Source organism: Antechinus flavipes, chromosome 1 (assembly GCF_016432865.1).
Source record: "Antechinus flavipes isolate AdamAnt ecotype Samford, QLD, Australia chromosome 1, AdamAnt_v2, whole genome shotgun sequence".
Classification (NCBI taxonomy): Eukaryota; Metazoa; Chordata; class Mammalia; order Dasyuromorphia; family Dasyuridae; genus Antechinus; species Antechinus flavipes.
The window spans coordinates 140,457,139-140,529,227 of record NC_067398.1 but is presented as its reverse complement, the minus strand read 5'-3'; the positions used below and the strand labels follow the sequence as shown (position 1 = coordinate 140,529,227).

Sequence of the window (72,089 nt, the reverse complement as noted above, 5' to 3'; positions counted from 1 at the left end):
GATCTCCTGGTTCTGCTCATCTCATTTAGCATCAGTTCATGTAAGTCTCACCAGTCCTCTCTGTATTCATCCTGCTGGTCATTTCTTACAGAACAATAATATTCCATAACATTCATATATCACAATTTACCCAGCCATTCTCCAATTGATGGGCATCCATTCAATTTCCAGTTTCTAGCCACTACAAACAGGGCTGCCACAAACATTTTGGCACATACAGGTCCCTTTCCCTTCTTTAGTATCTCTTTGGGATATAAGCCCAGTAGAAACACTGCTGGATCAAAGGGTATGCACAGTTTGATAACTTTTGGGCATAATTCCAGATTGCTCTCCAGAATGGTTGGATTCGTTCACAACTCCACCAACAATGCATCAATGTCCCAGTTTTCCCGCATCCCCTCCAACATTCATTATTATTTTTTCCTGTCATCTTAGCCAATCTGACAAGTGTGTAGTGATATCTCAGAGTTGTCTTAATTTGCATTTCTCGGATCAATAGTGAACACACTTTCATATGAGTGGTAATAGTTTCAATTTCATCATCTGAAAATTGTCTGTTCATATCCTTTCACCATTTATCAATTGGAGAATGGCTTGATTTCTTATAAATTTGAGTTAATTTTCTATATATTTTGGAAATGAGGCCTTTATCAGAAACTTTAACTGTAAAGATGTTTTTCCGGTTTGTTGCTTCCCTCCTAATCTTGTTTGCATTAGTTTTGTTTGTACAAAGGCTTTTTAATTTGATATAATCAAAATTTTCTATTTTGTGATCAGTAATGAAGAGACCATCTAATTCAACAATCTCATTTTACAGATTAGGAAAGAAAAGTGGAATTCAAACCCAAATCCTATGATTTGACAGTTTTACTTCCTCAAATGTCTAAGTGAACATCTTGTTAATTCAGGGTACCTATGTGATGCTATGCATAGAGTGCTGGAGTCAGGAAGACTCATCTACCTGAGTTCAAATCTGACCCCAGGTACTTAGCTATGTGATTCTGGGCAAGTCACTTACATCTGCTTGCCTCAATTTCTGTATTTGTAAAATGAGCTGAAGAAGGAAATGATAAACAACTTCAGTTGTATTTCCCAAGAAATTCCCTAAATGGAGTCACAGAAATTTAGGCACAACTGAAAACAAGACAACCACAAAATTGCTAATCTACTTAAAGTTATCTCTGATGCTTTCCTCCTTTAACCTGGAAAGTGGTTCTTATCCTTATCAAAAGGCTAATCTTACTAAGTGAACCAAGAGATCATTATACAAGGCAACAACAAGATTATGTGATGATCAGTTCTGATGAACGTGACTCTTTTCAATAATGAGATGATTTAGGCCAATTCCAGTGATCTTGTGATGAAGAGAGCCATCTGCACCCAGAGAGAGGACTGTGGGAACTGAGTATGGATCATAACATAGCATTTTCACTCATTTTGTTGTTGCCTGTTTGCATTTTATTTTCTTTCTCATTTTTCCTTTTTTGATTTAATTTTTCTTGTGCAGCAAGATAATTATATAAATGTGTATGCATATATTGGATCTAATATAATATATATATACATATATATGTATATATATATATATATATGCATGTTTAACCTATATTGAATTACTTGCTATCTAGGGGAGAGGGGAAGGGGAAGGGGGAAAATTGGAACACAAGGTTTTGCAGGGGTTCATGTTGAAAAATTATCCATGCCTAGGTTTTGAAATTTTTTTTAAAAGGCTAATTTCTCTATTTAGAACTTTGATTCCTAAACTTCCTATCTTCTCTGATAGATTATCTTCCATAATAATTCCTTCCCCTTCTAATATTTGACTTCTTTGTATATTCTGTCTCCTCTTCTGTTCACAAATATATTCAAGTTCATTATTAAAAAAAAAATCCTTCATCTGATCCAACCATCCCCAATGTCATCATCCTATATCTCTTTCATAGTCAAATTTCAAAAGAAAGTTTTCTATAATAATTTCCTTCCCTGACTCTCCTCTCATGTTTTTCTTACCCCCTTGCAATTTCTTCTGATGTCATCACTCAACTCAAACAGCTCTCTCTGAAGATACCAATAATCCAGAATTTCCTCGGAGTTAAGTAGAACCAATTCTGTTCCCCGCCCCCATTCAATAGACATAAGATGTCACTTTCTGTAACCCACACAGAAGAGTCTTTCCTGACTGAGAACTTGCCTAGCCACGTCCCACTCAGCATTAGTGAGAGATATTCCAATTGAATGGGACTGATGAAGTTTTCTCCAAAAGTCTACAAGACTAGGCCCAAGTCATGTGATCCCTATTCCCAGAGGTCTGCAGAGCTGGAAGATCAGGCCTTGGGCCCCAGGTCACATGATCTCTAGACCTCGAGGTCTCTAAAGGTCAGACTCTAAGTCAGGTAGAGGAAATGACAGGAAGTGACGCAACCCACAGGAAGCAGACAACATTGGTGACCCCGAGTCAATGATGATTGCTTCCTTTTAGTCTATCCAATGAAAAGGCTTGGGTCTTTTGCTATTTAACCAGCTTCACTGTTTCCGGTTTGTTAGGTCGGGCTCATGCTGAGAGCTGGGATGGCTCCCAGGTGTGTGTCTGGGCCTCTCCCTGCAGGGACTAAATAAATGCTTTCTCTTTGTACTCGAAGGTGTCTCTGATTAGTTAGTTTGGAGAAGGGGGTTTAGCACCCCTCCCACACACAATGGTTACTGAAGATTACTCAGAAGTACAGCCCTAGCAGTGTTGTCTGGCTGCCCAGTCAAATTGATTCACCATTAAAGTACCAGAATGACACGAGTCCAGAGGCAGCATCCAAGGCCAAATTCGAACCCATGAAGATAAATAGTCTAGTCCAGCACTCTAATCACTGTGCCACTTAGCTTCTTCTTTATAGTTATTAGCTTATTATATTTATTAGCTTCCTCTTTATAAACCTTAAAGCCTTGTATAAATAATTGCAATTATCTTCATCATTATTAATATGATTATTTTATAGAAGATGGAATAGCCAACATCAGTGGTTTTCAGAAATAAGTCTTTATTCAATATAGTCAACATTTGGTTTTACTGTATAAGAAGAGAAAGCAAGAGAGAAACAGACATAGAGAGAGACAGAGAAAGAGACAAAGAGAAATAGAGACATTATGATATATGTGTATCTGTATCTCTGTCTACATACACATAAATGCATATACACATCCATATATATATATATGCATACATACACATATATTATATATATATGGATGTGTATATATACACATACACATATATATGGGAGACAGTGGCACAGGACCACCCACCATGGCGTGCCCTCATCAGAAAAGGTGCTGTTCTCTATGAGCAAAGCAGAATTGAATTAGCTCAGAAGAAATGTGAGATACGCAAAGTTAGAGAAGCCACCCCAAATGTTCTCAGGGGTTGTTTGTGTCTGACCTGAGGCAGAGGACTCCAAACTCCTATTTGTCTGATCAGCCATGGTTGGACATACTGTAACTCGACTCTAACATAGTAATGTCTTTTTGGTTGTCTTCAAGAACAAAGGACAACAACCAAACTGACACAGACAAAGAATGAAATATGTATATATTCATTTGACCTTCATAACTACCCATGTTAGTAGGCACAATTATTATTCCAATTCCACAGATGAGGAAACCTACAAGTAAGTATTTGCAGTGAGATAGAAACCCAGACTTTCTTTGCTCTAAGTCCAGAACTTTAGCCACTGATGTAAATAAAAATAGAGCACAAAATAGCTACATTTAATCTTTTCCTTGACCCAACAGAGCCAAAGGAAGTTTAAGATTCCCTGGAGTCTACTGGTCCCTTCCACTCTCTGGAAATTATTTGTTTTATGAGTACCTTATATAAACTTTGTAAGTCTCCCTAGTTTAATGCTCTATATATTTAATAAATGTTATATCATATGCAAGACTGGTATTCTGATTACAGCATAAATAAAGTTTTCAACATAAATTTCAATAAGTATTATTAAACATTAGTATTTGAAGCTAAGGTACACTAATTTAAAGGCACTCTACAATGGGCAGTGGAGGGCCCAGTGGACAAAGTATTGGTCCTGTAGTCAGGAGAACCTAAAATCAAATCCAGCTTCAAACACTAACTAGTTGCATGGCTCTGAACAAGTGACTTAACCCCAATTGCCTAGCAAAAAGAAAAAAAAGAAAGGCCTTTTACCCTGCAGGTGTACAAAATCTGATGCTTTTCTAACATTTATATTGACAGGAAATTACTGTGTGTGTCTGTCTAACCAACAACAATGATCCTATTGGCCTCAGGTCCTAAAGAGCAATTCCTTGTCTAATTTGAGGTTCAAAGTACATCTTAAAATTACTGTGAAACTAGGCCCATCTGTGAAATTGAGCAAACAAACATAGGCCAAACTGAAGCATCATAAATAACAGAATGCTGTCTGATAACCTAAGAGCACTATTGAATCAAATGACAAAACCTAGCAGATAACCGACTCAAATTTGCCCTTATCTCTAGTTCCCCAGAAGTGTTTCGACAGAATGAATTGGAAGTTTTTATTTCTGACATCAAGAGGGATGAGTTGCCCAAGAGAAATAATTTCCCAGGCAAAAACATTGTGATCATTTGAAAATACAGGCCTAACAAACTGGTACTTTGAAGAAGATCATAGGAGTCTGGGAGGTCACTCATCACAGTCTCTAGGACTGGTTAAAAAAAAAAAAACTGTACAAAGAATAAGAGGAGGTAAAATATTCCTAAGAATTAATGTAAATCACTACCCACTGGATTTCCATGCAAATAATACATTATACATGACTAAAATGTATTTATTATGCAGTTGATAAATGAACAGTAGAAAGACAATGTTTCTACATTCAGCACTAATGACATCCATAAAAGCTAACTTTTCAACCTGATAAACTCAAATTTCACTTTTCCTACTAACTCTCCATTATCTCTTCATTACCTCTTCCCCCGTCACTCAACTTTGGACAGTTTTACCTCCAATATGACTGTCACCCTTCCCCACTATGCCCTCATTCAATAAACTCTAGTGATGTCTTATTGCCTTCAAGATCCAATATAAAATCTTTTTTTTATTTTTATTTTTAAAGTCTTCCATAGCCTGGACTATTTCTACCTTTCGAGGTTTCTTAATTCTTAACCTCTCTTGGCATTACAAAGTATATGTGTACTTTGTCATACAATGACTATTATTGTTACCTGAATTAGTCGTTTCATTTTCTAATTTCAGGCATTTATAGTGGCTCTTCTCCATGCTTGGAACTTTCTCTCTTCTCATCTCCATATCCTAGATTCCCTGACCTCCTTAAAGACTCAGTTAAAATCTCACCTACAGCAAAAAACCTTCTTGTTCCCTCTTAATCTAGTGCCAAAATTGATGTGCAAATTGACAGAAATCTTCACTTCAAATGTCCAGGCGAACTATTTCTGTCTGAACTGTATTAGATCCTTCAGGGCTCATATTGTTTTGATCAAACCCAGTAAGACACAATGCACTTTGATCCCCCATAAAGATATCATTTTGGTCCTCTCTGAGAACAAAGGACAATAATCAACCAATTCTAGTGCCTTACTCCTGTTGATTATGTCCCATTTATCCCATATATTGCTTCTTAACAACTTACAAAGTTGTTTGCAAGTTTTCTCCTCCATTAGTTTGTGAATTTCTTTATATCACTTACATAATGCATAGGATATGTGCTTAATAAAGGCTTGCCGACTGACTGAACTATATTACTTTCTTCAGTAGCCTCCATTCATCATCTTCTTGACATTCTTCTAATAGTAACATAGTTCTAATTCCTTTTCTATTTTAAAGATACCTTCCAGGATTTAATTCATCCCAAACTCTTTGCTCTCCCTCACTCCACTTATCTAATCAGTTGCCAAATCTTGTCAATTCTCTCTTGATAGCACTTCTCACACTTGTCTGCATCTCTAGACACCTTTTGCCTCCTAGACCATTATAATAGTCTTCTAATGGGTCTATTAAACTCTAGTGTCTCCCTTCTCCTTTACATAGCTGCTAAATTTACATTTCTAAAGTAAAAATCTAACCTTGCCATTCTCTTCTCAAGAAGTTTCAATAGCTTATATTATCTCTAGAATAAAAAAATAAAACATTCTTCTGTTCAGTATTTAGACTTTCACAGTTTGTTTCCTACCTACCTTTCAAGACTAATCTTGTGTTACTCCCCCTCATATATTCTATCTTCTAGCCAGAATCGATTAATAGATGTTCCTATACAAGGAATCCATATCCTGTCTTCATAACTTTTCATAGATTATTCCCCATGTCTAGCACTAATTCCCTGATTAATTCATACTTTTTAGAATCCTTAGCTGACTTCCTCTATCAACTTAACAGCACTTTTTCCTTTAGGAGGGCTTTTTTCATCAACCTAATTGTTAATGTTCCCTCCTATCAAAAATATTTAAATTTCTTTGTATTTATAAAAACAAACATACATATATAAATGCTTTATTTCAAGTGACTCGGAATACTTAGTCTTTCATTTATCCTCATAGTTTTCTTGAGAGTTATAAAGTGACAATTATTATTAACAGCTTTTCATACAATAGGATATGGGAGGAAAGGAAACTAATATATGGTGAATAAAATGAAGTGCCTTATCCAATATCACTCAAAAATTCAGTAATAAAATTATGACTAAAACAATCAGATCTCCTGATTCTTTGATTTAATGTTCTTCACACCAAAGCAAAACTATCTGAAATCAGACTTGCTAGTAAGATTCCAAATGAGACTAAATTCAATCATAAAAAGTTTGGCATCTTTCTAGCATCTGATTTTTAAATAATGCCAAAGAGCATTTGGCAAAGGGATTATTCTCACCACAAGAATCCTAAACTAAAGAAATCACTGGTCTGCTCTGCCCTCCACACCAAAAAAAAAAAAAAAAAAAAAAAATCTTTGAAGGACAAAAAGCATCATGCTAAATTTTGAGATCCAAAAATTCTTTAAGTCTGTGAAGTCAAAAATCAAAGCAAGTTACTATGGATTTGATGATTCATTTATTTGTTCAACAAATGTATTAGCTAATCAAAAAATAAAATACTTCTGAATCTCGAGACATAAAGGCTATATGATATTATTAGAGACCAGGAAGTCTGAATTCAAATCCTACCTCTGACATTTACTAACTGTTTTGGCTAGTTACTTCATTTTCCAATGTCCCAGGTGACTTTTAACACAATATATTAGAGAGAAGTATTTGATCTACAATGGTAGAGGAAGTTTTCCTGCCAGGAACTGCCCAAACTGATGGACAATAACTTTGCCTCACTGCCAAAATATGAAAGGCCCTAGAGACACAAAAATGAAAAATGACCCAGTCCTTGACCTCAATGAGCAAGGAGGGTGGGGAATATGATCTTTACCCAGAAAAAGTGAAATAGATGGTGTAATGGGAGAAATGAGAGATGGAGACAAATTGCCTTAAGAATTTTTAAAGAGAGATCATTTTTACTTGGGAGGATTGTGGAAGGCCTATGAGGAAGATGGTACCTAAATTAATCCTTGAAAGAAGAGGATTTCAAAAATTAGAGATGAGGCTAGATGAGATATAGGGGAAGGTGAGGGTATAGTTGTAGACATGGGTGATAATCTGCATGAATTACTGGAGCCAAGAGATATTTAACTGACCCATAGTATTCATAAAAGGAAGTAGAATGAAAAAAGGCCAGATTGTACTGGTCAAACTAAGGAATTTAATACTTTTCTCCCTATAAATAATAAGGTGCCACTGGAAGATTTTGAACAAGATGGGGGTAAGCTTTGACCTACTGTGGGAGGATGATTTTGAGAACTTTGTAAAGGATGAATTAGTCATTGGAAGACTTGTACAAGAGTCCATATGGGAAAAAGCAAGGAAATCCTGAACCAGAATGGTAACAGGAGAACATGAGGGATGTTGAGGAAGAATGTACAGGAATTGGCAACTGACAGGATATGGGGGTGTTTGTCAGGGAGAATAAAGATGGAAAAACCATGACTCAGGTTTGAACCTGTATTTCTGGGAGGATGATAATACAATCAGCAGCAAAAAGAGGAACTTTGGAAGGAGAGGCAGATTAAAGGGGGAAGATGAAAAGTTAGACTGAGAAATGTTGTATTTGAGATGCCAGAGGGACATTCTTAAAATAACTCTTTAACAAAGCTGATTACAAAACTATTGTTAATTTGGAGAATAAAAGAATTGAACAAGGACAGTGTCCTCCCACCACCTGTAAGAGAAATCAGCATAAATAATGAAGTGTTCTGTTACTTGACTGGTCAGACCCCAGAGACTTAAGCACCAAGCTTATTTTTAACATTCTAATAAATAAGTAATGGAACAAAGAGTTGGAAGGAGTATAATGTGTGACAGGCAGTTCAATGAGAGCCTTGGGTTTTTTCCAGCATCTGCCATTGTGTATCCCCAAACCACTAACAACCATCACAGAGAAGTTGAAATTTAGATTCTGATGATAGTCCTTGAAACAAAGAATAAACTTCAAAATTCATCTATTACGAAAAGAAAAAGAAAAAAAGATCTGTTAACATCCACAGTAGACGTTTTCTCTCTTGTGATTGCACTAAAACCATTGGGAAGTCCTTTCTTTGGAAGAACAAAAATTCTAGTCCTTCCCTCAAAAAATGACCTTTTTTTTGGTCAATATGGGAGAAAATGGTACACCCTCTTTGGCGCCACCCATAAGAGATTTACAATTTCAATTATTTCAATTTAATAAATGTTCATTAGTGTATAAAATATAGAAAACTATATCAAGGGTTAGAAATACAGAGACAAAAAAAAAAAAAAACATTCCCTGTATTCAATTAACCATCCCAAAATACTGTTTTTTTTTCAATGCTTCCTTCTTCTTTTACCTTAAATATTTCAATGATTTCCCCAATGCGCATAGGATAAAGTATAAGCTCTTTAGCTTAGAATTTAAGTACCACTACAATGTGGTCCTAACTTAATTTATCTTTTCTTATCTACAATGGGAACTGTATCATGTGTAAAAGTAGGTAAATGCAAAATATATAAATTATCCTTGATCTAAGCCTTAAGAAGTTAATACAAATTAACATCAAGAGATATCAGATGGCTTTGACAATGAAAGGAGGTTAGATGGGAGGGAAGATGTGTAACAACACAAAAAAATGCCCTATAGGAGGAGATATCCAAGCTCTATATAATCAAGAAACTAGATCCTGACGTTTCCTTAGTAATGTCTTTTTCATTAATTTCTTTATCATTGACAGCATCCTAGTTCCACATCTTGATTTGACCAGGGAGTTCATTCTTGACACTGGATGCCATGGAGATGAAGATTAAAAGGGGTGTGTGTGTGTGTGTGTGTGTGTGTGTGTGTGTGTGTTTACAGAGAACAGTTAGCAGAACAGTTTGAATAATTTCACTAGAACAGTTAAAAAGAATAATATTAAATGAATTTGGAAAGGTAGGTGGAGGCTACATTATGGAAACCACTACATGCCAGGTTTTGAAGACAATGAATAGATTTGAAAGAGATATTGGCAATTGGAAAAGAAGTGGGGTTTCTGAACTGGGTCAGTTTCAAGTGATGAGCACCATGGTGGATGACGCTGAGGTAGGATCAAGGTTATAGGCAGAACATGTCTCCTTCAAGCCATGAAATTAAGTGCTAATCAACTAAGTTTCATTAAAATGGGAGCTAGAGACATAAGGAAAATATCCAAAAGGACATTTCCTGAAAAAGTACCATGCCAATCAGAAAGTAAAATGACCACCCATTGGCACAGTCTTTTCCCTAATCACTTAGGCTTAAAATTCCTGAATCATTTTTGATGCTTCTCTCATTTATCCACATGCATCTCTTAACAAGTCAAAAAGCATCAATTAATCAATAAACATTTCTTAAGTGTCTACTATGTGCCAGGTACTGTTCTTAAGTGCTAGGATTACAAAGTGAAGTAAAGGACAGTCTCTGTTCTCAGGAAGGTCACAATCCAGTGAAGGTGATAACATGAAAACAGCTATGTACCAAAAAAAAAATTATGTAAGATATAAATTGAAAGAAATCAATAGGGGGAAGCACCAAATTTAAGAGGAAACTGCAAAGACTTCCTGTAGAATGTGAGATTTTATCTGAGATTTAAAGGAAGCCAGATTCTGAGAATGTTTCCTTTGTAATTTCTTTTGCATTCATTTCTTTATCACTGATAGTCTCCTAGTTCAGACTCTTGATTATTTCATTCCTGTTCTATTGTAATAGCTTCCTAATTGGCCTCCCCATCTCTAGTCTCTTCCTCTAATCTGCATTGAACACTAGTCACTCAATTAACCTTCCTAAAACACTGCTTTTATCATATCATGGCTTCCTCTGACTCAAATCTTTCAAATCTTCCCTAGTATTCATAGAATAAAGTACAAACTCCTTAGCCTAGAATTTATGTATCACCACATTCTGATCCTAATCTATCTTTCTCTTTTGATCTTCTATTACTCTCTAAGTGGAATTGTGCTGGCAGCTGTATGGTCCAGTGAACCATATTATTCTTCTCTGTTTTCTGTCCTTTAGAGTTCAAATCACAGCCCAAACACTAGCTGTGTGAGCCTAGATTTGATCTCTATCTTCCTCAATTTCTTAATCTGTAAAATGTAGATAATAATACCTGATTATAACACATATCTTCTGAGGTTATTAAAAGGATAAAATGAAATAATATTTGTGAGGCACTTTGCAGACTTTGAATCACTATTTTTGGAATGAAGAGGAAAAAGAGGAGGAGGAAGAGGAAGAAGAGGAGGAGTATCATCATTATTAACAATAACAATGGCGCCAGAAAACAGCTCTGAAAAGTAACTTCAGAGACCTGGATTTCATTCATTGCTTATTACTAGAGTATTTATTTCTTCAAGCCTTCAAGAATCTGTGGTTTCATCAATGTGGTGCGTCTGTGTCTATGTCTGTGTGTATTCTATCAGATCACAACTATTCCACATCTTCAATGAAGATCTTTATGAGATTATATAGCCAATAACAACAAAAACCTCATCATTACCCGTTAGCTGACAGCTTCTTTAAAATTAACTGGTCTGATTTTTAGATACTATGCACATAGTCCTTGACTAGACCCTCATTCTTTGTAGCTTAGCAGAAGTTGTCAGAGCTTGTCCCATACCTTTCCAGATCCCAGGCAATGAAGAATCATCATAAGATCTCTTTGGGAAAGGCAAGAACATCAATTTCAGAATCCATCAATGCACTGTCTCAAAAATTTTAAAGTGCAAAAAACAGAGGAATGATCTCAGTGAAGTCATATCAATGTTATTGATCAACATTTTATTGTGAAAGAGGTCATGAGGTTCTAATACTTTTGCCTATATCTTTGATCTCAACTTGAGTTCCCCTCAGGGGATCTTGCTTTCATATGTATTTCTTTTTTTTTTTTAATGTATAATCTCTCTCCTTAGATTTCAAATATAGCCATCTCACCATCTTGAAAAAAAAAATCAATGACCCTATTGTCCCTTCTAACTACCACACTCTTCTTTTCTTTCATGCCAGTTTTCCCAACAGCTTTGTAACTTCTAAAACTGCTCTTCTTAAAACTGTCTTTCCATGGGAAATGATATTCTATTGCAGTGCTATTTCTTTTTCTTTCTTTCTTTCTTTTTCTATCTTTCTTCTTCTTTTTCATCGCTGCTGTTTTTTCTTTTCCTCCTCTTTCTTCTCCTTCTCTTCTTCCTCCTATTCCTCTTCTTGTTCTTCTCCTCCTCTTCCTCCTTCTCATTCTCCTCTTCCTCTTATTGTTCTTCTTTTCCTTTTGCTCCTCCTTCTCTTCTTTTTCTTTCTTTTCTTTTTGCTTCTTTCCCTACTTTCTCTTTCTCTTCTCATTATATTTACTTTCTTGCCTAATAACTTTGGGAGTAGCTCAAAGCTTAGTCTTTTGCCCTGAGTTTCTATCTTATCTATACTTCTTTAAACAAATCATTCACCTCATTGGGCCTACTTTGTAAAATGAGGAGTTCATCTCAAGTATCTTTATTATCACTTATAGTTCTAAAATCTGTGATTCTCTTTTCTTCTCTCTCTTTTTCACAGCTTATTCATTATCATCTCCCCAGTTCCCAAATTTGTAGCTCCAGATCTTTCCTGATTATTGAACAACATTTCTATTTGCCTACATTCATGTCATCCCAAATTCAACATGCCCAAAGTACTGCTAATTTTTCCTTCCAAAGCAGCTTCTCCTCAAAGTTTCTTTCGTCATAGTTCTGTGACTTTTCCTACCGCCATTATCTCTGCTGCTCCCTTATTATAGAGAAAAAAAGGTAAGTCCAGCCAGTGTGCTCAGGCTGAATTTGGACCACAACTTCATCATCCCTCTACCATTTTAGTGTGGCCTTGGTCTTCATCCTAGGGCCACACAACCCCATAACTAGAAACCACACAGAGACCCATGGAACATGTACATATGCTACTTGTTTTCCCAAAACCTCCCAGAGAATTTCTGGCTGACCACATACAAACCCAGAGAGACAAGGAGAAAGTGCCCCAGAGCCCCAGACTACCAGTTCTAAACCGCGACTCCCACAAACCTTGCTTGACCTTTGTTCTTACTATATCCCTGCCACATTATTTGCAGTGAATTCTGGTGAAATACATTGTACTTATAGGGTGATTAGAATATATGTCATTCTTGCCTACTCTGCTTCCTCCCTTTAAGTCACTTGACTATACGCTAGAATAAAGTACTAATACAGTTAGACACCTATCCCCAGCTGCTCTCAGAAGCTCCTATAGAACAGAAACCTTCTGAGGCATTGGATAGATGGGCTTCTCGCCCGTGTTCTCCTACCTTCATATGTTTCTTTTCCCCCATTATGCAGAGACTGTCTCTGTAAATGTCACCACCATTCTCCCCTCCATCCAAAATGAAAACTGTAAAATCATTTTTTAAAATCCCACCTCTCCTTCATTCTCTAGATCTGGTGGTCCACCTATATATCCTTTTCATTCAAAATGTGTGTTTATCTTTCCCTTTTTCATACCTGTTCTCCAGTTCAAGGCCATGTTGCTCATGTTCATCACCTCATATCTAGATTCCTATGGCAGCCTCTTGTGCAGCTCCCCACTCCTATCTTCTCCCCTTATCATTCCACATTGCCACATGACTACCAGACTCGTGATCCTTAAACACTATTTTATCAGGTCATTTGTCCTACTCATAAGTCTCTAGCAGCTCCCTATTTCCTATAACATTGTCAGGCTTCCAAGGTATGCCATATTGTTTGGGGTTTGATGAGTCAGAGTAAGCATAAAGCAATTGTTTCCGTTCAGGCTAGAAACTCTGAGGGTCTTTCCCTCCCAGACTGATGTCTTTGTTTGTTTGTCTGTGAAGGAAAACTAAGCCATCTTTGGTCTCCATTCTTACCAAGTCTTTGCATTGCTTCAGGAAATTTGACTCCTGGAAAAGACCTTAGCTTCAAAAGCCAGGCTCTCTCACCACATCTGGACCCTAACCACTTATTCTAACCTATATCTTACCACTGTATTCTGATGATTCTGGCAAGAGAGAGTGATGTTAATGACTTTGCACTATTTCACTTAAATTCAATTCATTTGCAGATCTTGAGGTCATCCTGATAGGTCCTCTTTAAAAGTGAAGGATGAATAACAATCTGCTCTTTATGTGGGTTAGGAAAGGGTCCCATAATTTCACTGGTTTAGGGACTTCCAAAGCAAGAAAACTCCCTCTGTTTCTTTTGGTACCTTCTCTGAAACTTTAGTCTTAGTTTCCTAAAGCACTGAGAGGCTGTTCCAAGCCAGTATTAGTCAGAAGCAAAATTTGAATCTTAGACTTCCTAACTATGAATCAAACTCCCTATCCACCAAGCTTTGAATCATTATTCATTTGGGGGATGGAGTCTGTAATAACTTTGCTATTTATTACTCTTAATTAGGAAACTTTCTTCAAATGCATATGCTCTAAAAGTCATATCCTTATAGAGTTACCTAAGATGCTATGAAATCAAGTGTCCTGCTCAAGGTCACGGAAGCCAATATATACCAGGGGCAGGATCTGAACTTGTCTTCTTGGTTCTGAAGCCACCTCTCCATCCAGAAAACCATCTGATCTTGAAAGCAATAACAATAACAAAAACAGTAATAATACTGTTGTTATTATTTCAACAGTAATAATAATACTTTAGCTACCAATTATACATCATTGTAAAAGTTTGTTCAATCAAGAAAGACTTCAGATAAGTCACTGCTAATAGAATATCTGTTCTCTTAAGATTAACATAATTAAACTCTCTATGACCCTATAAATGAAAAAGTTCATTTCTGTGTTGGCCAAATGGTGATGAGTTTTCTTGTCCCAGTAACTATCTTCAAGGTCATCTACCAAGGCCCAGAGGATCACATTATAGGGTTATAGATTGAAAACTGGAAAGGACTTTGGGAATCATCCTGTCCAATCCTCTCACTTATAATTGTATAATTGTGCAATTGGCATCACAGAAAAAGTAACTTGACCAAGGTCACAAAGGAAGCAAGTGGAGCACTGACTAGTAAGTATCTAAGACTGGCTACTATGATGCATTCTCTTTTTTTTAATTAAAGCTTTTTATTTTCAAAATATATGCATGGGTAAATTTTCAATATTGACCCTTGCAAAACTTGTGTTCCAAATTTTTCCCCTTTCCCTCCCCTGGATGGATCCAATATATATTAAACATGGCAAAAATTTATGTTAAATCCTATATATATACACATATTTATAGTTATCTTGCTGCCCAAAAAAAATCAGATCAAAAGAGGGAAAAAGTGAGAAAGAAAACAAAATACAAGCAAACAACAATAAAAAGAGTGTGAATGCTATATTATGACCCACACTCAGTTCCCACAGACTTCTCTCTGGATATAGATGGCTTTCTTCATCACAAGATCATTGGAATGTCCTCAATCATCTCATTTTAGAAGAGAGCCACGTCCATCAGAATTGATCTTCATATAGTCTGTTGTTGCATATATTGGATTGCTTGCTATCTAGGTGGGGAGAAGGGAGGGAGAAAAACTTGAAACAGGGTTCTGCAAGGTTGAATGTTGAAGACTATCTTTGCGTGTATTTTGAAAATTAAATGCAAGAAAGAAAGAAAGAAAGAAAGAGAGAGAGAGAAAAAAGAAAAAGAAAGAAAGAAAAGGAAAAAAAGAATGGCAACAAAATATCATCACTTTGGAAAAAAAAAAGTTTGTATTGTACTTAAAACTATGCAGCATCTTTAACTGTTGCTTCTCATTGTACAAGAGTGGAAGGGGAGTACCAGACTTTTTTTTATATTTAATAAATATAAATTTTTATTTAATATATGATCTTTGAGAATGACAATAGCCAATATGTCAGCACCCTGTGCCAAACTTAAGTGATGATTTATTCTGCCAAAAAGGGTATGATCCATCATTCATCTCTTTGCCAAGATTTTTCAGCTTAGTAAACCTTTCCAAATTTTTACTCTACCTATGAAGATTTTTGAGAACCCTGTGTCACCTTCATATAAGACTAATGCTTCAGGTAAAGATTTTAGATGTAACTTAACATTTGACATAAGCTATCCTGCCTTGTTCTCTAATTTATTATTGATTTATTTTGTCCCTTCAGCCAAACTATAAACTGAAAGCATAAATCATGTTTCACTCTTCTTCTAATCTGTTAATATGCAACATATCTTCTACTAGTTCTTACCCATAAAAAAAAAAACACTCCAAAATTACTTTTTGGCTAAATGATTCATACAACTATCAAAATAAACATCTTATTTTTTACAGAACACCAAAACATGAAGTCCAGTATTAAGAAGCCACATGCTGAAGAATGCTTACGTAAGAAAAAATTGTAAACACTTATTCAGAAGCAAACCTCAAGACAAAATTGTGGAGTTTATTTTTGGCAACACCCATCAATATCGACATTTCCTTTCTTTCAGTACTTCATTTCTAGGCGCCCACATCCTCTACCTAGGTCCACAAACTGATCTAGAAACAGAGGTTTACTGGTAAATGTTTAATAATTGGCTTTATAAGGGGGGAAAAATTCATATGACATACTTTTTAGCTTAATTTGCAATTTTGACATTTTTTCTATCACTTTCTTAAGTGTGGACTATGACCAAAATAATATATTAAGTCCTGATTTGCAATATTTGTCTATCCCCACACTGAAAATTTAACAATAGGCCCCAGCACTGGGAGGAGCTGGCTCCAAAATGCAAAAGCCCTATACCTTCACAAGCCCTGACCAGGACTATTGGTTCCCAACATTCTGCCTTTTTATTGCACCACAGCAAAAATCCTGTTCACTGTTTCATGGCCAATTTTTTTGGTGTCATAATTTGCTTTATTATTTAATTATTTTTATTAAGCATATACCACGTGTAAAGACCTATGCTGGGCACTGAAAGGGATACCAAGTTTGGCTAAGACATAGTCACTGACCTTAGAGAATTTAACAGTCTTATACAAAAGGTAAAATGATTTCTTAAATTGTTTCCAGCTCTTGGGTCCTATTAGTCTATGGACCAAAAATTTGAGGATTTAATCTGTGAATTAGTGAAAAATAACAATAACAAAAATAGTAATAATTTGCCTATTTCATTTACTAAAGACAATACTGATATATTTAAACTATGGCTTCCTGGATTGTCCATCTTTTGTCATCCTTGTTTTTAATGGTAAAAATTTCCAAGGGTGGGGAGCTCCCTATGATGAGCTGATGGGGACATCTCTGGTAGTAATCTAGTTGATCCTATAACATAAGCTTTTTCATCACTTTTTTTGGTTGTGCTTCAGAACAGCCCCATTTATAAGAATGATTACAATTGAATCCTAAGATTTCTTTCATGTTACCATGATCTCTAAGGAATTTTTTGCTCAACCATCAGGGATTTGAGAGTAGTCTTTAGGTTTCTGGATGCATGCATAGGTCAATGCTTCTCCATTAGACTTTTCCAAACTCAAATTGGAGGCCCAAATGGACACATTACTTTGTTATTTATTTTGTCCATCTCTTCTGTTCATATCTTGACACCAGAATTTTTTTCCTTAGTCACTCACATCCAAAGACTGTTTTCATCATATTCATGTACTGTTATCTTAAAAGTCCCTTCAAAACAAGCATTGTTTTTATTTTTTATTATTTTTTGAGTTTCTGATTCCCTCCTTAAATGCTCCAAATCTTTTTTTCCCCCTGAAGATGCTAACAAACCAACCTATTACCGATGAATGGGCAAGTACTTAAACTGGGATATCATTAGCCCATTTAAAAAAAAAAAAACTGGGATAATATAAACTGGGACATTATGACTGTAGAAAGTGAGAATTCAAAAAGGAGTTTTTCAGATATTTTGTGTGACAAGGGACAAATCCCTTAAATTTCTTGGGCCTCTATTTCTTCATATTGAAAAGGGAAAAGCATTATTAATCAGTTTCCTAGTTTATAAAGGTGAGAATGGGATGGCATATATCACATTGTTCCATTTGCAACTAACTAACCCATATAATGTTTTGCCCAATAAAGGAAAAATAAGCAATGCTGGGAAGATCACACAGTTATTAAGTGTCTGAGGCTGGATTTGACTCAGAAAGAAGAGAATTCCTGACTCTGGGCCTGGCACTCTATCCATTGCACCACCTAGCTGTTCCCTTGCCTATGGTAAATCCCCAACAAATATTTATTGAACAAATAAATATGGTTATGAGTAGTTTTCCTTCCTTTTAACTATTCCTCTCCTTACACACACACACACACACACACATACATGCGTGCACACACACACACACACATGCACACACACACACCCATCACATTTAGTATCCAAGATGATTATTAATAGTTTTTTAATGACAGGTAACTACTAGCTGTTTTACAAAACTGAACTTGGTTTAAAGGAAGTCAACTCATGTGGTAGAAGATAGGAAGCATCATATTGTGGGGATAAGTACTGGTCTTAGGGCCACAACTAGAATCAAAATCTTTGCCGTTAAATAGCTGAGTGATCTTGAGTCTCTGGGTCTCTTTTTCCTTATCTGGAATGGCAGTATGATTGTACAAATACATCCACTTCCATAGGTCATTTCCTGATTCATATCGAAGGGAATTATGATTGCCAGTTTGCATTTGCAACCCAAGTCCCTTTCCCATACTCAAATGACACTGGGGGCAAGGCCTAGAATACTTTTGCTTGCAAAGCCAACAACTCTTAGAAATATTTGTTTTTCTTTATCCTGCTAGATTAAATTAAAGGCAAAAAGAGTTCAAGTAGCCTGATCATGATGATGACTTGTAGTTTCGGAAAGGGCCAAGAAATGGTCACAAGAAAAAGTTTTTTGACTTTTATAAAGATGCAACATTATGTCCTACTACATATCTTCCTAAGCAATCACCTACTTAAATCTTTTTGTGTAGGACAGCTCCTTTCAAATAGCAAAACATTTTGAATTTTCTATATGGGATAAAGTTGCAATATTAATATTTGCTGATTTAGTCATTATTTAAGGGCAAAAATCTATTATGAATTCATGTTTTAAATAAATTGATTTTTATTAATCACATTAGCATCTATATACTTTTGAAAAACTAATACACATATAGTATATATGTGTTATCTATTCATCCTACAAGTGAATAAATATTATTGCTTTAAGCAGCTAAATTTGCAGTGGGTAAAGCATGAAGCTTTTAAATGCTGCCTCAGGCAATGACTTGCTCTATGATCCTGGACAAGTCATTTAGCTTTTATCTATCTTAGTTTTCTCATCTTTTAATTGGAGATAATAATGATAGTACCCACTTCCCCAGAGTAATTGTGAGGATAAAATGAAATAATATTTGTAAAGCATTTTGCAAACCTTAAAGTGCTATATAAAAGCTAACTTTTAATATTATTAGCATTATAAAAGGTTTGTTTACTTCTTTATCATAATGAATGAAAAATATTTGATTGAAATGAAATACTAATTGGGGACAACTAGATAGTGCAGTGGATAGAGTGTTGGGCCTGGAGTCAGGAAGACTAATTTTCCCAAGTTCAAATTTGTCTTCAGACATTTACTAGCTGAGTGACCTGAGCACTTCACCCAATTTTCCTCAGTTTCCTCATCTGTAAATAAGCTGGAGAAGACAATGCCAAGTCACTACAGTATCTTTTCCAAAAAAATCCCAAATGGAGTTACAAAGAATTGGATACAATTGAAAAATGACTGAACAACATGTTTTTCATTGTGTCCCTCCCCATATCAAAGAGATCATTTATGTGTTTTGAAAAGAAAAAAAAAAAAAAAAAGGAGAAAAAATCATTTGCCAAAACTATTCAACAGATCAAAAAAAAAAAAAAGTCTGACAATAGAACTATTATTCTACATCCCAGGGCCCTCACTACTAGTGAATATATTTTTAATGTCATAAAATTCCACTGTCTGTCGCATGTGGCTGTTTATTTTCAGATAAGCCAAGCCATAAGCTTTATACCCTCCAATGGAAAGTAACACAGAAGGGACCTAATTTTCAAATGTAGAAAGGTGAAATTTAAAAACCTTTCTAAAGCCCATAAATATTTCTGCCCAGCTTTGGTGATAAAAGGCTAAGACAGTGGGGCAGTCATAACTGACAGCAATCACAACAGCCTCTGCCTACATTTGTGAAACAGAGAAGCACGCATGCAAGAAAAAGGGAGTAGATAGTGCTCCATTTAGGGAAACAGGGGTTTGAATCTGGTATATACTAGCTATCTCACAGCCCAGTATCAACCTAACCCAGGCAACTTTCTTTCTTGTCTTGGTAGAGGAAGTTCTTCCAGAACTCCTAATAAATTGTTGATCTGATTTTTGTTTGTTTTATTTAATTGTTTTTTTTAATGCATACATTGAGGGAAATGCAATAAGATAAAGACAGCCAGGGAAAAAAGGGATTCTAATGATGACCTTGGAACTCACAAATTGGTCTGAGTAACTGATACTCACAGATTTAGTAGGATTTGTTTGTTTGTTTTCTATTGAATCAAGTAGAAAATAAGAAAAAAACAGAATAGAAAAAAGAAAGACAGAAGAAGAAAATAATAATGTGCCCAGCAGAATATCAGAGAGAAATTAAAGTATATAAAAATAAATTTCCATTTCAAAAAAGCATATATAATAAGTTCATCTTTTCTTTGCCTCCTTGTAGGTTATTTTTTTGTTCTCTGCTAAGCACTTTTTACTAGTTTTTTTTTTAATAAAAATTTATAAAATTTAGAAATTATGCTGATGGAAGTGAATCTCTTCGATAAAAAGAGCTAATTCAGTTTCAATTGATCAAAGATGGGCAGAAGCAGCTACACCCAAAGAAAGAACACTGGGAGATGAATATAAACTGCTTGCATTTTTGTTTTTCTTCCCGAATTATTTATGCCTTCTGAATTCAATTCTCCCTGTGCAACAAGAAAACTGTTCAGTTCTGCACACATATATTGTATCTAGGATATACTGTAACCTATTCAACATGTAAAGGACTGCTTGCCATCTGGGGGAGGGGGTGGAGGGAGGGAGGGGAAAAATCGGAACAGAAGTGAATGCAAGGGATAATGTTGTAAAAAATTACCCTGGCATGAGTTCTATCAATAAAAAGTTATTTTAAAAAATAGAAATTATGATATATAATTTCTAAAACTGGAAGGGACAGTAAAGGGCAATTTGTCTAGCTCCTTCATTTTAAAGATGAGGAAACCAATAACTATAGAGATAAGGTAACTTGACAAAAGTCATACAAAAAAAGGGGCTGAAAAAAAACCAAATATTTATTATGTACCTGTTATGTTCCAGGCACTGTGCTAAGTGCTTTACAAATACTATCTCATTTGATTTTCACATCAACCCTGAGAGATAGTTACTGTTATGATTCTCATTTTACATTTGGAGAGACTAAGATAGAAGTTAAATAACTTGCTCAGAATCATATGAGTAGTAAGTGAAAGAGCTAGAATTTAAATGCAGGTTCTGTGACTAATGTCCCACACGGCCTCCATATCTAATCTAACACCATGACCAATGAAGGCATTCTTTTCCAGGTCATGTGAAGGGTTAAAAATAAAAAGTGACCACCACTTAAAGAATTTTCTCTTTCACCCCAGTCAGGGACTTTCTAACCACATAGTTGAATTTGACCATTAGACCCAAAGCAAACATACTATATCTCATGAATAGGAAGTGGCCAAGTTCCATCTCCTCCCCACTGAATGCTTGAGTCAAAACATAAGGGAATGGGGGATTTTCAAAAGATAAATGTCTGAGGCTGAGAAATGAATGGTCGTGAACAATATAAATTGGTTATCCACAAGGCAGCTTCTTGGCAAGCAATGTTCAAGATTCATTTTCTTCCTATTTTGTGGAGTGTCTCGCCACCTATCAGATAAGACTGTTTTAAGGATGTTATCTTTGGTTCCCAATGCAATAGCTTCTTATCTCCTTCCTGAGCCTCTGCACGCTGCCATGCTGCTATACCAGGGCAGATGACTGCTTCAGCATTCACAGTATTCTTCCCAAACGACGCCTCCTGTGACCTGCTATTCATCTGAGTAGAACATTTTTGTGCCAGGAAGAACTGGCTTTTCTACCGTGTACAAATGCATATAACTTTTTTTTAAAGGTGTTATTATAATATGATCCAGTTGAGCTATTTTTAAAAAGCTCTATACCCAAATTATAAAGCACATTATTTATGTAACAGTGCAGAGAGACAGACCTGTTCCTTCAGCAAAACCCAGACTATGTAAACAGAATGTAAGATTGCAGGCAGAAAATGAACTTCCTGTCCTGCCTGGAGTATCTCTGGAATAGCCAGGTTCTTGCTTTGACAAAAGAAAAACTTCCATTTTGACATAAGAATTCAAGGACATAGCACAAACAAAAAGAAGGCCAACAGCAACAGAGATAATTAACATTCATTTGGCAAAGCAGCTGGGTAGGGAATAAGAGAATTACCTTGAACTTGACTTTGCTGCCATATTGCTGTGTGAAGGGGATAAGTTCTTTATTTGTGACTCAGTTTCTACATGTGCCCCAAGAGAATGGGTGGTCACATGGTGAGTTATAAGAAAAGTCCCATGAGACATCAACCCCTTTACTATTAATTTGTAACTATAGGGATGGCTAGGGTATGTAGCAAGGATACTAAAACATTTCACTGAATTAAACAGGAATTCTTTTAAAACAGTGGTAGAGCCAAAGCCATGGGGAAAAATTCTGAATTATATCCCATGCCATCTGGAAGGACATTCTGGGGCACTGAGAATAAGACTGGTATCTTGGGTCATCAAGTTAGACATGAAGTTGACCAAAGAAGAAAAGTATAGATTATGAGCTTTAGAATTGTCCCATAAGTACCCAGATAGATACCTTGGTATCATGCTAATCCTCTTTTACCCTCTGTGTAATTCAAAAATCTATTATTTATTATATTCTTGTAAACAGATGTCATGTCTCAAAATTCAAATTGATTCAGATCTGAAATTAGTGATTAAAACTCTTGAGGCTTGATGCATCCAAGTAGTGATGAAAACTAAGGAAGGATTAAGGAAGGGACTAGACTACAAAGATGTGATTGTAAGTCTAGAAGAGAATCAGTGTGGATTAGTGGAACAAGCATGAATTTGAAATCAAAAGACCTGCTTTCAAATCGTTCTTATGACTCTGGTGACTTTGAGAAAGTCGTTTAAATATATTGGTTCTTAAATTTATTGGAGGAGATGGGGATAAAAACAAAGACAGAGAAGGGCAGACAAGAGTAGGAGGAGGGAAGGAAGAAAGGAAGGAAGGAAGGAAGGAAGGAAGGAAGGAAGGAAGGAAGGAAGGAAGGAAGGAAGGAAGGAAGGATGGAAGGAAGGATGAAGGAAGGATGAAGAAAGGAGGAAGGAAGGAAGGAAGGAAGGAAGGAAGGAAGGAAGGAAGGAAGGAAGGAAGGAAGGAAGGAAGGAAGGAAGGAAGGAAAGAAGGAATACAAGATGGAAGGAGGGAAGAAAGGATGGAGAGAGAGGGAGAAAGGAAAGAAGAATTGGTCTTTATTGGTTTCCTCATCTGTAAAAAAAAAAGTTAGACAAGGCACTTGAAATATATTTTTCAGATCTAAATCAGTATCATTTCTGGCAAATAAACATTTTCAATTTATTCAATGAAGTCCTGCCTACCCTTTTGGCAAAACCAACATCAGAGTCGTTGGTTGGTTTTGAAGCCTCACCATCATTCCAAGTACTAAAGACAATGTTTGGTTTATATTCATGACTCATATTTTTATAGGATGTTTAGGTTTACTAAGCATTTTTCTCCAAATAGCCTTATGAGATAATGAATATAACATTATTGTCCTGAATTTTCAGGTGAATAAAAAGTAATATAATTCATGTATAGAGTATATATTTGCCTCAGATTACATGGAAGTTTTTTTTAAATTTGGTTTGCTCATTTTCCATTTCAAATAATTGAACAGAGCTGAGACAAGCTCTAATACTATACCACCTGGAGCTCCAGAAAGAATGTCACAAATATCCAGTTTATTATGCCTCACCTCTGCAGGGCCATGAAGGTGGCTTGGGGAGACAGATATTATTAACTCATTTAGCAAAGGAGAAGAGCAGATGACCTGCAGAGAGATTAAATCATTGGGCTAAGGTTCTGTGAGTCATAGCATCATGACCCAGAATTTCTGCTATGAAAGGAAGAAATTTAGCAATGATTCCAAGTGAAGTAAGACCTGGAGGCAGGGTAATGCAACAGATAGAATGAAAGTTTTAGAGTTGGAGAGATGTGCATTTAAATCCAGCTTATGGCACTTACAGTTTTATGACCTTGATTGAGCAAGTCCTTTACTTTCTGTAGCGTCAGTTTCTTTTTCTATAAAAATAAGAAATACTATTACATTAGGAACATAGGAAAAATAATTACATTAGGAACAACTATTTCAAAGTTGTGATACCCAGTGAAATTTATAATGGATAGGTGTGAAGGACTTTAAAAGAATTAATTGTAAAGATTTTTAAACATCTTTGAAAAAATATAGTGTGGGAAGAAAAAGGATAAAGAGAGAGAGGAAGAAGGAGCAGGAGGAGGAGGAAGAGGGAGAAGAGCAGAAAGAGGAGGATAAGGGGGAGAAGGAAGAGGAGGAGGAGGGAAAAGGTAAGAAGGAAAGAAGGAATGAAGGAAGGAAGGAAAGAAAGAAGGAAGGAGGGAAGGAAGAAAGGAGGAAAGGAGAAAAGGAGGGAAGGAGGGAAGGAGGGAAGGGAATATGGCCATAGAAACCAAATGAAAGGGCTTCCATCTTCATTCAGTAGCTGAAAAAAGAATTAAGAAATGAATTGGTATCTGAAAACCAGTGGTTTGACAGTTTCTAGTTCCTTGCTTCTTCCTGTCCCCATTTCTTCTACAATTTGTTATTTGTGTAGATCTGTGGTCTTAGAATAGTAATTTGGTCCAGAAGTCAACCATAGATTGGGCTCAGAAGAAAAATTTTGAAGCAATGGAAGAAGACTTTCTGCCATAGAGAGATATCATAGAAGATAAAATAAAATTTCTGGTGAATAGGAGAATTAGTTTTATTCAATTATCTGAATTTCCAATTTGTCATTTTAGTGAAACCTTAAATGTTTTATTCATTTACCTCTTCAATAAAATCTCCTCCATTGCCTATATTTTCCATTAGAATGAAAAAATGGGACAAACTTTCTTAGAAATGAATCCCTGGGGCCCATCAATTTCCTGTCCTGTCATTCTTTGCTTCATTTCAATACCTAGCTTTAATCACTTGAATGTATGTGGCTTCAGTGAAACTGAGACCTGTTGAAGTCCTTAGCTTAAAAAAGCTAAAATCCCTCATTTCATCCAGGGCCATCTCTAGTCCTCCTGATCTATATCTGGCCACTGGACCCAGATGACTCTGGAGAGGAAAGTGAGGCAGGGGACCTTGCACAGCCCTCCCTCACTTACATTCAAGTCATGTGTCTGTCATGGCATTATCTCCCTGATGTCCTGGTCCTCTCTAAGAACAAAGGACAAACAACATTCTTAAACACAAAGAAAACAGTCAAAAAACCAAAGAGAGCATACATTTAACAAACAATGCTTTATAAATGTATTTATATTACATCCAAACTGTCCTCCTTGCTATTCCTGTACACAACCTTCTAATTCCTATCTCATTGTATTTAATCCAGTACTTCACCTTTCAAGTCCTATCACCACCTAATATAAGGCCATTTCTGAGACTCTCAGTTTTTAATGTCTTTACTTTTCTGATTGCTTGTTATTGGCATAAATTTTACATTTTGAGAACCAACATGGCATAGTGGATAGAACGCTATCCTCAAATCCAAGAAGATATTTTTGTTTTGTTTTGTTTTCTTTGCTGAGGCAATTGGGGTTAAGTGACTTGCCCATGGTCACACAACCAGGAAGTATCAAGTGTCTGAGACCCAAGAAGATATTTTTTAAAATAATTTTAATTACTTCAAGTTCAGCTTTGATACAGCCTAGCCTCACACAGTGCCAAGTACATAGTAGGTTCTTAATTAATACCCACTGAATGAATGTGTCCATCTTAATTTATTAAATAACTTAAATTTTTTGCTTATTTTTAAAATTTATTATAGCTTTTTATTGACAGAACATATGAATGGGTACTTTTCCAACATTGTCTCTTGCTCTTGCTTCTGTTCCAACTTTTCCCTTCCTTCCCTCCACCCCCTCCCCTAGATGGCAGGCAGTTTCATACATGTTAAACATGCTAAAGTATATCTTAAATACAATATATCTGTACATATTTATATAGTTCTCTTGTTGCACAAGAAAAATAGGAGTTAGAAAGGTAAAATTCACCTGAGAAGAAAAATAAAAACGCAAGCAGTCCACATTCATTTCCCAGAGTTCTTTTTCTGGGTGTAGCTGGTTATGTTCATCACAAAATCACTCAATTTTTAATTTCTCAGACAATTCTATAAGATTATAAATTGCAGAACAGATACTGAATTGGTAGAGATATGTTCCTTACCGGAATTTCATTTTATCAATAAAATCACAAGTATAATAATACCCACCTGTATTTTCTATTGACTTTTCTATCTTGTGTACTTGGTGCTTTCCCCAAGAAATAGTAAAGATTGTATCTCCTTAAGTCTATACATCTCTAGTGCCTCACACAGTGCCAAGTACATAGTAGGTGCTTAATAACTACCTACTGAATGAATGTGTCCATCTTAATCAATTTATTTAACAAAATTGTTTCAGAATAATTCATTAGAACAACAAAAAAAGACAAAACCAAATAAAACTATATAAACAGACCATGGAAAATGAAATTTTCCAGAGAATTCCTTTACTTCACAAAAAAACCTTCATAGCATTTAATTTTGAAAACTAGGAATTATCTCTAACTCCTTTCATATGCAGTCATTTGCTAAGTCTTATCGAGGGCCATATCTAGTCATCTTGATCTATACCTTGCTACTGGACTCAGATGGTTCTCTACTGAAAGTGAAGCAGGTGACCTTGACAGACTTCCTTCACTTAAATCCACTTCACTTGCATGTCATGGAATCACTTCCCTGATGTTATGGTCCTTTTTGAGAATGAAGGACAAATAAGTCCTAAGTTTTCTACTTCTATAATGTTTCTTGCATCCATTTTCATCTTTCTATGGTCACTGCTTACATTTAGCTGTTTATTGATCTATTGAAGTTTCCTACTATTCCTCTTTTGACCTCTAGTTCCTTCTTTTTCCATCATCACTTTCACTCTATTAATTAATATTCTAGTATGATTTATTGTTAACATTTCATTATGGTTCAGCACAGTCCTTGTTCACAAACCTTCAGTCATTATCTCATCTCCAAAATTGACTTCAGCCTATCTTTTTCACTTTACTTCCCATCACATTTTCATTTGTCATAAAAGACAGGTTGACATCTTGCCTTTTTTTAAACCTCCACTTCTCTCAAATCCAAAGCTTCCTCTCTGTTCACATTGTGACCATCTTATTTCAGGATGTAATCATCTCTCCCTAGATTATTTTAAAGCCTTCCTAATTGGTTTCCTTGCTTCAAATGAATCTTTCTTTAATACATCTTTAATCTGATTGTAAAAGTGAACACATTCTCTGACAATGTCACTAACCTCTTCAACAAATGCCTTACTATTGTTACAAATATAAAATATAAATGTCTTTTAAATTTTCAAAATTTAAATTTAAGTTTTTGTCTTTTAAAATTTTTCATAACCTGGCCCAACCGATCCAGCTTAATTTTCATCACTTTCCTTCCCAACATATGGTATACTCACATCAACCATTCTTCTGTTCCTCACTGAAATTTCCATCACCTATCTCTGTACCTTTGCATTGTCCATTCATCATAATGGGAATTTCCTCCCTCCTCACCTCTGTCACTAGTTTCCTTCTCAGAGTCTATTAAAACACAACCTTCTATATGAAACCTTTTCCAATCCCTATAACTGTTAGTATTCTTTTTCCCTCTTTCACTTTCTTGTATTTGTTTTACATTGATTCTGTATATATTTATATTTACATATTTTGCCTTCCTGCATAGAGATGTGTGCTCCCTGGGGGTGGAGGCTGTTCCATTCTTTGTATTTGTAACCAAAGAACCTAGTAGACATAGTTGGTATTTGACAAATGCCTATTAATTGATTAATTTAACCTATGTTCTAACCAAACTGGACTCAGACACAGATTATATGATTTCCTATATTTATTCTTTGCTCCCTCTGTCAGGAATCCTGCATCCCAATGATCTGCTTGTTCACATCCTATTTAAACTTCAAGGTCCAACTCAAAAAGGTTATCCTTCATAAAACTTTTTATTTCCCCTGTCGTCTTCCTACAACAGCCCAACATCTGCCAAAAATGTTCTTTCTCTCCTCTCTTTCCTTGGAGCACTTTCTAATACAGAGATTCCTAATGCAAGTAATTCAGATTATCTCTAGGAAGTCCTGGGTAGATTTTAGGGAGTCTGTTAATTTGAACAGAAAAAAGAATATTTTTTTGTTACTAACCTCTAACCAATATTTAGCAGCCCCTTCAATAATTAAAATATTATTTTGAGAATGGTCCATAGGTTTTACTAGATTGTCAAAGCTATCCATGACAGACAAAATGGAGGAGAGAAAAAATATTAAGCACCTACTGGGTTTCACATACTATGCTAAACATTTTACAAATATTATCTCATTTTATCCTCCCAACAATTATGAGGAGTGGAGGTGAGAATAATCATATAATAAGTGATAGTAATATAATATTATATTATAAGTGCTATTATGTTATCATTTCACAATTGAGGAAACTGAGACAGAGTTTATGTGATTTGCCAAGGGTCACAAAATTCTGACATCAGAATTGACTTCCTGATTCCAGACCTAGGACCAGGGCTCTAACCACTGTGTCACCTCAGAGCAACTCACCCCTTCAATTTATAACATTAAAGAAGACATTTTCTAATGACATTTTCACATTTAATCTTGTGACATAGAGATTTGCGTTATAAATCATAAGGTCATAGAATTTGGACTTCTTAGAGACATTAAAAGCCATCCTAATACAGCCTCCATATGTTTGTGGATGAGGAAACTGTGTGAAGAATGATGTGATTCCCCCAATGGTTGAGCCAGAATTCAAGTCCCTAAGTCCAAACTCAGCTATCTTTCTGCTACACATGGGTCACTGTCTCTCACACTACATTAAAAAATTCCTTTAGGAAAAAAAATATCTTTTTTTTTGTTTCTCCCATAAGAAATATCAAAAAATAGGCAGGGACAATAATCTGAACATATTTTTTGAATATTAGTTAAATGTCTTTTTTGCCGTTGATAGTCCCAAATCCATTGGATGCAAATGACTTTATTTCACTTTTTTATGTCTAGTTCATGGAATATATATCCTTTTCCTTTAAGCAAACTTCCTTGCTGTCCAGGATTATTTCAAAAGGGGTAGCAGGTGTTTGGAATGCTACAATTTATTTTTACCAAAAAAAGTCTAATAAGTTCTGGACAGTAAAGATTGCTGCTTCCTCCTAAGCTGTCTCAGCCAGCGGGTCGTGCTGTATGTTGCACATTCCAGTAATGATTTCCTAGGCACCCCAAGGACTAATTGGGAGACATGCTCTTCAATTATTCCCCAAAGTTTTTCCTTTCAGCGTGCAAAACAACATGTGCTGTCTCCAAATCATCCTGCTGTTTCTTCTCTTACCATAGGCAATTGGCAGAGGAGGTCACCTAGGCAGAGAGGAGAGAAATAGACAGACATTTGCTATTGAAGAGAAGGGGAGAAAAATGCCCCTCAAGCTGAATAAAACTTCTGCAGTCTTATTTAGAGAAAGGTCATGATTCAGGGTATCTGAGATCAGGTACTAGGGAAAAGTAAATATGTACGTGGTTCTCAGTGTTCCTCACACACAACACTTCATCTCTTATCTGTGTCCACACAGGCAGCCTCCTGCCTGGAATGTTCTCCCTTCTCACTAAAAACCTTTAATTCTCTTCAGAACTCAGCTTAAGAAGCACTTTCTAAACTTTTTTTTTTCTTTCAAAGTGTTTGTTATTTGTTTGTTTTTTAACATATATTATCTCAATTCATCCTCACAATAACCCTGTGAAGCAGGTGTTCTTATCACTATTTTGGAGATGGAAAAACTGAAATTAGGTGACAGGGCCAGGATCAAAGGGATAAAAGTTTGGGGGGAGGATGGGGAGTCATCTTTTTGGTATCTTTGGTACCACTGACAGTCTGGAGAAGTATGTGAACTCTTTAGAATCATGTTCTTAACTGCATAAAATAAAATGAATAGTTTTAAAGATTAATGAAAATAAAAATGTGGGATTTTTTCCCCTCCCTATCCAAGATTACAGACTTCAGTGAAATCTCCTCAAAGATTTCTTGGAAACATTTTTTGGGGGGAGACATAGATGGAACACAAGTTCCTAAAACTGCTCCAGCACCTTTTCCTCAAAATAACTATGTATTTATTTTGTATATGCTTTTCACACTTTTTTATTATATACAGTTTCCTTCATGAATTGTAAGCTCCTTGAGAGCAAGTCTCAACTTGTCAGAACCCCAAACAGTTCTAAGACTATAAATTATAAAGAAGTTATAGATCTGCACTGGCAATTGGAGCTTCCTCACTCAGTACCATTTAACTCCCTGTCTCTCAGTGATTCTCTCTGATACTTCTATGTTTACATACCCAGGGCAAACCACATCTTGGTGCATTTTAAAGCTTTAAAAGTTTAAGAATGGAGGGTGGCTAGATGGCTCAGTGGATAGAGCTCCAGCCCTGAAGTCAAAAAGACCTGAGTTCAAATATGACCTCAGATACTTAATACTTCCTAACTATGTGGCAAATCACTTAAACCCAATTGCCTCAGGGGGAAAAAAAAAGCTTAAGAATGAGCTAAGACTTTTGGAATACCCCAAATGTAGAGGTACAGTCACACTTATGTATTCATCCTTACATATACATGTGTGTGTATGTATATTAACACAGGTTTATTACGCAGATCCACAAAGAAAAATGAAATAAATGAAACAATCCCTATCCCCAATATTTGTATATCTGGCCTATGTCAGAATGACAAATTATATTTTTAGGAATTAGATTTTAAAATGGATATTTCCAAATGGTTTAAACTGTCCTAAACCTTTTCTGTTTTGTTGAATGATTGGCATATAAGCATCTGTCTTTCTGGGAGTAAGGGAGGGGGTGCACAGATTAATCACAAAGCACTCAATGATTCATTTTATAAGGGGACTTCATCTGAAGCAAAAAAATTGGTGGTCAGCACAGACAAAATGACACCCACTTTGAAAAGCCTAGAAAAAGCCGTTTCTTCCCCATCCCCCTGAGCCAAATTCCCTTTTCTTAAGGACGGTGACAGGCCCGGAATTGCTTGTGTTTGTGCAACATTCCATGAGTCACCAGCACTCTGCGGCAACGTTTTCCATCTGAATCCTATGGAGGGTCAGGTAAAGGCCAGCAGGCTGTCAAAAGCATCGCTTGCCTTGACTGAGTGCACCCTTACAAGTGCCCTGGGAGTGACTGTCTGGAAGCATTAAGGTCATCCCGGTATATTAGATAGCTAAACCCCGGAAGCCAAAGCCAACACATTTCAGCAATAAAGAACAAATCACTCCATTTACTTCAAAGAATGGAATTTCTGGAGCAGACATAGAAGGAGAATGATGAAACTGCACTAAAACGATGATTATTAGATTTTTAAAATGGTCAGTGTAACCTGCTACTGACTCGACTGGACAGGAAGGAAGTCTGGAAATCAGTTCCAAGCTGACTCATCAAGCTTAAACAAATTGTTTAAATCCCTCATTGGCTCAGTTCTTTCCTCTACTAAATGGGAATATTCCCTCCATCCCTTTGATAATACAATTATGGAATCCTGGTACAAAGGGTGTCTCCCAAGGTCATTTAGTTCAAAACCAAACAGTTCTATTACTAGAATTTTATTATTCAAGATAAGTATTTTTTTTTTAATTATTGAGAATTTACTCTCTCTAGGTTTCCTCTCATTTACATTTGTGTACATATTAATTTGAATTTTATCTCCTTCATTAAAATGTAAGCTCCTATGTTTCCAATACTTTGCACAGATATATTTTTGATGTTAAGAATTTTGCATGATGCCGGATTTTCTTGGCAGATACTAGAATGGTTTGCTATTTCCTTCTCCAGTTCATTTTACAAATGAGGCAACAAGATTAAGTAATTTCCCCAGAGTCACATAGCTAATAATTGTCTAAGTCAAGATTGGACTCAGGAAGATGACACCAGACTCAGCATTCTATCTACTGTACCACTTAGTTCCTCTACCTGACATATAAGAAGCATTTAATAAATGTATCTTGATTTGACTCAGTATATACATGACATTTCAAAAGGAAAAGCAACGAAAGATTGCCTATCAAGTTAAAGGTCACTCTTCATAACCCAAAAGCTGGGGTAGAGTGGACAAAGTACCATCTGTGGGGTCAGAGGATCTGAATTAGCTGTGTAATTTTGAGCAAGTCATCTCTCCTCTAGGGAACGTTAATTTATTCCTCTCTAAGAAAGAAATAACAATAGTTACAATGCAAATGTAAAGATATATGTATTGTTATATTGGATTACTTATTATCTAGGGGAGGAGGCAGGGAAAAGGGAGGAAAAATTGGAACACAGTTTTGCGAGGATTAATGTTGGAAAATTATCCATGATTTTCTTTTGAAACTTAAAAAGCTTTAATAAATAAAAATAAAAATAAAAAGGTATAGGTATTGTTATTAATAACTAAGATACTTCCAATAATCAGGAAGTATTGTACTTTCCCTGCTTTATCTAGTATCAAAAATCCAAGCAAAATAGTATACTTACCATTTCAGTACCCACCTGGGTTTTGAACAGAACCAGATACTCTAAGGGGTACAAGATGTGGAATGTGGAAAATTTTTTTGATAATAAAAGTCAATAAGCATTTATTAAAAATTTATTACGTTCCAAGCCCTGTGCTAAATTCTGGAGATACAAAAACAAAAACAAGTCCTCAAAGAACTTAGATTCTAATGGAGGATCTTCATAAAAGGAAGAGGGAAAGATTGTGAAGTAATGAAGGTACCCAGGATGGAGACATGCTGGGGCCAGTCAGGAACAAGAATCAAGAGGGCGGCCTTGAGAATGCAGAGCAATAAAGGTAGGGTGACCCAGTTGTTAAAATGCTTAACATGGAAGCAGTTAAAGTGGAACGGATGCAGGGCAGATGGTGCCGTTCAATGCAGGAAGTACGGGACTGCAGTTAGCTTCCAGGATGCAGAGAGAGGTTCCTAGGCATTGTGGGAAAAGTCTGGGAGGAAAGTCAGGAGTACAATCTGGGGGAAAAGTCTCCTCTAAATTCTCTTTCCCATTACCTAGAAGGGAACTCTGTACCGCCGCAAATAAACATTACATTTTCTATCTGGTAAAACTGGGAGAAACCAGAGGGAGGATTCTGGGAAGGTTGGTAAATTTTAGGCTCTCCTAGTTTCCCCCGAAAAACACAACAAATTGTTGCTTCAGGGCGAACCTAGACTGGAGAGAAAATCAGAACAGGATCCTCCTGGTAGAACCCAACAAGCGCCGGAGGAAGAACCTGGGCTGGGGATTAAGCTGTGGGGACCCCTGGGCCGGCTGGGCGCGGCTGGCGCCTCAGCAGGAACCAGAGAGCCTTTCTCTCCAGAGCTGTGAGGGGTGGGGGTTGGGCCCGCCGTGCGGCGGAGACTCGGCCCTGGGCAGGAAGGAACCGGCGCCCCGTGAGGGCGGAAGCAGCAGAGCAGGGACGCTGCTAGCTGCGGACTCCTGCAGGAAGTGCGGGGCTAGCTCTTGGTTTGTGGTTCCTGGTCAGAGGGGAGAGCTGAAGGGAAGCTTGAGGCACCACATCCGCCATTACAGGTATGTACACGAATACCTCTTATTTAAAAAAAAAAAAAAAAAACAGAAATGAGTCAGCAAAGAGGAAAGAATCCCATCATAGGACACTTAATATGGGAACAGAAAGACCGGGTTCCTCTTCAGAGGAAGACACTTCAATAAAAAAGATTCTACCCAAAGACTTTAGTCTTTGGGGAAATAAGAGACATTGAGAAAAAAAACTAAAAAATAAAAATAAAAAAGATCCAAAAAAGCAAGTCTTTGGGGAAATAAGAGACATTGAGAAAAAAACTAAAAAATAAAAATAAAAAAGATCCAAAAAAGCAAGATTATTAAAAAAGTTAACCAACTAGAGATGAAAATAATTCCTTTTTTTAAAAAAAAATTATTTTATTATAGCTTTTTATTTTCAAAGCATACGCATGGATAATTTTTCAATACTGACCCTTACAAAAACCTTCTGTTCCAAATTTCTCCCTCTTTCCCCCCACCCCACCCCTGCCTAGATGGCAGGTATTCCAATATATATTAAATATGTTAAATCCAATATATGTATACATATTTACACAGTTATCTTGCTGCACAAGAAAAATCGGATCTAGAAAGAAAGAAAAAAACCTAAGAAGGAAAAAAAAATGCAAGCAAACAATAAAAGAATGGGTGAAAATGCTATGTTGTGGCCCACACTCCATTCCCACAGTTCTCTCTCTGGGTGTAGATGGCTCTCTTCATCATTGAACATTTGGAACTGGTTTGAATCATCTCATTGCTGAAGAGAGCCATGTCCACCAGAATTGATCACCGTATAATTTTGTTGTTGCTGTGTATCTCCTGGCTCTGCTCCTTTCACTCAGCATCAGTTCATGTAAAGCCTCTCTGAAATCATCCTCCTGATCATTTCTTATAGAACAACAATATTCCATAACATTCACATACCATAACTTATTCAGCCATTCTCCAATTGATGGGCATTCACTCAGTTTTCAGTTTTTTGCTACTACAAAAAGAGCTGCCACAAACATTTTTGCACATGTGGGTCCCTTTCTCTCTGGGATATAAGCCCAGTAGAAACACTGCTGTGTCAAAGGGTATGCACAGTTTGATAACTTTTTGAGCATCATTCCAGACTGTTCTCCAGAATGAGTGGATTCGTTCACAACTCCACCAACAATGCATCAGTGTCCCAGTTTTCCCACATCCCCTCCAACATTACACATTATCTTTCCCTGTCATCTTAGCCAATCTGAGAGATATGTAGTGGTGTCTATGAAAATAATTCCTTGAAAATTAGAATTGGACAAGGAAAAGCCAGTGAAGATATGAGAGACCAAGAAATAATAAAAGAGATTATAAAGAATGAAAAAATAGAACAGAATATGAAGCATCTTATAAGAAAAATGACAGATCTGGAGAATAGATTGAGAAAAGAAAATATAATAATTGGACTGCCTGAAAATTGTGACCAAAAAAAAAAGAATCTTTAACACAATAACAGAGGAAATAAACCAATATAATTGTCCAGGAGTGATAGAACATGAAAGGAAAGTAGAAATAGAAAAAGAGATCTTTTGTGAAAAACACACAGGAAAGGACAGCTAGTTGGTGCAGTGGATAGAGCACTAGCCTTGAAGTCCAGAAGACCTGAGTGCAAATGTGACCTCAGACACTTAACACTTCCTAGCTGTGTGATCCTAGAAGTCACTTAACCCCAATTGCCTCAGGAAAAAAAATAGGAATATTGTTGTATTTTCTGGATCAAAAAGAAAAATTTGCAAAAAACAAGAAGAAAACAATTCAAATATGCTAGAGCTACAATTAGAATTGTATAAGACTTATACAATAAAAAGACCGCAGGTCCTGGAATAGTATTTAATGACATTGAAAAGAACTACACCTGCAACCAAAAATATTATATCAATAAAACTATTTCTAATTATGAATAAAAAATGAAAATTTAACAAACTTGCAAATTTTCAGGAATTTCTATCAAACAAAATGGAACTTAGAAAATTTAACATAGGAGTCAATATCAAAGATAAGTTTCAAGGAACTCAACACAGACAAACTGTAAACATGGACTAATTTTTTTTTCATGGGAAATGTATACTATATGTTTAAGATTCACGTCAACAATAGGATATCTCAAAAGAAAGATTGGCAGAGTTAAGATAAAAATAGTAATTAATTGATGCAAATGAGGTGCAGAGGAAGAATACAGAGGCATTAGAGGAGGGCTGGTAGTTCTGAAAACTTACTCACATTGGGAATGGGTTCAATAGGCAACACTGCATATTAAGGGTATAGCACCCTCCAAAATAGGAAAGAAAATAAGGGGGGAGGGATGGACAGATGTGGAAGCAAAAGGTGAGAGAAGAAGACAAGGTAGGAATCCTTGGGTTGGGGGAGGTTAAATAATGAGGCAAGTTATGGAGCAGAATTAAAGCAGAGTCAGTAGGAATAGGAAAGATATATGGTGGAGGGCATGTGTGAAAGAGAGAGAGAGAGAGAGAGAGAGTGTGTGTGTGTGTATGTGTGTGTATATATATATATATATATATATATACACACATATATGCATAAATATATCTTTTCTTAACTACAGCCTTCTTCTGGGTGGGTGGGGAAATGAAAGAGGAAAAAGAATAAAGTAAGCTGCAGAGAGCCAAAGAACAATTTATTAGGGAGTAATGAAAAAATGGACCTTCATGAATATAATTTCTTCTATTAATATATACACTTTCTTGATTTAGTAATTTGTTTTGATTTTTTAAAAAATCCTCCCTGATGTTCTGCTGGGCACATGGCAATGTTCTCTTTTGTTTTGCTTTATTTTGTTTTGTATTCCTTTTTGTTTTTCTTTTTTTCTTATTAACCTTTTTCAAATAAATTTAAAAAAAGAAAAAATTTGGAGCAAGCTATTTTTGCTCAGCTTCTTCTTATTTATTGTCTCTGAGGTCTGGAAACCAAAGAATCACACGTATGTCCATTCCATACATGCTTAGTCATCTTCTCTGGAGCTTATTGGCCAGTTTCACATGAAACAAAGATACAAGAGAGGAAAATTCAGGAAACCCAAACCACTTGAAGCCAGATTGCTCCATTGATCCTCACCTGGTTTTCACTCATCAGCTTTTCCATATATTAGGTGTTGTGTGTCACCAATGCCAGCCAAGTTGAAAGACCAGGGCTATTCTTCAGCATTACTCTTGAATTAATGGGCCCTATTATTGTCTACTATGTCAAAATACAAAAAATAGAGCTAAGTGCCACCTTGAAGGCTGTCCTCCAAGTAAACATCTTCAATACACAAGTCAAAGTCATACAATGTTCTTTGAAATACAATAAGAACAATGACTACCTTATTTCATGGCATCTTAGAATAGAGATGTCTTATTCCTCCCCTCCTTTTCAGAAACAGCAACCAGGATAACAGTTTCAAGTTCCCCTAACTATTGAATGAATTCCTTCATCTCTCTCTTATTTAGTCAATTATAAAGTGATTTTCCTGGCCAATCCTTCTTTAACTTAACCTTGAAGCAAAATTTATGAATGCTTTTCTCCAAATGATATCTCTTATAGCAGACAAATCTAATCTATTGTGCAAAGGACTTTTGAAGATTAAAGGAGTCAAAAATATGCAAAAAATAAGCTTTTGATTTGCTATTCCATATCAGTTTCTAAAATGAACAAATGAAAATAACTTTTTAAAGTTATGAAGAAAGAAAACTGTACTAAAATAATAATTTCCAAAAATGTTAATAATTTTTCCATCATTAACAAGTCTTCCATTTAGACCCAGGAGGAAGGGTAAAACATAGAGAAGAGAGAAATGAGAGAAGATAATTCCAGAAAGAAACAGAGGAGGAAAGAAGTTATTTTGATGTGAATAAACAACAGAATCAAACAGTTAGGTTGAGTGGGGGATTATGTAGACAACTAGGGGGAATCTAAGCAGTAGTGTGCTAAGTGTTTAACAGCTAAGTCTAAGGAAGAAAGAAACAAAGAAAGAAAGAAAACTTTTAAATTAATCTGCATTATTAACATTTTCTGTATCACTTTAAGCCTAGACCATTAACAACAGTAAATCAAGACTTGATTTGTAACATTTTCTAATTTCTGAGATTTAGATGGCTCACAATGAAAATTTAACATTCTGGCTCTCACGATTTAGTATGAGTTGACTCCAGCACATCCCTATACCTAAGAATAGTACGATAGTTTAGGACCGGATTGAAGTGACTTGAATGCCAAGATAGATAAGGATTTAGGAAACATTTTTTTGAGTAGAAGAAAATAGATATAAAACACTTTTATACAAGATAAAAATAGATTAAATTTAGCAAAGTGATAGACTACATGGTGAAAGTGACCATTGTAGCCAAAATTCGTCAGGGAAAACTTCGTAGGACACTGATATTATTTGAAAGATATAATCACCATCCCTTATGTTAAATTTCATGCATTGAAAGGCACATTGAATGTTTCTGGGCAAAAGACACCACATAGAGCAAGGTATTGAATGGGCCACAATTCAATGAAGTATTTAAATTGGTCATGACATTTTTGATCCTCACTATCATCTATCATGAATTAGTCAAGTCAGCTGCACAATCAGAGAATCAGTCATTCTACTCTACATAACAAACATATATTAAGCTTCTTTTGTGTGCCAGTTACTGTGGTAGTTATTGAGGATGGAAAGGGAAAAAAATTCCCAATGATCAAGGATCTTACAATTCAATTGGAGACTGCAACATCAGCATATTTGTAAAATATAGAGCAATTTCAAGGAGAGAGCACTAAGAGCTTGGAATATCAGAATAGGTCTTCTGTAAGAAATGGAACTGTTTTTTTTCCTTTGAAGGAAATATAGAAGAGAACCTGTACAATCAATCATTTTTTAAGCTCAAATTGTGTGCCCAGCACCAAGGATACAAAAAGAGATAATAGATAGTCCCTCCTCTCAAGGAGTTTACAATCTAACAAAAAGATTTAGTGGTAAAGGATGGAATATTAAATATGAATAATAATTAAAAGGACATTTTAAACAAAACAGAAAGAGTAGGCAAAGGGGAAAGAGCAACATATAAGAAAAGAAAATTAGATAGGAACCAGATTTTAGAGGACTTAAAATGCCAGTGACATTTCTATATTTATCTTATCAACTCCAATGCATTTATTAAGTGTCTACAATGTACCAGGTAAAATGTTAGGAGCTAGATATATAAAGAGTACAAATCTAACCTAGAAACAATAGGGAAGTTGGCTGGAATTATGTAGTTTACCACTCTGTGATCATTTAACAAAATGGACACAATCTCTAGCCCTTAGGACACTCTCCTTTACACAATATATTTAGAAAGTGGAGGCAAGTAAACGGAAGGCAGGACAGCTTGGTAGAAATTTCCAGAACACTGGACTTTGAACCCAGATTTAAATCCTGGCTCAACTACTGACTAACCTTGTCAAGTTGTGTAAACTCCAAGAACCTCAGTTTCTCCCCTTGTAAATGATAATAATTATATCTGGACTGCTTATTTCATTAATTAATTGTAAAAATAGGGCTTATAAATGGCTATGGACATGTAATTTTTATTATGAATGCAAATACAATACACTGTTGATAATCCTTTGATGCTAAAAGAGACAGATACATAAAGAAGCAGAGAAGATGATAAAAAATCCAGAAGGAAGGGATTCATTGGATTTTCCCTCTCCCAATATTTCATAGTTTAAAGAAAATGTTGGGTTCCCTACTTCCTCCTCCATTATGTTTCTCTCCATGCTAAGTTCAAGAATAGACTGTGCCTCTGTCATTCATGGACCAGCTTAGCCAAAATCAGGAAACATTACCATCAGGAGGCTGAATCCCAGGTAACGAATTTTTTGGATCATTGTTCCTCATTAAGCAACATACTAAGCAGAGATTCTTTACCTAAGCTCACAGAATATATAAATATAAATTTCAAGGAGTTCAAAAATTTGGATGGAGGGAAAATCATATCTTTGTAGTCACTAATCTCTAACTGAAGTTTAACATTTTCTTTCATTATGATTTTTTAAAAGTAGCATAAGAATAAAACTATAGGTGTTTACCAAACTTCCAAAGGAAATTGTGACATTAAAAAGGTTGAGATTCCCTCCTCGAAGGTGGGAGTAGGGGTGTAGGTTAAAGGGAGAAAGCAATGGCTTGTGATTTACAACGGAGGAGAGATCAAGTATGCAAGTTTAATCACAAGTCCTTGAACTTTTAAGAGGTTTCATTTTTTACATACAGCAGGTTTTCAAAGACTAATTGAATATTACTGTAGGGCTACAGTCATCCCTCTGTATTTATCCCTACAGCCATCCAACATTTGCAGCTGATTAATCCAATCTGTGTGTCAGCTTTGTTCAAGTCTCTAGGACCAGTATTGGCTATAGGTTAAGAAATTATAAAGAACTCAAGGTCAGTAATTCACCTACACAGAAGGTAACCAGTCTTATTATTGATTCTAATCTGATTGGTACCGCCTCTCACAGGGCCTAGAATCTTTCAGATAGAAGAATGTCAGAAACCATCTGCCCAGATCCAATCTATATCTGAAAAGGATTACTCAACAAGTTCCTTGCTTTGAAAACTTCCAGGGATGGCAGATTCACTTCCTCCTAAGGTAGCCCATTCTATCTTGGGAGAGCTTGAATCATGAACAAATGTTTCTGTTTATTATAATCTGAATACTGTTTTATTATTACTTATCTCCTTTGTTCCTAGTTTTCCACAAGATAGTTCTTCAAATACAAAAGACACATATCATTCTCTAGGAAATGAGTTTCTATATATTTTTTTCCCTTTGTTCAGAGTGATCCTGTCTCCTGACTGGTGATTCTCTAGTCTCCATGACCTTTTATTGATGAGCCCCAGATTGTCACTTCACTCCAGGTTCAATTTACCCTCCAGATCCCAGCTTCTTAAACCGTGAGTTGTGACCCAACATGAAATCTATAACTGAATGTGGGGGTCTTACCATTGTGATTAATTATCAGTAAATATTTGGTTTTTATGCCTCTCTGATATACCTATATAGCCAAAATCACATAAAAGTTTTTTGGTTGGAAAGGAGTCACGAGTGGAAAAAGTTTAAGAAATCTTGCTCTAGAGTTCTCCATTTATGCATTTCCCCATCCAATTTCCAGCTCTGTCATTTTCCACCTTCCAGTCTCTTCTGCCATTAGAATAAAAGCTTTATAAGAACTAGAATTGTGTTGCTTACTTGTATTTGCTTCCCTAGTGCTTAGTGTAATACTTCATGTAGTTTTCAGTTCAGTTCAGTAGTTTTTCAGTCATGTCTGACTCTATGATCCCATTTGGGATTTTGTAGGCAAAGATAGTAAAGTGGTTTGTCATTTCTTTCTCCATCTTTTATTTATTATTTATTTTTTTGGATGAGGAATTGAGGTAAACAGGGTTAATTGACTTATCTAGGATCATATACTTGATTCAAGAAGATGAGTTTTCCTGATTACAAATCCAGTGCTCTATCCATTGCACCACTTAGCTGCTCTCATACATAGTAAACACTTAATAAGTGTCCACTCTACTTACTTACTTACCTTTTAGATATATAGATATATATTGTCCATCTATTTATCATCTATCTATTCAAACTCAGCCTAGATTGTTGACTATTAATAAGCCCATCAAATCTGTTCTTTCTCACTTAGATTCATGCTCCTTCACCACCTTCTATGTTTATATCCTGTACAGACAGAACAAACCAGGATATGACTTTGTAAATGTTGAAAGGTCAGAAGACCCTTCAAAAAAGTCCACTTAGCAAATGGAGCTGGTAGCAGCAGTAGCAGAGCCCCTTGAAGAGCCAATCCTGAGAAGTAATCATGTTCATCAAACCAAGCAGTGAATCAATATGACATTCAATATATTGTGTCCTACAAGCAAGGGAGCAGACTCATCTATCTGCTATGTCATGTTCAAAAGTAAACTTTTGGTGAGAAAATGATTTATAGTAATTTTTTTAAGATTTATTGTTTATTTAACTTTTTTCTACTTCAAGTTCCAAATTCTTTCCTTCCATTTAACCCTTCACCCATCTATTGAGAAGACAAGCAATATGATATAGATAAATACATATGGAGTCACACAAAACATATTCCCATATTAACCATGTTATTAAAAAAAGACCAAAAAGCAAAAAAATAAGGAAAATGGAAAAAATACTTCAATTTGCATTCAGAGTTCATAAGTACTTTCTCTAGTCTTTTTCATCATGGGTTTTTTGGAATTATTTTGGATCATTATATTGATCAGAGTTTCCATACTTGATCATTGTTACAGTATTGCTGTAAAATACTATACACATTCTGAACAGTAATCTTCTGATTCCACTCACTTCACTTTGCATTAATTTCTATAGATTCTTCCAGTTTTTTCTGAAATAACTCTGCTCATTATTTCTTATAACATAACAGTATTTTATCACAATAGTATACCATAACTTTTTCAGTCATTTTCCAATTGAAAACCATCCTCTCAATTTCTAACTCTTTGCTATCACAAAAAGTTGTTCTGAATATTTTTGTATAAAAACATCTGCTTCCTTTTTCTTTGAATTCTTTAGAATATAGTTGTAGTAGTGTTAAGACTGCATCAAAGGCTATTGCCAGTCTTACAACTCCTTGGACAAAGTTCCAAATCCAGAAAGATTAGACTGGTTTACAACTCCACGAATTAGTATTCCTACTTTTTTACATCCCCTCCATCATTTTCCTTTTTTGTCATGTTAGTCAATCTAATAGTTGTGAAGTGATACCTGAGATTATTTTAATTTTCATTTCTCTAGTCAACAGTGATTTAGTGTATATTTTCATATAACTATTGATAGTTTTGACTGTTTCTTCAGAAAACTGCCTATTCTCATTCATTGGTCATTTATTGATTGGGATTCATTCTTTTTATTAAAAATTTTAGTCAGTTCCTTAGATATTTGAAAAATAAGGCCTTTTTAAGAGAAACTTACTTGAAAATGTTTTCCCCAGTTTTTTGCTTTCCTTCTAAACTAATCCTTCTAATCTAATATTGGTTTTGTTTGTGAAAAACATTTTTAAGGTAATCAAAATTATCTATTTTATATCTTAGAATATTTCTTATCCCTTATCCACAGATCTGCCAGTAAAACTATTCCATTCTTCCTAATTTGCTTATGGTATCACCCTTTATGTCTAAAACATATCACCATCTTAACCTTATTTTGCTATACATTATGAGATGTTGATCTATGCTTAGTTACTACCAAATTGCTATTCACATTTCTCAGAAATGTTTTTCATATAGTGAATTATTTCACCAAAGACTTGAATCTTTGAGTTTATCAAACTAGATTATATAGTTAACACTTAAATTTTAGTCTACTCTCCCCAAGAATGGAATGAATTTGAAAAGGGGAAAATTGTACCTCAGTTCTTTCTATAGAGGTCTTGAGAGATTAAATTACTTGTCCCAAATTGGAATTCAAATTTCAGTACACTGATTTTAAATCTTATATTCTTATGTTCTATCAGTTCAGTGTTATAATCACAAAGCTGATTCTCATTCACCATTACCTAGGAAATATTCTCTGTAGAGAACATTTTGAATGACAATTTTGGCTTTGATCATTAATCGAGTTGGTCAGTTGTTTCCCCCTCTATAATATTACTTTCATGAGCAAACTATTTACCATCAAATTCTTGTTTTAAGGTGTCATTATGTCATTGAAATGATCCTGAAAGTCAAAAGATTATGCCAATTGGAGGGCCAACTCGAACCAGTCCTGTCAATTTGGAAAACCCTCAAGTTTAAAGCCAGTGACTGGGCTTCTTGAAGACCAAACAGGACAAATATGCAACCACGTGGTACACTACATGGTGAATATTTTGGCCATAGCCTGTCATTAAACCATGAGGCATGGAGGGGTCAAGGTTTGTGCCCTGTGGAGGAAGTGCCCACATGATTCAATTAAACCCAACCAACCTTTATTAAGCACCTATTAAATGCAAGGCACAGTGCTAATAAAACTAAAGATCCTCTAGAGACTTGACATAAAAAAAATCTATAACACTTTGGTTGTTTTCCTAGAACGAAAATATTCCCAAATAGTTGCAGAATTTTGCTTTTTCAGCGATACAGTACAAGGTTTATACTTACCCCATGCTGATTTACTCATTCTGGTTTTTTCCTGAGGCCATCTTAAAGTTTAACATATTGGAGGAGGTACAGGTGCCACCTTAATTAAATCTGAATTATGCTATCGTTCTTAATATCAACCAAACAGGCTAAATTTGGACCTCTCTTGATGGAATACAAGAAAATTTCATGTTTATACATGATTATACTAACAGCATCATTAATTGGGCTAGAAGAGAGAAGGTTCTATTTCCAGGTGACTGTACAGCTTTAACTTTATGTCACTCTAGGGCACTGTAAATGAGCACTAGTGATCTTACAAAAATGGAATGCTGCATTGCTACCTTTCCTAGAATTTTTAAAGACAGAACTATAAAGAAACTTTTTTGTTTGAGCAATATTTTCTCTTTTAAAAAAATAGTTTTATTGGAACCTTTTATTCTTTACATACTCATTCTCCAAAATACCACCACCACACCATCACTGAGCCCTGCCCTACAAAAATAACTTCTCTGATAGCATAAACAACATTCTGTGGTCACCTGACTGAAAAAGAGCATATTTATTTTATGTTCTTTCCTACAAGAACAAGATTAGCTAATACAATTAAGCTGAGTTTAGTTTCATTTTAGCATTAGTGATTTTAATTCATATTGCTGTAGTCAATATGTATAGTGTCCTCTTAGTTCTGCTTTCTTTTGCTTTGTATCATTTCATATAAGTCTGCCCATATTTCTCTGAATTCCTGGCATTTGTAGTTTCTTATGGCACATAGCCATGCACTACTAGAATATTTATCTGTTGTCCAATTTATGAGCATTTAAAATGTTTCCAGTTCTTTATGGCCATCAAAAAAATCAAAAAATCAAGAAATATGTTAAACCTAGAAAATTATTTTGTTTAATGTCAGTGGCACAAAATTGGCCGTCATGGCCTTAATCCTATATAGGTCAACCACTTTCAACATCTTTTTTTCCCCTCACTTTTCATTGCAATTTTAAGGTCCTTAGAATAAGTCTATGTTACATAATCACAATTAATTTTAATATATTTAATTATTTAATATTTGTTGTTTATACCTACTCAGCTCAAATAGATTAATAAGATCCCCATGCAATCAATATGCTTCTGTTGCATATTCTTCCACTTTCCTCTTCATATAATCTCTAGCCCAGTGATGACTGTATACTTCAGCACTTCCTTGTTTCTGTGACATCATTAGCATCATCATTCCTTGTCTGAGGCAGATTATATTCCATCCACACCTTATTTTTGTCCATGTGATTCAATAAATCCTAAAGAGAAGAAGAATCTAGATGGTAAAATGAAAAGAATGTTTAACAAGAAAATCTGTTTATCTTACTTCAGACACCTATTAGTTTTTTGGTTCTGGGTAAGTTACTTAACTTACTTAGCTTTCTTATCTGTCAAATAAGAATACTGATAATAGCTACCTTACAAGGTTTTTATGAGATTCAAATGATATGTTTGTAAAGTATTTTGTAAACTTTAAAACACTCAATAAATGTTATCTATTGTTATTATTATCAATTATCCACCTGATATGATTGAGACTTCTTTTGGTGCCTTTTAATACATTATATATCCCAGTGAAATATTGTTTGTCCATCCCCTACATCTGACTTTCACCAAATAATTGGTTCATTTAATTTCTCAATTATGTTTGTCTTTCCTGATGTTTTTACATCACTTCTAACTTTCAAGTCATCAATAATCATAGTCCATAGCCTGCTTATACCCCCAGGCACCTTTTGACCTATCTCTTATTCTCATGTTAACCACAATTTTAAATGGGTGGTGAATGTGATGGTATACAACACTTGTAATTCATCAATTTTAGAAGAATATTGATGTTGAAAAATAGGGCGTCTTTGTCAGGGAGAAACTTGGAGCTATTAAAAGTATTGGGCAGTATCCCAAATGCAAGCCAGTCTGTTTGATATCTCCTATTTCATTATGTAATATTATCCAATATATATGTATTAATGAATTAAATCAATGGGCTGACCATCCAACTAAATGACACAATTTGGGAAATAGGCATCTTTTATCCATCATCTACATTTTTCTTGTGTGGAAAACTAGATTAATCTCTCTTGAACAGCTATGAAGTGACCTTGTGGTATTACCAGGCTTAATGCATCTTCACACAGAACCACATAATAAGTCCTAAATAAATTCTTGCTGAATAATTTTGGTGGTTAGCTTTGACACACTTTTTTTTGGAGATTTAGTCACATTCTAATAAATACTGTTAGAGAAAAATAAGGAATATGATATTAAAAGAACAATATGCAGAATTTTAAAAAATATTTTAAACAAACTCTGTCGTTGTATTGCAACATTACAAACAGTAAAATGTTCCTCTGCTGATATCCTGTAAAGTCAATTTTATACAATTTTGTAGTTGAGAGGAACCTCAGAGATAATAAGATCAGTAGATTGAAATATATCCTTAGAGATCACTTTGTCTAACCCTCCTCATTCTCAGGAAATTTAAAAGAATCAAATGATGACAAGTTTAGAATAAATGATAAATCATAGATTTTTTTTTCTACTTAAGAAATTTCTTTTAAGCTTATTTTCTTGCTTCCCTCCACCTAACATCATCCCTCTTGCCCATTTTTTTTAAATTTAGTTTTCATAATACTTAACTGAAATTTTATTAGTCAGAGGCTGAAAAAAAATGAAAATATTCTTATTCTTAAACCTAAACTTCTGTAGAATCACAGAAATACTGAAAAACTTAAGCAATCATCTAGCCCCAATTGTACAGAATAAGATTTCTTTCTGGCTCAATCCAACAAAGAAACATGAAGGTTTTTCTAGAAGAACTCTATTAATAAGGGAAATGCAGTACTTTCCAAGAATCCATTCCATTTTTTGATATCTTGTTTTGATTAAATTTTTCTTATGTAGCACAAAAGAATTAACACAAATTTTTAAGTGCTCACATATTAAATATAGGTATGAATGTGTGTATGTATATATATAGAAGACATTTGACAGTTATAAAGCCCAGGTTTAGGAACACTTTGTGGAGGAAACTTTAGTGGGGAAAAAATAAAAATGTTTCCTCTCTCTTCCCCCTTATCATATTTTGGAACTGATGGACCAATTGGACACATTAATTCAAGCCTGTAACACATACACACACCCACACTCAGACAGATATGATAAAGAAGGATAGTCACTAGAGGGAAAAAAAGCATCAGGAAAATAAGATTCAAGAATAGCAGAAAAGAGTACTGGCTATAGATTCAAAAAAAGGAACAGACCCTGGAACCCAGCTGAATGGCCCTTTCATCAGAAATGTTGCCTCAAAAGAAAGTTATATTAATACTCTATGAAGAGAGATAGGATTTCCATGTTATGTTCCTAAGTGGATTTGTGAGTTACTTTTGTTCCTAATTGTGCTATCAGAGTATTCTAAATTCGAGGCTATTCTTTCTATGAATATTGTATACATTTTTGAGAAAGTGAGTTTCAGGATTATAGGAAGATTTTTTTTTATTAGTTAATGTTTATTCTACACTGTTTTAGTAAATACCTTTACCAAGAGTTAAATGAGTCTGCTAGTTAATTGTTCATGCAAATACACCCATAGGGGTTCATGAACAATAGTAGTTGGAACAGATACATACAACATTACAATTATTGGTGGTGGTGGATGTATTGTTGGTGTTGGTTGACCTTTATACTTGAAAAATACCAATGAAATTATAATGTTGGGATCAAGGCTCATTGGGTTTGACTATAGTTGATCAATTCAACATTGGCTCAGAAGTGCTATCACAGGCTGGGCACAAATGGTCCATTTGAACATTTGAGGTGACAGTGTGTCTAGATTTGTGCATCTCATGTTTCCTTTGTGCTGCTGTGATTCGGCTTTGTTCACAGAGCCTAGAACCTTTTTGATGTGGGCTACTCACCCACAATTTTCTCATCTTTTATTTCCAATGAGAATTTAACTGTTTTGAAAATAAGCTAATTTAGAATCCAGGATGGAACCAAGATGGCAGAGAGCAGATAAGACTTTCTGTGACCTCCTCTGATCTTCTCTCAAATCAACAGCAGATTACGCCTCTGAACTGGTTTTGGAGTCAAAGAACCACAAATATTTGGAGTACAACACATTTCTAGAAGAAGATCTCTTGGAAGAACTTCAGAATAGGTCTGTTTCAAATGGGAGAGGGACAGTCTGCTGAACCCAGACCACAGCACAAGGAGACAGGGCAAGAAGCTGGGGCAGGGAGTCAGAGCATTGTATGTTCAACACACCTGGGAATCTTCTGTGAGCCTCTTAGGCCACTCTGTCCTGGTTGCAAGCAAGTGGTTTGGCAGATTTGCTGCAAAAGGCAAATTGTAAACCAGTGAGCCCTGGAAAAATAGGAGACCTGGCCACAACTCAGGAAGTCAATTAACAGTACTGCCCCAGGGCAAACTAAAATAGCTGTCACTCCTTTGCATTGAACAGACCTCAAGCCTTAAAAAAAATGAATAAAAAACCAAAAAGAACTCTCACCTAAACAGCTTTTATGGAGAGTAAGAACAGATCTCAAGTCCAGAGGTTCCTAAAGGCAAAGCAACTCCAGATGAAACCCCAAAGAGAGATATAAGTTGGTCCCCATTTCACAAGACTTTCTTGGAAGATTGCATAAAGGATCTTAAAAGAGAGTTAATAGAAATATGGGGAAATGAAATGAAATCATTGCAAGAAGTAATGGAAAAAAGCATATAATTCAAAAGATATGAAAAAGACACCAATTCACTGAAAAATAAAATTTGTGAAATGGGAAAAGAATTTAATGAACAAAAAAAATTGAATTGATCAATTACAAAAAGAACTAAAAAAGGTAACTGAAGAAAAAAATATACTAAAAATTATAACTGAGCAAATGGAAGTGAATGATTCAATAAGGCTTCAAGAATCAGTCAAACCAAACCAAAAAAATGAAAAAATAGAAGAAAATATGAAATATTTCCTAGGAAAAACAACTGACCTGGAAAATAGATCTAAGAGAGACAATCTAAGGATTATTAAACTTCCTAAAAGCCATGATGAACAAAAGAACCTAGACATTATTTTACAGGAAATCATAAAAGAAAACTACCTTGATATTTTAGAATCAGAAGGTAAAATAGCCATTGAAATAATTCACTGATCACCTCCTGAAAATTAAATTCCCAAGGAATATCATGGCTAAATTTCAGAACTATCCCACCAAGGAAAAGATATTGCAAGCAGCCAGAAAGAAACAATTTAAATGCTGAGGAGCCACAAAATTAGGATTACTCAGGACCTAGTAGCTTCCACCTTAAAGGACCAAAAGGGCCTGAAATCTGATATTCTGAAAGGCAAAGGAACTTGGATTACAGCCAAGAATAAGCTATCCAGCTAAAATGAGCATTATCTTTCAGGAAAGAAGATGGATATTCAATAATATAGGTGAATTTCATCTATTTGTAAGGAAAAGACCAGAACTGAACAAAAAATTTGATCTCCAAACACAAAACCCAAAAGAAGTGCAAAAAGGTAAAAAGGAGAGAACTCTTGTAAACTATATTTCTCTTATAAGTATACTTAGAGAATGTGGGTATAATTTGATTTTATTATGATAATATGAAAAAGAAACTAGAGGTGGAAAGGGAATCATATTGGAAAACAAGAAAAAAGGAGGTAAAATAAGGGAAAAATTTGCCTCATAAAGAGGCAAAGAAAACCTATTATAACTGAGGGAAAAAAGGGAGGGGGGTGAGCATTATGTGAATCTTAACTCTCATTAGATTTGGCTCTAAGAGAGAATATCAGACATATTTGGTTGTACAGAGAAACTTATCTCCTTTTATAGGGAAGTGGAAGAGAAAGGGGGAAGAAAAAGAAAAAAACTAATAAATAGAATGGAAAACAGAAGGATTAGGGGAAAGGTGTAAAAAGCGGGGAGGGTCTCTAAAGGATTAGGACTATTTGAGGGAGGTGGTCATCAAAAGCAAAATACTGGGGAGGAGGGAAAGGGGAAAGGAAAGAGAAAAGCATAACTTAAGGTAAATAAGATGGCAGTAAATACAGAATTAGTTGTTTTAACTGTGAATGTGGATCTAATTAAAAGGGATAAGGAAGGAAACGATATTTTACTAAAGAGTACCATAGATAATAAAGCAATATCAATACTAAACATATATGCACCAAGTGGTATAGCATCTAAATTTCTAAAGGAGAAGTTAAGAGAGATGCAAAAAGAAATAGCAAAACTATACTAGTGGGAGATCTCAATCTTGCTCTCTCAGAACTAGATAAATTCAAACCACAAAATGAATAAGAAAGACGTTAAATAGATAAACAAAATGTTAGAAAAGTTAGGTGTGATAAATCTTTGGAGAAAATTGGAGACAGAAAAGAGTTTACTTTTTTCTCAGTGTCTCATGGAATTATATAAAAATTAACCATGTTTTAGAACACAAAAACCTCAAAATCAAATGTAGAAAGGCAAAAATAGTAAATGCATTTTTTTTCAGATCATGATGCAATAAAAATCATATGCAATATACAGCCATAAAAAAATAGAACAAAAATTAATTGGAAATTAAATAATCTAATCCTAAAGAACGAATGGATGAAACAGCAAATCATAGACACAATCAAAAATTTCATGCAAGATAATGACAATAATGAGACAACAAACCAAAATTTGTGAGATGCAGCCAAAGAGGTTATAAGGGGAAATTTTATATCTCTAGATACTTACTTGCATAAAACAGAGAAAGAGAAGATCAATGAATTGGGCTTACAACTAAAAAAAGCCAGAAAAAGAACAAATTAAAATCCTTCAATTAAATACCAAATTTGAAATTCTGAAAATAAAGGGGAAGATTAATAGAATTGAAAATAAGAAAATTATTGAATTAATAAATACAACTAAGAGTTGATTTTATGAAAAAAACAACAAAATAGATAAACCTTTAGTTAATTTGATTGGGAAAGAAAAGAAGAAAATCAAATTGTTAGTATCAAAAATGAAAAGAGTGAGCTCTCCACTAATGAAGAAGAAAAAGAAATTAGGACATTATTTAGAAACTATTTTGCCCAAGTGTATGCTAATAAATGTGATAATCCAAGTGAAATAGATGAATACTTACAAAAATATAGATTGTCCAGGTTAACAGAAGAGGAAATAAATTATTTAAATAGTCCCATTTTATAAAAAGAAATAGAATAAGCTATTAATCAACTCCCTAAGAAAAAATCCCCACAGCCACATTAATTTACATATGAATTCTACCAAACACTCAAAGAACAATTAATTCCAATACTACATAAACTATTAGAAAAAATAAGGAAGAAGTCCTACCAAATTTCTTTTATGACACAGATATGATGCTGATAGCTAAACCAAGTAGAGTAAAAACAGAGAAAGAAAATTATAGACCAATTTCCCTAATGAATATTGATGCAAAAATCTTAAATAAAATATTAGCAAAGAGATTATAGAAAGTCATCCCCAGGAAAATAGACTATGACCAAGTAGGATTTATACCAGAAATGCAGGACTGGTTCAATATTAGGAAAACTATCAGCATAATCAATTATATCAATAACAAAACTAACAAAAATCATATGATTATCTCAATAAATACAGAAAAAAGCATTTGATAAAATCCAACACCCATTCTTATTAAAATCACTAGAGAGTACAGGAATAAATAGACTTTCCCTTAAAATGATCAGTAGCCTCTATTTAAAACCATCAACAAGTATCATATGTAATGGGGACAAAGTAGAACCATTCCCAATAAGATCAGGAGTAAAACAATCCCAATAAGCTCAGAAGTGAAACAAGGAAGTCCACTATCACCATTACTATTCAATATTCTATTAGAAATGTTAGCTTTGGCAATAAGAGAAGAAAAAGAAATTAAAGGAATTAGAGTAGGTCATAAGAAAACCAAATTATCACTCTGTGCATGATATGATGATATACTTAAAGAACACTAGAGAATCAACTAAAAAACTACTAGAAACAATTCACAACTTTAACAAAGTTGCAGGATACAAAATAAATCCACATAAATCAGCATTTTTATATATTATCAACAAAGTACATCATCAAAAGATACAAAAAGAAATTCCATTCAAAATAGCTGTCAATAGGATAAAATATTTGGGAATCTAACTGCCAAGGGAAAGTCAGGAACTATAAGAACACAACTATAAAACACTTTCCACAGAAATAAAGTCAGACCTAATCAGTTAGAAAAATATCAAATATTTATGGGTAGGCCAAGCTAATATAATAAAAATGACAATAATACCTAAATTAATCTACTTATTTTAGTGCCATATCAATCAAACTCCCAAGAAGTTATAGATCCAGAAAAAAATAGTAATAAAGTTCATCTGGAAGAACAAAAGGTCAAGAATTTCAGGGGAATTAATAAAAAAAAATTGCTAATGAAAGTGGCCTAGTTGTGCCATATCTAAAACTATATTATAAAGCAGCAGTCTTCAAAACCATTTAGTACTGGCTAAGAAATAGAATAATTGATCAGTGGAATAGATTAGATTCACAGGACAAAACAATTAATAACTATAGCAATCTAATGTTTGACAAACCCAAAGACCCCACCTTTTGGGATAAGAACTCACTATTTGACAAAAACTGCTAGGAAAATTGGAAGCTAGTGTGGAAGAAATTAGGGCTTGACCCACATCTTAACACCATATACCAAGATAAGCTCTAAATGGATTCATGGGTTAGACAGAAAAATGATATTATAAGCAAATTAGAAGAACATAGGATAATTTATTTACCTCTCAGATCTTTGGAGAAGGAAGGAATTTGTGTCCAAAGAAGAACTGAAACTCATAATTGAACATCAGATAGATAATTTTTATTATATTAAGTTAAAAAGTTTTTTGTACAAACAAAACTAATGTGAACCATATCAGAAGGGAGGCAATAAATTGGGAAATCATTTTTACACTTAAGGGTTTTAATAAAGGCCTCATTTCTTTAATATGTAGAGAATTGATTCAAATTTATACAAATCCAAGCCATTCTTCAATTGATAAATGCTCAAAGAATATGAACAGACAATTCTCCAATGAAGAAGTTAAAACTATTTCTAACCATATGAAAAGGTGCTCCAAATCACTGTTGATCAGAGAAATGCAACTTAAGAAAACTCTGAGATACCAGTGCACACCTCTTAAATAGGCTAAGATGACAGGAAAAGATAAGGAAAAATATTAGAGGGGATGTGGGAAAACTGGGATACTGATACATTGTTGTTGGAACTGTGAACAGATCCAGCCATTCTGGAGAGAAATTTGGAACTATGTTCAAAAAGTTATCAAATTGTGCAAACCCTTTGACCCATCAATGTCTCTATTGGGATTATATCCTAAAGAGATCTTAAGGGAGGGAAAGAGACCAACATGTCCAAAAATGTTTGTGGCAGCCCTTTTTATAGTGGCAAAAAACTGAAAACTGAGTGAATGCCCATCAATTGGAGAATGGCTGAATAAGTTATGGTATGTGAATGTTATGGAATATTATTGTTCTAATGATCAGGAGGATGATTTTAGAGAGGCCTGGAGAGACTTACATGAACTAATGCTGAGTGAAGAGAGCAGAACCAGGAGATTAACCACAGCAATATCAATATTATATGACGATCAATTCTGATGAACGTTATTCTTTCCAACATTGAGATGATTGTTGCCAGTGCCAGTGATCTTGTGATGAAGAGAGCCATCTACACGCAGAGAGAAGAATATGGGAACTGAATGTGGATCACAACATAACATTCTTGTTCTTTTTGTTGTTGTTCGCTTACATTTTGCTTTCTTACTCATTTACTTTCTTTTTTTTAATCTGATTTCTCTTGTGCAGCAAGAGAATTGTATAAATACATTTATTTATATTGGATTTAACATATATTTTAACATGTTTAACATATATTGAATTGCTTGCCATCTAGGGCAGAGAGTGGAGGGAAGAAGGAGAAAATCTGAAACATAAGACTATGCAAGGGTCAATATTGTCAAATTATCCATGCATACATTTTGAAAATCAAAAGCTTTATTAAAAAAAGAAAATAAATTAATTTATAAAAACTTATCAGTGATTTGGTATCAGTGATCATCAGTATTTGTTACAAATTTGATTTGAGGTAGTTAGGTGGCTCAGTGGATCATTTGCTAGACTTGAACTCAAAAAGACCTGAGTTCAAATCCAGCTTCAGAAATGCCTAGCTGTGTGACCTTTGGTAAGCCACTTGATTTCTGTTTGCCTATGGATTAGCAATCTCCTTCAGTGAGAAATAGCAAATCATTGTAGTACCATTGTTAAGAAGCCCTCAAGAACATAAGTCCATGGGGTAAGGACAAGTCAGACATGACAGAATGACTAAATAACAACAAAATCATTAGCCATCAAACTATAATGTTCCAATTTTCCAGCAGCACATATAGACTTCAGTGATCAATAAAACCACTCATCACCGATATCTTCATAATAAATATGTCAATTTTCTACTAAAAGCAAAAGTCATGGTGCCATATATAAATACATGATAAGGATTGGAATTGTGATTTCATTATAAAGAACACTAAGATGAGAAATAATCTCTATCAATGCTGATTAGTACCTTTCTTTCAATTCATAGTCTTAGAGATTATAGTTGGGTTAGGGTACTGGAAAGTTAAATTACTTATCTAAGGTTACACAACCAATACGTATTAAGAGAGAGAGTTTGACCAAGTGTCTTTCTGGCTTTAGGCCAAAAATTTTCTCTTTCTCTCTATTTGGAACTATGAATTTGTAATTGCTAGGTTTCTAATAGTTTAAAAATTGATTGGCAGGATCATTATAACATAAAAGAATAACAGACAGGCACTAAGAAGGTTGAAGATCAGAAAATTTAAACTTGGATCAAGTGTTATTAGGATAGGGCTAATAATAGTGAAGAAAAAAACATCTGGAGTTAAGAAAAGGACAGAGAGAGAGAGAAAAAAAACACAGAGAGAGACAGAGAGAAGGAGGGAAGGAGAGATCTAAATCAAGAGAAGAAGAGAATAACAGTTTCTGTAACTGATATGGGTTGTGGGCCTAATAAAAATTCAGCAGGTTCTGGCTATATAACTACAAGGATTAAGAGACACCTAGTTCAACTATAAATTTCGAATTGAATTCAGAAGATTAAACCTAGAGTTCAGCCAGAAAAAAACAGTGTCACCTAGGACTAGGGATAAGAGGAAAAGGCCTAGTATGGAAGTGATCCAGATTATAACTAAAATTCCAGATGTTTGAATTAACTTTTCCAAGTTTAAATCTATGTCTAAACTGAATATCCAATTATTAATACATTTCTACAATTTAACAGCTATCCTAATGGATAGTGAGCTGACCTCCAAGTCAGAAATATCCTGGTTCAAAGTCTTTGATGGATAGATAGACAGATAGACAGATAGATAGATAGACAAATATAAATATCAAGATATGTATATGTTACTGTGTGGCCCTGAGCAAATCATTTAACTGAATGTCCCAGGTAACTCTCTATGACTAAATTGTACAGAGAGGTGCCTATATATATTTATATAATGATAAAGAAATTTTATTATCCAGTGATCTCTGCCCTAAAAACACAGATCTACATTTGAAAAATAAAGAGAAATAGAGATAGAGATTAAGATAGATATGGGGAGGGAGAAAGGGAGAGAGACAGAGACAGAGAAACAAAGAGACAGAGAGAGAGTCAGAGAGACAGACAGAAAGAGTGACAAGAAGACAGACAGAGAGAGAGAGAGAGAGAGAGAGAGAGAGAGGAATTATCTTAGCTCACATTGAACTAATATACATAATATAATTGTTGAGAACCTCTGATAGGAGATGAGACAGAAGTATGAGACTCTAGTCTCAAGATTACAATAAAAAGAAAAACCTTTAACTCTCTTGCATAATGATGTTAGAACATAGAAAACCTTGTTTTAGGGTAATCACAGCTGAGGAATAGCAACTCATTTCATTTCTGAGGTTTTTAGGCAGTGTGAAATGCCCATTTTCAAAGACTGGTATTCATATAAACATATACTTTTGTCCTCATGGACGCATGCTTGCTAGTCAGAACTTTCCAACTGTTGCATTTCACTGGTTTGATGCTTTTTTCAGCCAACGTGCTCACTCAGCCTGTAAAGTTCTGCTTTTCCTCAAATCACACTGGGGAGATAATTGCCTTCCCTACCATCAAGTTCATAATAGCAGAATAGCTTCTCCATAGCATCAGTCTCCATATCAGGACAAAAGGATGAAGTCATTCGTCATGAAGTTCAGAGGGACACCGGTGACCCAGAGGAGCCTAAAATCTGATCCTCAAGTTCAGGCAGAGCAGTGTGAGAAGTGTCTGGTTTTGCTTATGTTCCCAGGTTTCATTTTGTGATATTCTTGTGGGAAACAAAGGCATGTGGAGGCTATAACATCTTTATGAGTGAATTCCTGTATGTGGTAGGAAAATAAAACACATTTTCCTCTCTGCCTCTGGTTTTCCATATAGGACATGAGAAACAACACATTATAGGGATAGATAGGGTGCCACAAAAGCCCTGGTATTTGAGTTCTATGTTGAACACTGTGTGATCCTGTGTGGCCACTTAACCTCATTGAATATTAGTTTTGTCATCTATAAAATGGAGATAGTAATATCTGTAGTGTTTATCCCTTAACACTGATGTGAGACTCAAATTGGATAATATATCAAGTGCCTACTATGTGCCATGGATTTTCTTAGCAAAGATTCTGAAGCAAACAATATTAAAGATTGTATTTTAGAAAGAATCTGAGGCTGGATTTGAATTCAAGAAGACTCACCATGTACATTGCTTAATGAATGGCTGTAAGCAAAATGATTGATCTGCTTTTGGCCAACCCTCAAGTGTTGGTTGTTCAACAACATACAACAAGAGCTTCATTGTCAGGCTGCCTCAGGTACCCAAAGGCTTTTTTTTAGCCTGACAGATCTGGCTAGAGTTTGTGTTCCACTTCAAGAGCCCAAGGTCACTTCACGCTGTGATAAACTATCAGACTGGGATTTCACTAGAAGAAACTCCCCAACACCTAATTTTAAAGAGGATAAAACTCACTGGCTCACAGGCAGCTGATAAACCCCTTGGCAAAACATTTTTGGGGATATGTCCTGTTTACAATCTGAACTCGCCATGTTAGTTCATTAACTCTGACTGTTTAGAAAACGATATCTTAGGGAACCCATGGCTAACTGGCTTATCTCTGTGTAATATGAAACAGGTCTTCCTGGCTAACAATCCAGGAAATCATTTTACTCTTGTCTCTTGCCATTTCTTTTATGAAAACCCAGAACTAAGCTAAATTCCTTAGAGCAGCTGGAAAATGGTTGGCCTTGTATCTTTGTCTAAGTTGCTTCTCTCTCTCTCTCTCTCTCTCTCTCTCTCTCTCTGTTTCTCTCTGTGTGTCTCTTTCTCTCTCTTTCTTTCTCTGTGTGTGTGTGTCTGTGTCTATATGTATCTGTCTGTCTCTCTGTGTCTGTCTCTCTCTCTTTCTTTCTCTGTCTCTCTATCTCTGTTGTTCCCTCTTTCCCTCTCTCTTCTTCCTCTCCTCCTTCTTCCTCTCTCTCTCTCTCTCTCTCTCTCTCCTTGTTTCTGTGTCTGTATTTCTCTGTCTCTGTCTCTCTTCATTCTCTCTCTCTCTCTCTCTCTCTCTCTCTCTCTTTGTCTCTGTGTCTGTATCTCTCTGTCTCTTACTCTGTCTCACACACAAACACACACAAATACACACACACAAACACACACACACACACGTGTATATTCATCCCAGATGTTGAGGATTCACTTTTCCAGATGCATCATTTACATTGAGGGTGGGTTTCACTTCTTCTTATAGGGTCCCATAGAAAAATGATCCTGATAAATCACATAGGCTTGCATGGCACGAGCTGATTTTGTGGGTGTAGTGATTAATGAGAGTGTTGTTCTTCTACAATCAGGCAGATGTTGGTTACAGAAATAGCACCCTGTGAGTACAAGCTGATGAAGCCACTAATAGTCAGGGGCTCCAAAATGACACCAAAAACTCATTTGGGAATTGCCCAAATTGACTATCCATTACTAGACTAATTCTCAGTGGACTTCTGTTCCCAAATTATAGCACTGATCATCATTCTATAAAGGACCCAAGATGCTGCCATATCTTCAGGATCTGCAGGGAAACATGTATTCCCTAGCCATTAGGGGAAGAGAAAAAAAGGGGAAAGGGTGAGGAAGAAGAAGAAAGGAAGAAAAGGAAGAATGGAATATGGAAGGGATAGAGAAAGCAAGAAAAAGAGAAAGGGAAGAGAAAAAGAAAGGAGGAAAAAAGGAAAGCAGGAAGGTAGGAGGGAAGGAAGGAAGAAAGGAAGGAAGGAAGGAAGGAAGGAAGGAAGGAAGGAAGGAAGGAAGGAAGGAAGGAAGGAAGGAAAGAGCAAAAAAGGTATGGAGGAAGGGAGAAAAGAAGATCAATTGAATTATTCTGATATTATTTCCTCTTTTGTTTGTGTCTTTATTCTTAGTAAATTAACAGCCTAATAACCTTTTCTTTTCTCTCCTCTCAAAAGTCAAATCTGAATTATTTAACCTTTGAATCCTTGTTGTACTGAAACCAGTTGTCCATTAGCACAGTAGGTGAATGATGGCTGACACATTTTCATCACGTCCAAATACAGAGGGAAACAACACATCATAGAGTGAAAAGAACTCCAAATCTGAAATCTGAGATCCTGGCAGTATGAGCTAAGGCAAGTTGCTTTACCTCTCAGGGATTCAGTTTCTTCATCTAAAATGAGAGGACCAGAAGAAGTTAAATCTGGAAGGGACCTAACATTCTACAAGTCAATAAGCTTAATAAAAATGACTACAGAGCATTGCAGAAATAAATGAAAACTATAGTCCATAACAAAAGCTGTGGATTTAAATAAACTCAATCAAATCTTATGGACATCTGTCTCATCACTCTGTCTCATCACTCTCAATAGCTCATGTCCCTTTTTGGAAATATAAGAATATAACTTGTGTCAGAAAAGCTAGATAGGTGTCCAGTTCCTGAGCAAGTACAATGAATACATATCTGTTAATTAAGAAGCCTTTATTAAGCATTTATTATGTGTCAGACACTGTATTAAATAGGGATAAATAGTAGGGATACAAAAATACAATCCCTGTTCTCAAGGAGTTTACTTTCTAATATGGAAGACCATATGTTGATCATCATGTAATGCAGGATATATCTGATGTAAAGGGAAGGCAATTCCAGAGAGAAGGTAGTAACAATAAAAGGTATCTTGAAATCTGTTTTCTAGAGCACAGCTTCTTAAACTATGTGACCTCTATGGGATCTCATAACTGAATGTGGGGGTAATAAAATTATAATTTTTTATCAGCAAATGTTTGATGTATATGCCTATTTTATGTACCTATATAACTGGGTCATGTAAAAATTCTTGAACAAAAAGGAATTGTGAGTTGAAGAAGTTTAAGACACCCTATTCTAGAATACTAGCCCTTACTTGAGGTATAAACACTTGCTTTGAGGAGCAAACTTATGAGCTGTAACAAATATAATTTCTGTAGACTGAACAAATGCCTTGTACAAGCACACAAGTTTTAGTCCTGCGTTTGTAGCTTAGCTATCTCCATTTACAGGTTCAGAAGCTAACCCAGACCTAGGGTCTCAGAAGCTGCTCAGAAAATTACATTCCATCCTTTTCTTTTTAAACTTTCTACAATAGGATAAGTAAGACCCTGAGACACATTCGGGAATAGAAAAGCTCATATGAGGGAGCTGGAGGCACCTAGAGTACCTAACCTGGGATCAGGAAGATGGGAATTCAAAACTGACCTCAGACACCAATTGTGAGACTGGGCAAGACATTTCACTTCTGTTTGCCTGAGTTTCCTCAACTATAAAATGGAAACAAATAATAGCACCCACCTTGCAAGGTTGTTGGGAGGAGCTCATGAATATTTGCAAAAGCACAAAGTTAAGTCCCATATAAATTACATAAGCATATATAATAATACATTAAATATGTTAAATGAACATATATAAGTCCCATAAAATGATAAATTAATATATAAATTAAGTCCTATATAAATGCTTACTCCCTTCATGGCTTTCCAAATATCAGGGTCTGACTGTTCCCAGAAAAATGCACCCTACTAGAACTGGAAAGATGCTCTAATTACCAATTATTTCCGAATTTACTTTCACAAGCAGGTTCACAAGCAGAGACATTCATGTCTCTAAGAAGTCTCAAAAACAACTATTGATCCCTTCCCCTAGGAATGTACTACTGAGCAAGGTATGCTTTTAGAGAATGGGCTCCTTTCTATTTTCCTCCTCATCCCTAAATCCTGGAGAAGATCCAAGTTCCTCATCTTTTCTCTAGCTAAACAGAGCTTACCTCTATATATGAGGCAAGCTTCTAATGTAAAAGCTATTATCCAAGACACAGAAAAACTGGAAAGATAACACTTAGATACTGTAAAATTGCCACTCAGCTCCCATCTGATTTCCTTTACAATTTTATTAACCACAGGATAAAGAGGCAAAATTGCATATTTATAAGAACTGATCGGGACACTTACTAGCTCAATAATTCAATACAGGAGAAGTAATAAGAGTTCATGTGTGTAAAGCTATTTACAAGCACTTTTCCTAAAAACAATTTTGTAAGGTAGGTGGTGTGGGTATTATTATGTCACGTAGATAATAAACTAATAAAGAAATTGAAGCTTTGAGAGATGGAAAATTGGGATTGTTTTATTCCTTGTATTTATACCCCTAATAACTAGAATAAAACCTGCCATATAGATGCTTAATAAATGTTTATTAATAGAATGATTAGAATAAAACATTCATGTATGCATGCTCATGCACATTCAAACTGGATCTATAATTCATTGGTATGAGAAATTCTCCCTAAAAATATTCCCTGAATTGATTTAGACTTGCTACTATTCTGCAATTTAAGTCTTTGAGAGTTGTTGGATCTATGAGACATTAATGACTCAGTATATATTAAAAGCCAGATTTAAACCCAAGCCTTCTTGACTGTGAGACGAGCTCTCTGTTCACTATGTCCATTGTGATATGGCTGGAATTCTCCTAGTGTAGTTTTTCTTCCCTGTCTTCCTCAGACAGCATGAGGTGGATCCTGAGCAAAGATGCCCCTGAGACTTAATTTACTTTGGCTTCCCTAACACAATATCCTGATCATCTAGGGGTATTAAAAAGTCCCGACCACAGAAAGTCTAGGGTTCTCAGATTCAATAGGTACCTTAGATTAGAGGTGTCAAATTGGCTGCCCTAAAACTCCCAATGAAGTCCAAACCAGAAGGAAATGTAATTGGGAAATGTTTAACAAAACAAACAAAAATACACTACACCCTAAGTCATGTTAATTTGTGGTTTTCTAAGTCAATATGTGGGCTTCAAGGATCTATTTCTATTTGAGTTTGAGACCACTGTCTAAGACCATGTGGGTAACCATACTTTTTAGACTTGCCAATCAGGAGGACTTTCCTAAGAAACTGAGGGAAGCCAAGTTTACCAAAGCTGACACTAAATCCCACTGTATTTTTAGTGCATGTCTTTGCTATGTTAAGACAAAGTAAACCTCCTTTGTCAGATCTCCAATGATTTATGAGTGCCTTATTTTGTCCCAAAATGGAATCTGACCAAGAGAATTCTGGCAAGGAAGCCTCACTTCCAACACCAGTTACCTCTCCTGATAATTATATTTGGCAAGAAATAGGACAAACTTCACTGAGATACCTGGGTTCAGCCTCTTTGGAAGTTAATAAGCAGTGATTGGATGACTATTCTTTATCATGATTTGTGATAGAAAGGATTCTTTTTAGACCTGACAGAATTGGGTAGTCTCTGAAGCCCCTTATAATTGTATAATTCTAGGTCTATTTCCAAAAATGATTAAGAGAAAAGGAAAAGAACTATGTGTTCTAAGATGGTTATAGCAGCTCTCTTTGTAGTAGCAACAAACTGGAAATTGCAGAGATGCTCATCAACTGGAGAATAGCTAAAAAAGTTGTGGTATATGATTGTGATGGAATCCTGTGGTGCTATAAGAAATGATGTGTCCATTTCTAAAATATAAATGGCTGAGGCAAATGTATAAGAATACAAGTCATTGTATTATAATAAATAGGAAAAGGATATGAACAGGCAGCTTTCAGACGAAGAAATTAAAGTCATCTATAGTCATGTATAAAAAAGCTCTAAATCACTATTGATTAGATTAGATTAGGGAAATGCAAGTTAAAACAATTTTTTGGTACCAACTCACATCTATCAGATTGGCTAATGTGACAGAAAAGAAAAATGATAAATGTTGGAGAAGATGTGGGAAAATTGAAATACTAATGTATTATTGATGCAGTTGTGAACCGCTCCAAACATTCTGGAGAGCAGAGGGGCAACCAAACTGTGCATACCCTTTGATCCAGCATCACTACTTCTAGGTCTGTATCCCAAAGAGACCATTAAAAAGGGGCAAAGGACCAATGTATACAAAAATATTCATAGCAGCTCTTTTTTGTGGTGGCTATTACTTGTCCTTTGGTTCTTGAAAGGACGTGGCATCAGGGAAATGATGCCATGACGTGTCGGTGAATCGGACTTATGTGAGGGAGGGCTATGCAAGGTCACCTTCCCCACTTTCCTCTCCAAAGGCATCTGGGTCCAGTGGCAAGATGTCTTTTTAAGCTAAGGTCTTCAACAGGTCTCAGTTTGACTGAGGTTATACCTATTCAGTGAATAAGGCTAGGTAGCAATTGAGACAAAAACCTATATAAAAAAAATCTAAATAAATAGATTAATTAATCTGGGAGGGAAAGTCCTCAGGGTTTCTGGCCAAAGCAGAAATGACTGATAGTTACATTGAGTCTGAGTCAGTCAAGACCCAAACAATGACCAAATGGGACTTGGTCTAGAACTTGTTGGTGGCCAATGAAAATCAGATTGGTTTTGGTTTAAGGCATGGTCCTATCTTGGGAGGGATGCTCTTAAATGCATTTTTTTTCTTTGTGGTGGCAAAAAATTAGAAATTGAGAGGATGCTCATCAATTAGAAAACGGTTGTACAAATTATGGTATATGAATGTAATGGAATACTATTGTGTTATAAGAGATGATGAGCAGACAGATTTCAGAAAAACTCAGAAAGACTTACATGAAATGATGCTAAGTGAAACGAGCAGAACCAGGAAAACAGTGTACCAGTAACTGCAACATTATAGAATGATCAACTTTCATAGACTTAGCTCTTTTCAGCAATATAATGAATTAAGATGAAAGACCCATGATTGAAAATGCTATTCATATCCAGAAAAAGAACTATGGAGTTTGATTTCAGAACAAAGTATACTATTTTCACTATTTTTTTCCTTTCTTGTGTTTTTTTTTCCATTTTTATTCTGCTTCTTCTTTCACAACATGACTAATGTGGAAATATCTTTAATATAATTGCATATGTAAAACCATCTTGGGAAAGGCGAGGGGAGAGAGGAAGGGAGAAACAAATTTGGAACTCAAATATTATAAAACTAAATGTTGGAAAATATCTTTACATACAATTGGAAAAAATACTATCAAGTGGGGAAAATAGAAAAACACAAAAGAACTTGTACTAAATAATGAAAAATGAAATGAGTAGAACCAAGAGAATTTATATAGTAACAGCAATCTTGTTTAAGAATGACTTTGAGGAAAAAAGTTGTGATTATTATATAATTATTCAAATTAACTATGAAGAATATATGAAGAATGATACTATCTGCATGCAAAGAACTGATAAATGAAAGAATGTATAGAATAATTTATATAAATATTATACATGCAATCCTTTTTATAGTGGCAAAGAACTGGAAATTTAGTGGATGCCCATCAGTTGAGAAATGTCTGAATAAGTTATGGTATATGAATGTTATGGAATATTCTATAAGAAACAATTAGTAGGCTGATTTCAGAAAGGCCCAGAAAGACTTACATGACCAAGCCAAATAAATAGAATCAAGAGAACATTGTACAAAGCAACAACAAAATTATGTGATGATCAACTTTGATAGATTTGTCTGAGGTGATTCAGGCCAATTCCAATAGATTTGTGCTGGAGAGAGCTATTTGCATCCAGAGAGAGAACTATGGAGACTGAATGTGGATCACAACATAGTTTCATCTTGTTGTTGCTTAATTTTTTCTTTCTCATTTTTCCCTTTTGATCTGATTTTTCTTGAGCAGTAAGATAAATGTGGAAATATATTTAGAAAAATTGCACATGTTCAATCTTGATGTTGTTTAGGTATCTAAGAGAGTAGAGAGGGAGAAAAATTTGGAACACAAGATTTTTCAAGAGTGAATGTTGAAACTTATTTTTCATGTATTTTGAAAAATAGAAAGCTATTAGTATAAAATATATATATTTTTTCTTTCTAACAAAATAAATATATATGCATATATATATATTTATACATATATACTTATTTGTGTCTAATGATTGTTATCTCTAGGGCACAGGAGAACAGGGAAGAAAAATAAGAAATTTACATGATAACTATTATATATTTAAAAGGAATAGCAAGCTATACATAATAGATTTGCAGTTTCATGTGCAATTATCTTTTTTATTATACTGTTATGAAAATAATTTTATTCCATAAATTCAAAAAATAATAAATTTTAAATGAAGAAAAATAATTGTATGATTCTATGAGAAATAAAGGTTTTAGGGACAAAGATGGACTTTAATGACTTGTCCCAAATCACATAGGAGCTTGCAGACCAGGAGGTTAAATCCAGGTCTCTACCTCAAGATCCAGTAATCTTTTTGATTTACCACATTTGTTTCTTATAAAGATAAAAGGTGTCTTTCTAATGTACCACTTGGGACTCTCTTGTAGCTGGGAAAACCTTCAGCATGTGTTTCCTAGAGCCTCAAACTCTAATTCTGGAAACTGAGCATGGGGAATTTGGGGCAATGGGGCAGTACAGGTCTTTCTGTTCTTGTGAAGGCCACAAACCACAGCTGGGAGCCCAAGATGTTCAGTGTCAGCCAGAAGCCAGAGCTCCTTTCTTCACCCTCCCCTTCACAGAGACAAGAAATCAAGCCAAGGAATGCCAGCCCTTGCCTGCAAAACAACTGGTTGATTCATAACAATTTCAACCAGTTCTTTGGCCTCTTGCAGACTAAAACATGGGGAGGGAAATAGAGAAATTGGGCCTTGGAATGGGTGCCAAGTAATAGGGTACACATTTCACTTTCAAATATTGTGGCCTGTTCTCTGGAATTAATTTTCCAAGCTAAGGAAGGACAAAGGATGACAAAAAGTTCAAGAGTTGTTTGCCAGTACCCAAAATCCATTTCTATGAAAGGTTCCAGAACTAAAGAAGTTAATTAATTATTACCTTGTAAATTATTGTTTGGAGGTGTGATAGAAGCTTACAGTCACATAAAGCAGAATTTGGAACAAGGAAATTGTTTTTCAGAGCTAGAAATGTAACTTCTGACCTCTACTCCCTCATATTATTTCATGTCATTCTAGGGCTAGTGTTCAGTAACTTGAAGATTTCTAGGATTAGTGGGTCAAATTTTCAGAGAAAAGGTACATAGTCAGTTCTACAACAAGCAACAGCAAACACTTATTTACCAAATGCCTATTGAGTACAGGGAACTGTATATGAGATGCTGGAGGAAATGCAAAGTATAGACAAAACAGAAGCTCTTTGTTCTCTTGAAGGCTATAGTGCATTAAGAGAAGACTCAAATCCAAAATGTTACATGACATACACATCATAGAAATGCAAAAAACATTGTCTGTATAGATTGCTTTCTATCACAGATTGCTACTGACAAAAGTCACCAAAGAATGTTTCAAGGTATGGGTTGGACTTTAAAGTTTTGATAATAAGATATTCCAGGAACTAGTTTTAAAAAGTGAAAAGGGCTGGAGATAGAGATTTAAGAGTCATCTGCATGAAAATGGGAGCTAAAACTATGGTAAAGGAAATAGCTAAGGAGTGTGACTTTTAAATAGTTCAAGGGACATAGTTTCTGGGTAATTTTTAATCATTTTATGACGTGTTTTATTAATAAAAGGAATGGTCATGTGGACATCTTTTTGAGAGCAAAGATCACTTGTGACAAAGTGTTGGAATCTTTACTAACTGCTAACTAATTAGAGTTGATCTAATCTTACAAAAAGATGTTTTGGGCAGAACCTGAAACAAGGTACTAAGTAGAACTAATTAGTACAAGGCTTGTGTTCACACCTTTACTCATTGGAGTTCAATGAGTTCACACCTCCCTTGAAGCTCTTTGGGCCAGAGAGCACTATGGGAGAAAACCCACAATCCCTCTCTTGAAGGAGCATAAATAGAGCTTAAATGGGCCAGTCAAAGAAGTTCTTCAGAGTGAAGAAGCTACAAGTCGAGATTTCACCGGAATGACATGAAGAGTTGGAGCTGGCTGGAGGCTGAAGAAAGCAGAGGCAGAGGCTGAAGGACCAGACCTTTGGATTTGGCGACATTCGGAGAGAGCTCTTGGCACCAGGCAGAGAGATAGACCTCTAAGCTAACTGGGCTATATTGGAGATAATAAAAGATCTGAACTTTTATCACCTGGCTGCATTTGGGAAGAAGATCACCACAGCAAAGGGTTCATAGTTTATATACCCTTGGAAGAGTAGATGTTCCTGATGATGATAATCAACTATAATTGATTAACAATTGAGGAGAGAATGAATATTATAATGAGAGATGGGCTTATTACAATGAATGTCTTGAGATATGTGATGCTGAGAACTCAAATCTTGATCAAAGAGACATATGTTTCCATGTCATCTATGTGACAAAAGGGAGAATTTACATTTTCCCGAACCATCTAAGTAAACACAATGAGAAGAAGTCCAGCCATTAGCCTAAGCTTAGAATTCTTTATTGTTTTTTATTAGATCTTAGATTTCCTGATTGGGTATGTCTTTGCCCAACATTTCCCAGTGATTCATTTCTGAATGAACAAATATATAAGGGGAAAATCCTTGGTCCTAATTCAATAATTACTTGTAAATGTATGAAAGAAACAATCTTTTCTTTCAGGAGAAAACAAAGAAGAGGATCAGTGGTGAAAAGAAGGCATTGTGCAACTTACTCTAAGACCTCAGGAGGAAGATAAGAAGCTAGGCAAAAACATAGGAGAGGAATAGTTAGAAATATAAGAGGAGAAGCAGGGGGGGAAAGCAAAGGATGAAAGACCATCCGATAGTAAAGGAAAATAAGCAATGTTACATGCTACAAGGGGTGGAGAAAGAAGATAAAAACTGGAATGGAGTGGGGAAAAGGCTACTGAACTGAGTGACTAAAAAGTTTTGGAGTTCCAAAGAAAAAATTATTCCAAAGAAAGTGCCACTTTTCTGTAAAGATGGGGATGGGAAATGGGGGAAGGGGAGGAGGAAAGAATTCAAGTGACAAGAGAATAAGGAGATAGTGGGAAATGGGAAATGGAAGTCTCAGATTCAAGCAACTTTTTCAAGAAGTGAAAGGGAAAAAAAAAAAACAGGCAATAATTATTGAGAGAAAGTCCTTTTGAGACTGGCATATAATATATCCCATACTGGGATAGCTGATTAGAGCTCAAAAAGATGTCTGCTAGGTGAACTCTGAGTCATTTAAAGTTTGAGTAGTCAATCACCTGTAGCTTGCCTCATCCAAGAAACTTTTCCTTTAGGATTCCTAAAAGCATTTCCTTATGTAACCTATGGCTCAACTCTATTTGCATAAGACTTTACTCTTTGGTGGAAAATTACAAACACTACACTTTGCCCTATATTTCAAAAAAAAAGATTCCTGTGTCTAGTTTAAAACAAAAGGCAAAACTGCATTTGTGGGACCTTCTACCTCCCCACCTAGTAAAAGAAACCTGTCTATATCATCAAGTGAAATACATCTGTTAAGTATTTACTTTCTTGGCAATATTCTTAACATATTCCTGAAGTCTCCACCCCACAAAAGATAGGAAGAATTTTGGCAAGGCTACAAAGCATAAGACAGAGAGCCAAGGGACTATCCCACAAAACAAGTCTATGATCAATTAATGAAAGATTCAGAAACAAGAGTCCAAGACTCACCACCACACACATACAGAGAGAAAGAACAACAACAACAATGAAGAACAACAACAGCAAAACAAAGAGAAGAACAAGAGCAAAAAGAAGAAAAGAAGAGGAGAAAGAAGAGGACGAAGAAGAAGAAGAAAAGAAGAAGAAGAAGAAGAAGAAAAGAAGAAGAAAAGGAAAAAAAGACAGATTATAATGTCTTTGTCCATGAATAGGTTGTCACATGTTGATGTACTAATACAAGCCAAAGGGACACATCTCAGGGAGCCAAAGCAGCCATTCCATACCCTTACTAGATCCAACTTATCACATGACACATATCTTTATGCTTTTCATTAATCTCATTCGTTAATCAGTCTCTCTATTTCAAGTCTCTCTTTGCTCTAATCCATTCTCTTCACAATTACCAGTGATAATTCCTAATACTGTGACCATATTACTTACCTACTCATTAACCTGCAATCACTCCACATTACCTCCAGGAGCAAAAATAAATTCTTTTTGGTATCAAGCTTGATCTCAACATGATCTCAAACTATCAAGGCAGCTTTTTTACACTTTAGTTCCCTTTATAAAAGTTCACTGGCCTTCTCACACATAACTCTCCTTTCTCCATTTCATATTGTTCCCAGAAGATTCTCTCTCTTTTTTCTGTTTCCTAGAATTCCTGATTTTCTTCAAATCTCAACTCAAGTGGTACTTTCTACATGAAGCCTTTCCTGAGAATGCCCTCAGACACTTTCTAGCTGTGTGTTAATTTCCTCAATTATTAAATAGAAATAATAATGGAACTCATCTCCCAAAGTGATTGTGAGGATCAAATGAGATATTTATAAGATTCTTGATATCATGTCTGGCAAATAGCTGGAGTTTAATAGATACTTTATTTGCATGCTTATTTCTGCCTGCTAATATCTTATCCCTTCCCCAAATTAAATTACATTATGCTGTTATCCTGTACCTTGCATATTCTTAATATATGTCTCTGACAATAGAACGCAGACTCCTTAATTTTGTTTTCTTGTTCCAAGCACCTAACATAATGTCTGACATTTAGTAAGACCGTAATTATTGTTTGTTGATTTATTGATTGATCATTGAATAAAAGCAAAATCAAGTGCACATTAAAATGTTCATGATTGGACTCCCACAAACACATTTTTTTGAAAGTGGGAATGAGGGCTCAGCTTTCTTGTCTTAATTCATGACCATCACCCAAATAATAAAAAGTAGACAACCAATCTTCCCCTAACATAAATAGAAAAATCAATGTTAAAGCTCCCTGACCAAACTTTGACATCCAGAATCACCAACAAAACCACTTTCAATACTTATGCTATATCTCAGGATGAACTGAATTTGATGTTAGCGTATCTTGGGTTCAAATCCCATTTCTGTCTTCTGTTACTTGTGTAAACTTGATATGGGTCACTTCACCATAATGACCCTCAGTTTCCAGATATGTTAAAGGAGAGGACTGGACTAGATAACCTTTGGCGTCCCATTCTATGAACCTATGATACTGGTGTTACATTATTCCATCTATATGTACCCAGATTTCCAGAAACAAGTCAAAAGAGATCTAGGATAAATGCACAAGTTTGATTAATGAAAAGAGAACCTTCTTTGAATCCCTATTTCCTTTCTTACCCTTATGAAATTGTCCTGAATGATAAATATGGAATATAATATCTGATTCAGCCTATTCATTAGGTGTGGTACAAAGAACTGTCACAGCCCAAATAAAATTTTCAGCTTCTAATAGATATCAGCTCTTTAAGGAACCTCAAGAGCAAGTGAGAAAGCATCCAGGTAAGATTTATATCTTGCATGTCTACTCACATAGTAAACTTCCAGGTCCTATTTTTGATGGAAATTCAAAGGCAAATAGCCTTTTAACCATGTTAGCCAGTACTCCTTTATTTCAGGAAGCCCAGGAATCTCATTCTAATTATCATCAGGCTGCTCGAGCTTTACATTTACAATTTGGGATAACAAAAGAGGAAACTAAAAAGCTGTTCAGCTTGCTTTTCTTTCCACGCTACTACGCTCCCTACAGGGAAGAACCCTTGTGGTTTGAGACCCAATGAAATCTGGCAAATGGATGTGACCCATTATAAATCTTTTGGTCGTCTGTCTTTTATCCATATTGTAGTAGACACCTTTTCAGGATTCACTTTTGCGATACCAACAGCAAAAGAAACAGCCCGAGTGGTCACTGAATTCCTCATCCAAGCATTTGCAATTATGGGTGTGCCACAAGAAATAAAAACAGATAATAGACCTGCATATACTTCTAAACATTTTGCACACTTTTGTGCACAGTATAAGATTTTACACACCACTGGCATACTCTCTAATCCTCAAGGACAGGCAATAATAGAGAGGAGAAACAGACATTAAGACGCTGCTCCAAAAAACAAAAGAAAGGGGGAGCCACAAGTAACCCTAGAGAACTACTAAATCTAACCCTTTATACTACTAACTTCTTGATTTTTGACAAAGATGCACTGACTCCAGCAGACAGATTTTATAACCCACCGGAAGGGCAGTGTCCAATGCGAGCAGCTCCACTATCTTTAGATAATCGCCAGGTGACGTGGAGAGACCCAGAAAGTGGTGAATGGAAGGGACCAGATAGGCTAACTGCTTGGGGGAGAGGGTTTGCTTGTATCTCTACAGGTGGAGAAGGAATCAGATGGGTGCCAATGAGCTATATTTGCCTTGCCTATCAGAGAGAGACAGAAAAAGAGAAAAATCTGGAAACAAAGGAGAAGACCTAAGAACAAAAACCAGCAGGAATTATTGGATTCCTTGAGATGAAAAATTGTTGATAAAGACTGTTGCAAGACTTGAAAACCATCAGGAATCATTGGATTCCCAAACACAAGATAAGACTATTGCAGGACTTCAAAGCTTGCAGGAATTATTGCACATTATTATTATTTCAACTACAATTATTATTGTACTTGAACTAATGGCCAATGGATTCCTTTTGAACTATTTCTAGGACTTATGGACATGTATGTATAAATTCTCATGATGATTCATGTTATTACATCACTTCTAGTCTGTGTTATATTGCTATGTGCTTATGTAATTTATATAATTATGTGTAATTATTATTGCACTTGAACTAATGGACAATGGATTCCTTTTGAACTATTTCTAGGACTTATGGACATGTATAAATTCTCATGATGATTCATGTTGTTACATCACTTCTAGTCTGTGTTATATTGCTATGTGCTTATGTAATTTATGTAATTATGTGTAATATCTCCCATATTGATGGATATATATGTATATATATACACATACATATATATATATGTATATATATATACATACATATATATATATATAGATACCTGTTTCAAGTGAACCCCTTTAGAAACCCGCTAATCTGATTTGATTTCTCATTTCCTTTGGAGTTTTCATCTCCCTTCCTGAGAAGTCAGGGAGGGTGTGACCACTTCCTTTTTATGGTGTTTTCATTTCTTTTTTGAGCAGTCAGGGAAGGCATGATCACCTTCTTTTTGGGGTTTCTCACCTCCTTGAGAAGTCAGGGAGTTCATGGCCACCTTATATTCTAAATCAAAAGAAAGTGGGAGATGTTAGAATCCAAGTGTTAACTCGCTGGAATTGATAGAAACAATGCTTATGTACTTAAATTTATACCTTTGAGAGTTCACACATTAGCTCATACATTAGAGTTCACAAGTCCAGGAGATTCAAAGTCAGGAACCCACAATCCCACTCTTGGAAGGAGTCAACCTTTGAATTCACATCTTTAAAAGAGCATAAAAGGACAAGCCTCAGTCAGGAGTCAGTTGAGGATAACTGGAGATTCAGAGAGAGCTAGAGGCTGAAGCTGCCAGAGGCAAAGGACAAGCAACAGGAGCTCTTGGAACCAAGGAGAGAGATAGGCCTCTAAGAAAACTAATGGGGCTATTTTGGAAGAGACAATAAAGGACTGAACTTTTAACAGCTGGCTGCATTTGAGGTGATTATTAATCTGAACTGAACCTAAGGCTGCCTCCAGAAGCCCCCCGAGAAATCTGCTCTCAGAGAACCATCATATTTGAGAAAAGAACATTACAATAAATATAGAATTATACATGTTTAACATATATTAGATTACTTGCTTCTAGGGGATGGAGTAAGGGAGGGAGAAAAATTTGGAACACATTTTGCAAGAGTGAATGTTGAAAACTATCTT

The 72,089-nt window shown here is 35.3% G+C and overlaps 1 long non-coding RNA gene across 1 annotated transcript; it reads left to right on the top strand.

Annotated features, from left to right (window-relative positions):
- Nucleotides 1-33,430: 33,430 nt before the first annotated feature.
- LOC127557676 (uncharacterized) lies at nt 33,431-41,474 on the top strand. Its single transcript, XR_007952592.1, has 3 exons — nt 33,431-33,513; nt 40,334-40,450; nt 41,240-41,474. It is a non-coding gene; the product is annotated as an uncharacterized LOC127557676 (long non-coding RNA).
- Nucleotides 41,475-72,089: the final 30,615 nt, after the last annotated feature.